Genomic DNA, 71879 nt, shown 5'->3' with positions numbered 1-71879 from the left:
GACTTTACATCAAAACCACTATCAATTTTGAGTCACTTAAAGGCATTACCAAGCTAGTGTGTCAATGTAATGAATGGATCCTACTATTACATAAAGGCATGTGCTTAACTAAAAGAATACTGATTATTTTTTATTAATTCAGCACAGAGTAACTATATTGCAAATAAATTGTTATAAATAGATATCAAATTAACAGCTATCTACATGTAGCAGATAATTTTTTATGTACATGGCATTTTAACCTAGTACAACCCTTTGATTTGATTCATTGCAACCAAATCAAACATCACAGAACCAACGCTCACAACCTTACAGGGACCTTCCTATTCAAATCCGAGGGAGATGGGAGTCTCACCTTGGGACTGTAGGGTGTTTCTGGCACGAGAGTAGGCATGAAAACGGATTGGATCGGTGCGGATAATGCCTTTTCCATATCCTAATCCGCTTTTCTTTGTCGGATTCGGTGCGGAGCGGATAATACACGGATGCGGATGTGGATACGGTTTTTTTCGGTAGTCGGAATTGGTACGGATATGGAGCGGAAACGGATCGGAGACGGATTTTATAGTCGAGTAACATGTGCATACGTAGAGAATTATATGCTTGTCAAGAATTTATTTAGTACAGAACAAGAATAGACAATAGATAATAATCTTGCATTGCATTCCATGTTGCTGCTCTCACACTAATAATTAACATTTAACATGATATCTTCACTAAAAAGTAATAAGTTATTAGCCAATAAATAATAGCATCTAGCAAATTTCTTAATTTAAAAATTAGAACATTAAACAACCACATCATAAAATAAAATTCCCCAGCTAACAAACTTTTTAAAATCCTAAATTCTTTAGTCTTGGAAGAAAACCTTCGGATATCCTATTTTAAACATCGGATAATCCGCATAAAATTCGCGGATAATCCATATCCGCCTAGATTTTACCTATTCCATATCATACTCCGTATCCGCAGACAATCGGATTCGGATTATCCGTATCCGTACGGATTTTAAAAGTTCTTCTCCATATCCTCAAAATTCGGATTCGGATCGGATCGGATCGGTTCGGAGAATTATCCACACCATTTTCACCCCTACACGAGAGTCTTCGACGTTGTTTGGCGTGGACACGTGAGTTGACACCACAGCCTTGGATGTAAACCGAAGTGGTGGCCCGAATTCCATCCTTTCACTAAATTTGAGAAACATGAAAGATCAAATGCTAACTCAAAACTCAAAGTTGAAGGGACAAAAACCTGTGTAGCATAACAATTAGGCAAGTATTTATCAATGAGGCCTTTTTAGTTTCAAGACAAAAAGTTTTTAGGTGTCACATCAAATATGTCGGCACATATTTGAAGTACTAAACATAGACTAATAAAAAAAATTACATAGCTTGCCTGGAAACTATGAGACAAATTTATTAAGCCTAATTAATCCGGCATTAGCACATGTGGGTTACTGTAGCAGTTATGGCTATTCATGGGCTAATTAGGCTTAAAAAATTCGTCTCGCGAATTACAACCAAACTGTGGAATCAGTTTTGTTTTCGTCTACATTTAATGCTCTATGCATATGTCCAAAGATTCTATGTGATAGATAAAAAGTTTTTGGGTGGAGAACTAAACAAGGCTTGACTAAGTGAAGCAAATCATCACCAATCAAGAGAAATAAACCCTCTTTGATCATGGTTTAGAGTCATTCACATGATTTTTGAGTGAAGTAGCAGCTCATTTATTGTGATTGTCACAAGGACACATCATAGGCCTTGTTTAGTTCCAAAAATTTTCAAGATTCTCCGTCATATCGAATCTTGCGGGACATGCATAAAGCATTAAATATAGACAAAAACTAAAACTAATTACACAGTTTACCTGTAAATCACGAGATGAACTTTTTTAATTCTAGTTAGTCTATAATTAAATAATAATTGTTAAATAAAGCCCAAAGTGCTACACAAAATTTTTCGCGAACTAAACCAGACCATGTAGTACTCGTAGTTGGATAGTAACAGATGATGAACGGAATAGAATCACGATAAAAGAGGAAAGATTTAGAAAAAATAAATAAATCAGAGATAAACAGATCTGGCAGTAGCCTCCACAAAGGGCCTAGACTATTTTGATAGCAATTTAAGGAGAATGTGACTATACCTATGGGATTAAATTGAAATAGAATGACTGAACTCCCAGCTTTGTTTTTAGCAAATTTAGTGGGTGCTCTGTTGTTTTGTTTTTAGCAGATTTAGCGGAAGCAGTACTACAATTCAAAGAAAAGAAAAAACATATACTTCGTTGCTAAAGGGCATGGCTCAATTGGTTCGTTCCTAAGTGTGTGCAAACCAAAAAGAAAAGGCAAAACAGGATCATTCAAGTGCATAATTACAAAATAGACATAGATCACCCATATCAGTTTACCTGAAACTCGAGTCCAGATTCAGATTCAGATTCAGTTCATGAAGTTTAACTCTCTCAGTTTCAGAGGTACTGACAGAGTTACTTTGGTCAAGTCGGATCTAACGAAAGAAAAAAACTTAGATTTCATTGCCTTATCAGAAACTGGTAGAGCCAATTTCCCGCAATCCACTTTGAATAATATTTGCGCAGGCAGAGATTTTCTTTGGCATTGCATGGCTCCGCGAGGTAGGTCTGGTGGCATGATTCTAGGTATACATTTATTATCTTTTGATATTGGGGAAATCGAGGAAGGGGATTTTTTTATACGGTTCAAGGTTAGACATAGGGAAGCTGATTTTAAATTTAACCTGATTTCGGTCTATGGACCAGCACAGTTGGATCAAAAGTCACATTTCTTATCTGAAATTGTACGTGTATGTTCAAACGAAACTTTACCTATTGTCATAGGTGGTGACTTTAACATTATTCGAAGACCAGATGAGAAAAACAACGACATTTATAATGATAGGTGGCCTTTTTTGTTTAATGCGGTGATTGATTCTTTAAATCTTAGAGAAATAGAAATGTCAGGTAGAAAATTCACGTGGGCTAACCATTTACAGAATCAAACTTTTGAAAAATTAGACAGGGTCTTAGTTTGCACAGATTTTGAAACTAAGTACCCGCTTACCACTGTAATTGCTTTGACTAGGGAGATCTCTGACCACACACCTCTCCTTTTCTCCACAAATAATCCGTCCTCATCTTATCAATATCAATTCAAGTTTGAATTGGGTTGGTTGCTGAGGGATGGATTTTGTGAAATGGTTAGTGATGTGTGGCAAAGTACACTAGTTGATGGCTCACCTATAGAGAGGTGGCAAGCTAAGATAAGAAGGCTTCGTCAATACCTCAGAGGATGGGCAAAAAATGTAAGTGGTGCTTACAAGAAAGAAAAGACAACCATTCTAAATAAACTAGATGAACTGGATAAGAAAGCAGAATCTGCCACCCTTAATGGATTAGAACTAGATCTAAAACATGTGCTAAATGAAAGACTGGCAGAGCTTCTTCGAGAGGAAGAACTTAAATGGTACCAGAGGGCTAAAGTCAAACATCTTTTGGAAGGCGATGCAAATACAAAATACTATCACCTGCTAGCTAATGGTAGACATCGAAAAACTCATATTTTCCAGTTGGAAGATGGGAATAACATAATAAGTGGTGATGCTCAACTCAAAGGGCATATCACCAAATATTATAAAAACTTGTTTGGTCCATCAGAGAACTCTAATGTTACATTGGATGAGTCACAAACAGTTGATATTCCCCAGGTCTCTACTCTAGAAAATGAGTATTTAACAGATACCTTCTCACAAGAGGAGGTGAGGGTTGCGATTTTCCAAATGGAGCATAATAAGGCACCTGGTCCAGATGGTTTCCCTCCAGAATTTTATCAGGTCTTCTGGAATTTAATCAAAGATGATCTGATGGCTCTGTTCATGGATTTCCATCAGGGAACACTTCCACTAAATCGTCTCAATTTTGGAACCATAATTCTTTTACCTAAAAAGAAGGATGCGAAAGTAATTCAACAATATAGGCCTATTTGTTTGTTGAATGTTTCTTTCAAAATCTTTACCAAAGTTGCAACCAATAGACTATCTACCATAGCACAGAAAATAATTAGACCGACTCAAACAGCTTTCCTACCAGGAAGAAATATCATGGAGGGTGCAGTTATACTTCATGAAACGATACACGAACTTCACTCCAAAAAAAAAGATGGTGTCATCTTCAAAATAGACTTTGAAAAGGCATATGACAAGGTTAAATGGAGTTTTCTACAACAAACACTAAGGATGAAAGGCTTCTCACAAAAATGGTGTGAATGGGTGGAAAGTTTCACTCAAGGGGGTAATGTCAATATTAAGGTTAATGATCAATTAGGTTCCTACTTCCCAGACAGAAAAGGCTTACGAACAGGTGATCCCATGTCCCCTATATTATTTAATATATGTGGTTGACAATGTTGGCCATACTGATCACTAGAGCAAAGGAGGCGGGGCAGGTCGAAGGGGTTATTCCTAATCTAATCCATGATGGTTTGTCTATCCTTCAGTATGCGGATGACACAGTAATTTTCATGAGCCACGATGCTGAAAAAGCTGTGAATATGAAACTTTTGCTTAGCACCTTTGAACAACTATCGGGGCTTAAAATAAATTTTCATAAAAGTGAAATCTTTTGCTTTGGCAAAGCAAAAGAACATGAGATGTTTTATTCGCAAACTTTCGGATGCGTGATTGGTAATTACCCCTTTAGATACCTTGGTTTACCTATGAATACTAGGAAACTAAACAATAAAGATTGGAAAACAATTGAGGATAGGATCGAAAAGAGACTTAGTGGATGGAAAGGCAAAATGCTTTCTGTGGGGGGACGACTTGTTTTGTTAAACTCGGTGCTCTCAAGTTTACCGATGTTTATGATGTCTTTTTTTGAAATGCCGAAAGGCGTTTTAGAAAAGATAGACTACTTTAGGTCACGCTTTTATTGGCAAAGTGACCAACATAAACGGAAATATAGACTAGCCAAATGGGAAGTTTTATGTCAACCCAAAGAACAGGGGGGTTTAGGCATAAAAAACTTGGAAATACAAAACAAATGCTTGCTCAGTAAATGGCTATTTAAGTTGTTGAATGAAGAAGGTATGTGGCAGGAACTTTTAAGGAATAAATATATCAAAGATAAGACTTTAGGGAGCTGTGTTAAAAAACCAACAGACTCTCATTTTTGGAAAAGTTTAATGAATGTTAAAGACTCTTTTATGGACTTTGGCTCGTTTAAAGTGAGAGATGGGTCTCAAACTAGGTTCTGGATAGACACTTGGTTAGGAAATAAACCCCTTAAGGATAAATTTCCTGCGTTGTTTAATATAGTAAGGAGAAAACAAGATTCTGTGGCACAAGTGATTAGCTCTTCACCACTAAATATTTCTTTTCGGCGAAATTTAGTGGGGGCAAACCTAACAAACTGGTACAGAATTGTTGCCTCTTTACAGAATATTAACTTACTAGAGGAAAAAGATGTCTTTGTGTGGAGCTTGAATATATCCGGAAGCTTTACGGTCAAGTCTATGTATGCTGTGTTAATTAACAATGGGGTTAGAGTGTCACAAGACTTATGGGAAATTAAAATACCTCTGAAAATAAAAATTTTCATGTGGTATCTAAAGAAAGGTGTGATCTTAACTAAGGATAACTTAGTTAGGCGAAACTGGAATGGGGATAGAAAATGTTGCTTCTGTCACTCTCCAGAATCCATACAACATCTTTTTTTAGACTGTGTTTATTCCAAATTCTTATGGCGTGCTGTACATATACTTTTTGGAATTTCACCCCCTAGGGACATAAATGACCTTTTTATTAGGTGGTCAAAAGTAGCAACCAAAAAGTATAATACATTGTTATTAACTGCAGCATCTGCACTCTGTTGGGCAATTTGGATAACCAGGAACGAGGTGGTTTTTGACAAATGCAGACCAAAATCTTTTTTGCAGGTTCTTTTCAGGGGAACGCATTGGCTTCGGCAATGGGCAAGATTGCAGCGGCATGATGATCTGCGGGATCAACTGATGACCGCAGGACAACACTTAGAGACATCAGCTCTGCAATTTTTTAGTTCCAATGGATGGTTATCAACAAGACATATTGGTCATGCTTAGTCTGAACCTTATTTTGTTTCGGTTACCTGTTTGGTTGGCTGTAAACCTTGCTTGCAGCATGTGAGTTTGCCTTCGGGTAAAACTTTGTAATAATTGGTCTGATTCTATCTGCGGATAGATGAAGCCGGATACGAACTATCCATTATCTAAAAAAAAAGTATTTAGTGTCCAGTTACTGTACCATTGCAACAAATAATATGTTTTTCGTCGGCGCATACACTACACTTGCGAACAACCCCAAATTTATGTATTGCCTTATAGGTGAAATCCATTTAAATTGAGCTTCAAAGTTTGACAAAAACACTGCCCTTCAGGCATTCAGTTTCAAATTCCAACGACAGCGGCTAACTGATTAATTTCTTTTGTACTGTCAGAAACAAATGTGTTTATCTAAACTCCAAACTTGGTACTTTTGAAGCATACTAAACAATTAATCAAAAGCGAGTCATAGAGTTATTACTCAGTGTTATCCTCTGTCGATTGTTCATGTGCATAACTCTCCATCTCATGATCCTCTGAGCCTTCAGTAGCACCAAACATTTCACTGGACCTCAAGGCAATGTTTACAACGTCCTCCCATGCCTCTGTAGCTATTCATGAATTGTTTAGTCCATAGTTTAGCCGATAGAATTTCTTAGATTACAAGTGCAATGCGTGAGTCAAAATTTGACTGAGGCCTGTAACCTGTGATGCTCGACATAATATTAGCAACATCAATCCGATTGAGTCAAAATTTGACAGAGGCCTGTAGCCTGTGATGCTCGACAATAGCAGCATCGATCCGATTGAGCATGTAGCGGCTGGCGAAGCTGACTCGCCATCGATATGTTTTTTTCTCATGACTCGCCATCGATATGGTTTTTTTCATTAGGTTGAACACACTACATAAATGGAAGTGACAATCTCGAGTTCAAATCTAGAAGAGAACTCAACTTGCAGGCACCAACACAACACAGAGTAGGACCGTTGACGATCGATAACGTCAATATTTATTAGAACTTTAGACACAAGGAAACACATGAAAATACATTAGTCTAGGGTTTAATTTGACAATTTTTACGAATTTTGCATATTCTGTACTTTCCAGGATTTATTTGACAGAGAGCTAAAAAGAGGGATTCTAGTGCATATTTACCACGAAACTCATCCACGACAGAAAACATCACGAGAAGACTCAGAAAGGGTAGAAGACACCCAAAGGAACGAGAGCCGCGGAGGAGAAAAAGTGGGGTCGGCCGGCCCCACCCTGGGGCCGGTCGGCGCCCTGTTTCGGTCGATGCCCGTCGCCTTCTGGAGTCTTCCTCCCACGCATCCTTGGAAGCCAAGCAAAGTATCCCTCCGTTGATTTTAAGTCGGTTTGATCCGACGGTGCACACAAGATGAAGACGTGGATCGCTGACGTGGCGGTTCCTTGCCCCCTACTCCACCTCAGCCTATATAGTGACGCCCAAGGCTCCCCCAAGAGGCATTCTACACTCCGGTACTTTATATTCTCTATATAATTAGGGTTAGGGTCCCTCTAGTTGTTCTAGTTCTAGTTCATCTAGATCTAGTTCATCTAGATGTAGCAATTAGGAGAGACTAGTTCTTCTAGATCTAGTCTTGTTTAGAGATTAGAGAGATTGAGTAGAGGAGTAGAGATTCTGAAGGAGTTCCGGCATGTCGGCGCTTCTTTGTGGTTGTATTTGTCTGGATTCAGTTCCCTCATCCGGAGCTGCGTTCTGAGGTACTTTTGTACTTACCCTTAAGTAAGCAACTTGTTCTTATCGTTCTTTGGTTCACAACTCATATTGAGTGCTTTGATCTTGGTCGTAACTTGGTTGAAATAGTATTTCGTAGTGTAGGCGTGGTGCCTAGGATAGGTTTACTTGTGAATGTCCCCTGATCAGCCGAGCAGTGGTAGTTCGCGTAGGTGACTTTATAGCTGCGTTGATTCGTCCGTAGTCCACTTCGTGTTGATAGGTCTGATAGGCTTATAGGTGCCCTGGTAGGAGATTACTTTGATTCTTCTCCTATTCGGGGTTACTTGTCCGATAAGACGATATTATGCAAAGTTTACCGGAGCCGGAACCAGAGTGCATTAGCTATTTCCTTTTTCTTGATATGATCTAGCCTAATTGTAGGGTTAAGTCTATATACTATGTTATCATCACAACTGTTCCATGTGGATACGATATTTAAAACCTCCGGATAAAATGTGACACTGGTATGATATCTGTGCGCTTACGGATAATCATATTTAATATTTAAATGGAGTGTAGTTAATTTATACCAACAAGGACCAACCGAGCCGACCTGCGCCCCGCATCTGGTGGCACCTTCGCCGCTCGAGCGCGCGCGCTCACGGGTGAAGCACAGGCGGCCGCTAGGTTGGTCGGTTGGCCGATGGTTTCAGCCGCGGCGCTGGCGGGCGTGGTTGTGGCGTGCGTCGTGCTCTTCATCCCCATGGGGCAGGCTGGCTGGCACCTCAGCCGCAACAAGGTGCTCTTCTTCTCCGATGCGCTCTTCATTTCGCTCACGGTCGGGGTCCACCTATCCCCATACATGGATTCTGCAAGATGGAGACCAAGAAGCCAAGATGGGAGAGCCAGGGGGATATAGACAGGCGGGGATATAAATCGACATACCAGATGCATTCCCAAGACTGAGTAGGCGGCGGCCTGCCATGGTCCTGCAGAAGCACGGAGCGCCGGAGCTGTGACACTGCGCGATGGCCGGGACAGGGGCGTAGGGTGGGGCGGCGCGACGACGATGTTGTCGTCTCCTGGTTGCCCTAGGGTTCCGGCGGAGGTGGTTCGAACCTGCAGTGTGATGGGGCAAGAGGAGCAGGCAGACGTCATGGAGGAACCGACGATGGCGGCACCCTTGGCCGCGGTTGAGCGCGTCGTCGTTGTGTCAGGGCGTTCGGCGGCAAGGGTCCGGCGAAGGTCATGGGGACTCGCGACTCGTGTGGTCAAAGCGGGTCGGGGCAGGTGTGTGGGGTCGAGGAGGCAGGGGAGTCGGAGGCACGATTTGGGCGAGGGAGTGCATGGCGACGGTGCGAGAGCGAGGGGAAGGGAGTGGTGTGGACAATTGCGTTTGTTGTGTGCCCGTGTTTTAGTTGTAGAGATTTTTAGTTTGTTAGAATATCATCAAGTGAGGTTACAATTTGGAGTTCGTTCATCTATACTTCTATAAATACTTCAGAAAAAGTAACCGACTCTGTTCCACTTACCCTTTTGGGCTGAAGTTTTATCTTGGGCTTTAGCAATTGGCACCCCATGGATATCCTAAATAACTATCTGCATCTAATTAATATCCGACATAACAAATCAGATCGATTTGCTAAAAAAGACTAATCAGATCGAATATTTACTGTCTATTTAGAACAGTAAATCTACATCTCACTCGGGTGAAACTTGGATGCTGCTCACTCGATTTCGGACGGATCCATCATGAAGCCGCTGACCGCACGCAGGAGTCGCTGCCGCGTGGCCTCACCCTTGTCCGCATGCTTTCCACCTCACCACACGCACTCTCTGCAGCACGCACGTGAAATTCGAACACTCCTCCTTTCTCTCTCTCTCTCCCCATCCCCTTCCTTGCTCTGCTTCGGTGCCGAGCGCCATGGCCGGTCGGCGCCGAACTCCCAACCGCTACCACCAGCTTTCACCTCCCCTAGCTGCTCCCCCAACGGCCTTGTTGTTCCGATGCCACCATGGCCCAAGCACCAAGCTGCCATAGACGCCGCGACACGAGCCCCTGCGGCCATGTCGTCCTGTCGTCGCCATCTCCAAGCCGAGCGTCCATGTTGACGAGCGACCGCCACTGCAGTCTTGTGCAATTGATTCAATTTAGTTACAGATTACATCTCACTGTATCATAATTTACTACTGCTTTTTTAGTGTAAATTATATGTTCAATTGGTGTAAATTGATTGGTTGTTATTTTTTCCTTTTATTATGAAATTTGTATGTTTTATTTGAATTTTTTAGTTTGCATTTGCATTTCTTTCTGTTATATTTGAGTTTCTTTCAATTTGCCTCCCATAGAACAGATCTGTTAATTTTTCTTTTATTTTTATTTGCATTTTTGTATGTTTTATTGTTTTTCATTTGAATTTATTCAATTTGTATTTTATAAACATAATCTGTTAATTTGTTTTTTATGTGGTTCATTGAATTTGGATCTTGTGGTTTTAAAAACTCGGGTGATTAGTCATTCGATTTTGTCTTCCTTGCATAATCGAGTGAATTTTATCCTTACCTCACTCGAGTGATAGGAGGCCATAAATCACCTGAGTCTGCGGTAGACAGACCCATTTAGAACGTATGAGTTTTTTTTTCTGTGTTTGTTCATGTGAAATTGAATTGTTTTTTGTGAAATTCCTTTGTGATTCCTGCGAATTTAGGGGTGTTTAGTTCCCCTTTTTTCCTATTTTTTTTGCAAAATAGAACTAAACACCATGCAATTTTTTTGACAAAAAGGTTGTTATTCTCCATTTTGGATTTTGGCCTCAAGAGGCCAAAAAAACCTAAAATGAGCCTCAAGAGGCTCTCATGAGGGCAATAAATTTTGTATTTTGGATGAAACTAAACATATCCTTGAAAATTTTGACATTTTGCATTCCACCATTCCAAAATAGTTGGCATTTTGTATTTTTTTGAAACTAAACACCCCTTTTATGTGCTTCAAATAGACTCTTAATGTGCAACGGATATTGGTCGTCTTATAACTGATATCCAAGGAAATATCGTAGTGTCAAAGCCTTAGAGGCTGCTAGAAGTATTTCCCATATATCTTTTTTTTCCAAGAAGCGATTTCTCAGGTTTTAGAACTTAGAACCAATGTTACACGGATACTCCAAGGGAGGTGACGTATCCGTATCCGATACTCGTCGGATACGCGGATACGGATACTCGGATACACCATTTTAGTGGATTTTCTTTTGAGGAAGTGTGTATCCGCGTATCCAATACGTATTGTATCCGATACTCGTACCCGTACTCGTGTAACGTAGCTTAGAACCCTTTAAGGCTAAAGCCCACACCCTCCTCTTTGGTGGCAAGGTAGCTGCAGCTCTCGATCAGCTAGATGCAACTGCTGATATGTTTGCTGAAGAGGCAAGATGAGCAAGCATCTAATTCACGACTTTTCTCTTGCCAAGCACTTCCTCGTTATCCAACTCGTAATATCAAGCATATACTAGAAAACATAGATTGGGGTGACATTATCCCCATCTCTCTATTACATGTTTTGTGATGCCATGAATGTTTATTTTTTAAAAAAAATCAAACAAAGATCCTATATATGGTTACAATATTTTAAGTCCAAGCTTTTGCATCAAGACACAGAGTTGTTACACGAACAGAACATTTGGCTTCATTAACACATGTTTAACTTTTTGTAGTCAATATTTATCTAGGTGACCTGCTTAGTAGGCTGGCCAGCAGAAATTGTTCCATTGTACACTGGAACAATATTGTGATCTTCTTTTTCTTTTTTAGCGTAAAAATGGTAGTGAGGGCACCACCAACCGGGGTACGGGGGCAGCACCTGCTGTTGGCCCTAGGGTAAAAGGACCGAAACACATAGGAAGCTGTGCTCTGTAGCCGACAGACTCCCAGCAAATTTGGTCTTGTGTAAATCCGAAAAGTTTTTAAATTTTGACATTGCAGCATTTTCGTTTTTATTTGACAAACATTGTCCAATCGATCAAGGAATAACTAAGCTTAAAAGATTCGTCTTGCGATTTATAGACAAACTGTGCAATTAGTTTTTGTTTTTATCTATATTCAATGCTCCATGCATGTGGCGCAAGATTCGATGTGACGGAAAATCTTGAAAAGTTTTTAGTTTTTGGCGTAAGATTAGTTTTTGTAAACTTTTTCAGATTTCCCATCACATCGAATCTTGCAGCACATGCATAGAGCATTAAATATAGATAAAAAAAATAACTAATTGCACGGTTTACTTGTAATTTGCGAGACGAATCTTTTGAGCCTAGTTAGTCTATGATTGAATAATATTTGTCAAATACAAACGAAAGTGCTACAGTGTCCATTTTGCAAAAAAAAATTGGAACTAAACAAGGCCTATTTTTGCATGACAAAGCAGAAAGCGAAAGCAATTGCTAAGTGAGAGAGAGAGGAGAGGAGAAAGTGGTTCAGAAGGAGAATACATATTTTTTAGGTTAAAAAGTAATTTTTATTATGATGCAAGCATATAGAGATCTTTAATAATAAGTAACTAGGGCTGTCTCCTTGCTAGAAAAAATAAAAGACTTTTTTTTTTACAAAATGAGACTCAAGAATAGTCAAGATTCAAATGGGAAAATTAGTCGTGTATATCATCCACCGAAAACTTGTGAGCGTGGCAGTTTGGGCACATGGATAGCATGAACAACAATATAGCTCTCTCGTTGGAACACCTTATATCGATAATTTGAGATAGCATACAATCTAGCAAGTTCATTTATTTTTTCGGTAAGCCTAGGGCCTGGATGTCCCGTCTTAGGTCAGCGTCCGGACACGGCTCCTGTTTGTAAACCCGTCGCGACTTGTTTTATAAAATCGAATCAAAATAGAATGGAGTCTGTGCGCCCACATATAGGAGAGCACACCCACTGCACCCACACCTATAGGAGAGCACGCCCACTGCGCCCCCGCATACAAGAGAGCACGCCCACTACGCCTCATGTCACCACACTCCTATGCCCCCTGCTCCCAACCTCGACTACGCAGCGCCCTCGGCCCAGCGTCCATCCTGCTCTGGAGGTAGCGTCCGTCCTTAGGGAGCTCCCCCGCTTGTGCCCGACACACACAATTCTCTTGTCCTGCGCCCATTGCCCATCGCTCGTTCGTATGGATGCCCTACTGGCTCTAGGAGATATGATGGAGCAGAAGGTGGGAGGATACATGCAACACTCAATCTATTTTTGAAACATTCAAATACAACTATTGCAACATATGTCTGAAGGCAGTTGAAATACTAGAAACATGCTTTTAAAACACTTGAAAAAACGCCCCTAAAACACACTTGAAAACCAACATCGAGATAAACGCAACTACAACATGCGTCCCGAAACACAGATGAAACATACATCTGAAACATTTGAAACAAATTAAAACATACTATTTCAACATGTGCGAACATCTCCGATTTACTTTTACAACATCCATATGTTTCAACTGCAACATACCTCTACAGCATCTAAAATAATTGAAAGATACAATTGCAATATAGGAGGAGGGAGAAAAGAGACTAGTGTGGGGACGCCATGGCCGCTAGATCTGAGGGCACTAGGAGGGGGTGTGAGGGAAGGAGTCACGTGGTGGGGAGGAAGATGTTGTGGTGGGAAAGGCTCGTGATGGGCGCTAGGAGCTGCCGGTGTGAGGGAAGGAGCCGCGTGGTGGGGAGAAAGATGTTGTGCTGGGAAAGGCTCGTGATCACCATGCAGTCGGAGTCGGGGGATAGGACGCCATGGAGGCTGCCGGACTTAAGGGAAGGCACATGTGGAGGAAGGGGTGGCTAGATCCATAGAGGGGAGAGGAGGTTTGCTCGAACCGCCATGGAGTGGGGGAGTGGCTGCCATGAAGTGGGAAGAGAGGAGTGCTACTGCAGCGGTAGAGACGGTGCGGTGGAGGCGCATGCAGCAGCGATGCCCGCATCATGAATGGGGAGGGGACGCAAGTGCGAGAGTGAGTGGTGAAGGAGGGATAAGGTGGAGTATGGGAGATGGCATGTGGCACAGGTGAGATGGGTCGGGGTCGAGCGGGTCAAATTAAGTCTGTCCATCCGTCTAGACGCTTGATATGTATCATTATTGTTAATTTTTAGGGAGTATCTACTGGACACTCGAGTGTTTTAGAAAAAGATGTCACCCGAGTGTCACGTCTCTTAAATTCACTCGATTCCAACAAACAATCATAATCAAGCGTTCACATCTCTGCCGTCACTTGATTCCTATAACATACATCTAACGATACAAATTAAATAAATATAAAAATTGATTGATAAAATAACAAAAGAATAGCAGATAACTACTATGAAGTACATATTGATACAAATGCAAAGAAAAGCAAATAAAACATATACAAACAACAAATAAAAAATGTAGAAAAATAAGATAGCATCATTTCTATAGAAGCTAAATTGGAAAATTTCAAAGATGAACCAAATAAAACATACATAAATTCAAAAAAGCCAAAAACCAGATTATTTCTATGAAAGCCAAATTGAAAAATTTAAAGGAGAACCAAATAAAACATACAGAAGATCAGAAAAAACAAAAAAGATCAGATAATAGTTCGAGTAATTCTGACTATTTCTATTTGCAAATAATCAATTTACACTATTCGAACATAGACCTTACACCAAAATAGAAATAGTAAAATATGTTACAATACCATGTAATCTGCTCTTGCTAAAGGAAATATCACATACTGTTATGGGGCTCAGGTGATTTGATGGGACAGCATGTCTCTTCACCTGCAAAAGAGAAGGCACTGTAGCTGCATGCACTCCACCAGCGGCGCATAGTCGGCTCCAGCAACATGCACGTGCCGCGACATCTGGCTCATGACCACACCACAATTGAGCATCCAATCAGTTGGCAGCGTCATCTGACGCCACCAGGAATCGAGTGACCGGAGTCCAAAAATTACTCGAGCAACGTGTAGATTTACCGATTTTTTACTCTAAATCCGGCTATATTTTAGAATTAGAAATCAAATATAGATGAAAAACAAAGACACTCCACTTTGCGCAACGAAATCAGAAATACCCTCACACAAGTACGCCCAAAATCAAATTAATGTCCCACCCGAGCTTCCGTTGTGCTGTTTTGACCCGCATGAAACAATTCATCGAGTAGTGTGTTTAGTTCATCCATTCTCTGTCACATCGAATGTTGTGACATATGCATATAGAGTATTAAATATAGATGAAAATGAAAACTAATTGTACAGTTTGTCTGTAAATCGCGATACAAATCTTTTAAATCTAAATACTTTATGATTGGACAATGTTTGTCAAATAAAAATAAAAATACTATAGTGTTAAAATCTAAAAAAAATTTGGACACACTGTCGCACAATCAGTCCATCACACTAGCATTGCATGCATGGGACCCAGACCCAGGCTAGCTAGCTACCCATCCAAGTCGATCACATCACATATATGAACGACCATGGTCCAAGGCCAGTAACGCGAGAGCCACCAACTTGAGATGCTCCATCGCCAAGCAGCACTAGACTCTCAATTCTCATGGCGGATCACCACCTGCTTCACTTCCCTCCCTCTAACGATCTGAAGCTCAGAGGCAGAGCTCAGCACCAGCCACCAAACAAGGCCCTCCTCAAGATCCTCAGGATCAGGCGCATCGTCCATGCCTTCGTCTCCAAACACGCCGGCCGCGTCGCCATGGCGCTGGGTGGCGCCAGGGCGATGCTCCTCGACCTTCTAAGCAAGAAACAGGCTGCGGGCGTCGAGACGAGGAGGAAGATCAAGAAGAAGCAGAGGGGGGAGACGAACAACAAGGATCCGCCCTGCTGCATTTGCGGCTGTGCCGAAATGCACCTCAACCTGCTCCCGCCGTCATGGTCATCATCATCGTCATCGAAGACGACGGCCGTCCTGGAGCCACTTGAACCCGGGTTCTTACACTATTCCTACTATGATCCGTCCTGGGACACGGAGATCCCTCCTGAGCTGCAGCTGCCACCAATCGCCGGGTATCTCGAGAGGCCTGATGAAGAGAGTGGAGTGATAATGGAAGACGATGACGGCGGCGAGGAAGATGGTGGTGTTGGTTACCATGAGATTGATAGCCTTGCAGAGAGGTTCATCGCGAGGTGTCATGAGAGGTTCATGCTGGAGAAGCAGGAGTCATACCGGAGGTACCAGGAGATGCTGGCCAGAACGATGCAGTTGACTGAAATGACATAAATGCATATGTGGTATTTTTTTATCAGTTGACCGCGGTATCTTAGAACATTTTTCTTCTAAAGTGGTTGAATATAACATGTAAGATGCAATTCGGTAATTCTTCATCGATTGTTTATCTCCAGTAACGAAGGTTGCTGATTTATAGCATTATAAGAGTCTATTTGTTTGGTTTTTAGGAGTTTTTCAACCTCAGCTTTGGAACCTTCCAAAATCCAGAAAGCTCATGAAAGCCGAAAACTGGAAACTCCTCAAATTAAGCTTTTGAGCTTTAGCTCGTCGGAGCTTTTTGGCTTTTGGAAGGTCCCAAAGCTAAGGTCCTAATGTTGGCTAGAAAGCTAAAACAAATAGGGCCTAAGGCTGGTTTGGATTCCATCACGCGTCTCAAGATATCTCCGAAGATATAAATCTTTATATGATTCTTTAAAAAATAGGTCATTCTCATAAAAGATGACTTATCAAAAAGAAATTGAAATAGTGAGCACCACGATTCTGGTCCACCAGAGAATTGCACCAAAGTTATCACACAATACACATGGACTAAAACCTAAGTTGGAGTGAGTGCTCACACCAAAGAAAGCATCAAAGATAAACACATAGGGGCAAACACCGCTCCATCAGTGTTGTGCATTGATGATAGCTCTATAGGCTTTAGCGATGGCAATAGCTTCTAGCGACGTGGCAAGGCACTTTGGTAGTAGTGTCCTGTGGTGATGGCTATGGCAACCTCCCTGCGGGTTGTGATGGCCTTTCCCTAGCGCCCTCCCTATGGTTGCAGTGACAATGCCCTCCCTACGGTGGCCTCACCTTGCTTGGCACCCCTTCCTTGGTTGGCACGTACACATGGGTAATGAGGTTATCGCACGCCAACTTGAAGCTACCCTATCACAACTGCGTGGCCACATAGATCTAGTAGGAAATGCAAGCCTCATGTCTCTGTGGCCGCACGGGCTATCTAAATCATTGACCCTCCCTCCCTCTAGCTACAACACGAATCTTAAAGCAATACTCTTCCCTCCCTCTTCTACTTGCACAAATATCAAAGCACCGGACAACCAGGATAGTCGTTGCGGCCACAAGGCATAAAAATCCACTCTCTATATCCAGTTTACATCTAGGAGCTCAATGTCTTAGACTTTCTCTCCGCGGTGTAAGATGCTCATTGACACTTAGGATGATGACCTAGATGACAACATGGCACAACGATGCCTCAGTTTGCCCTAGCCTTTGGATCCATGGACCATGGCAGATCAATCACGATGTCAATATACTCATGTGTTCACCAACGAGAATCAACGAATTGGAGCCATGTGGATTATTTTAGTGGATTGAAGCAATGAATTGTTGGTTATTTTGAAGCAGCGTAGATGAGTTTTTTAATGGACTGAAGCAATTATATTTTATGAGCCGATACTTGTTGATGATTTTTACTATATATTTTTGCGCAAATCAGAATAGCCACTAGATGAATACCAACATATCCAAAATATACTCGCTAAGTTTGTAACATTAGTACTTGGCTCAAATAAGTAGTAGTACAAGAATTAAAACACAATAGTACTACTGGACTTCAAATAATTACCACTTCAAATCAAAATAAATACTGTTACGAGTAAAACAAGTTGTACGACGTCATATGATGAACTCTTGAAAGGGCCTTGTTTACTTCCTAGAAAATTTTGCAAAATTTTCCAGATTCCTCGTCACATCAAATCTTTAAACGCATGTATGAAGTATTAAATATAGACGAAAATAGAAACTAATTGCACAGTTTGGTCGAAATTGACGAGACGAATCTTTTAAGTCTAGTTAGTATATGTTTGGATAATATTTGTCAAATACAAACGAAAATGGTACTATTTCTATTTTGTAAAATTTTTTGGAACTAAACAAGGCCCAAACCCCTCTAACATTAAACGACGAAACAACAGTTCCTTTGGCCCGTTTGGGGTGATTTTTTTATCACCTATCACATTGAATATTTGAACACATATATGAAGTACTAAATATAGACCATTTATAAAACTAAAAACATAGCTAGAGGTTAATTTGCGAGATAAATCTTTTAAATCGAATTAGCCTATTATTAAACACTAATATCAAATAAAACAAAAATACTACAATACCTGTTAAATTTTATCATCCCCAACCAAACACCCCTAGCTTATGTACTACTCTCTTGGACTTTTTTTTTCTCTTTTGACACATGAACTCCACCAAATCCTTAATTGCAAACGTCTTTTTATTTTTAGAGTGGATGCATGTGATGAAAATAAAGTTTTAGGCCTTGTTTAGTTCCCAAAAATTTTCAAAATTTTCCATCACATCGAATCTTGCGGCACATGCACGATGCATTAAATATATATGAAAATAAAAACTAATTACACAGTTCATCTGTAAATCGCGAGTCGAATCTTTTAAGCCTAGTTACTCTATAATTGGACAATGTTTATTAAATAAAAACGAAATTGCTACAGTATCGAATTTCAAAATTTTTTGCGCACCGAAGAAGGCCTTAGTGATTTTTTTAGTAATAATTTGTTTTGAGAGAGAACCGTCACACACGTTTTCGATCTTTGACTGGGGCCTTGTTTAGTTCCTAAAAATTTTGCAAAATTTTTCAGATTCCCTGTCACATCGAATCTTTAGACGTATGCATGAAGTATTAAATATACATGAAAATAAAACTAATTGCACAGTTTGGTCGAAATTGGCGAGACGAATCTTTTGAGCCTAGTTAGTCCATAATTGAATAATATTTGTCAAATACAAATAAAAGTACTACTATTCCTATTTTGCAAATTTTTTTGGAAATAAACGAGACCTGGGTTAAGCTCATAGTCTTTCTTGGAATGGCTTTATGTCTTGGGAAGGCCCTTTGTGTATCACAGTAAGTAGTACTACTTCCTATATTCCCGAAAGATGTAATTTTTATAGTTGTTCTAATTAAACTTTTAAAATTTTAACCGAATTTTTAGAAAAAACACTAAAATTTATAGTATCAAATTAATACTATTAAATTTGTTATAAAATATATTTTTACAATATACTTGTTTTATGTTATAGATATTAATACATATTATAGGAGTTTGAAGCTTTCAACTAATGATTAATCCAACCCGGAGCAGTTTGTTTCAACGGGAAATGAGGAAAGTTGTATTCCGCCGTGGCCCGTGGATCTAGTCAGTCTAAGTTGGCGTGCAAACCAGAAAAGCACCAGAAGATCAAGATACACAGGGGAATCCTTCCTTATCCCGCCGCCGCCGCCGCCGCCAGCTGCGCCTCGTCGTCAGAGGGTTCTCATTTCTGCTCCCTCTGCCTCCGGCCCTCGCTGCGCCTCCGGCTGGCGACGGGTACGACAAACCCGAGGCCCCTCTTTCCACCACCCAAGTTCCCTTTCCTCTCTCTCTGCGGAAGGTGTCGGTGCTGCCCTCTGGTGTCTGGAGTGCTGTGCAGATCCACCCAGTCGGACCTGGATCGATATCTCCGTTTGTTGGTGAGCCATCCTGACCTCTTCGGATGAACTGCTCTGCGATCTCGTTTTTGTTCCTCGTGGGATCTTCCATTTTCTTTTAATGTGATAGCAAGCAATGAAAATCCAAACTTTGGAGGGTGCTGCTGGTCAAGCCTACTCTAATCCATCCATCCATGATTCCATCGCGCAGGGTCAACAAATTCTGGGGTTCAGCTAAACCCCAAATCCGTGCCTAACTGCCACTCTGGTCCTGCAAGGTTTCTCTAGGATTTTTGTGCAACAACAGCCATGTGGAGGCTCAAGCAGTTCATCCCCAAGGAGCAGCCCAGTGGCCTGGAGGGTCGGACCGTCGATGTTGGCAATGTCAAGGTGCACGTCCGGGAGGCCATTGCGGAGGGTGGGTTCTCATCCGTCTATGCTGCCAGAGACCTGGTAAACCCGGCGAAGCAGTACGCCCTCAAGCACGTGATCGTCCAGGACGAGGAGTCGCTGGGCCTGGTCCGGAAGGAGATCACGGTGATGCGGTCGCTCAAGGGACACCCTAATGTGGTCACGCTGGTTGCACACGCCGTACTGGACATGGGACGGACGAGGGAGGCACTGCTGCTCATGGAGTTCTGCGAGAAGTCGCTGGTTTCTGTGTTGGAGGGCAGAGGAGCAGGCTACTTTGATGAAGAGAAGGTGGCTCTCATCTTCCGGGATGTTTGCAATGCTGTCTTTGCGATGCATTGCCAGACGCCGCCTCTTGCTCACAGGTGAGTCCATCACTTTCCAGCATGTGGATTGATTGGAACCACTCTGCACAATGTTTCCACCAAGCAGTACTCGGTGTTCTTATGTAGTTGATGCTTTTGTGGTTGCCTTTCCATGAAATTGTTGAGCGGCATTAATCTGCCTATGTCTCATGTGAAAACAAATTAGATGCAAGTTCGTCTTTTGTACCTTGAACATAACATTACATCTATGTCACAGACTCAGCAATGTTATACTGGATCAAGTAACAAAGTGCCAAGCTTGCAAGTTGAATCAACTAACAACTAACTATAGAAAAGCATGCTGAGTCAACTTACTTCTGCTCTATAGCTGGCATCTTGACTTGCAAACTAGATGTTAATGCATGTTACTTTTCACATTCATGGATGTGCAGGGGGTATCGTTTTCCTTAGTCTAAGGCATTCAGGACTGTCGTTGTTTAGTTGTAGCTAGGAAACAGATAATTCTGTGTGTTTTCTTGGTTCTTTCTCCTTATTGAGTCAAGCTGTACCCTCAGGAAACTGCTATGCCAAGTTTCATTTCAGATCTCTTGTAATGGAAAATATAATTCATTTGCATTTGCAGGGACCTAAAGGCTGAAAATGTTCTTCTTGCTGCTGATGGGGCTTGGAAACTATGCGATTTTGGTAGTGTGTCGACAAATCATAAGTGCTTTGATAAACCTGAGGAGATGGGCATTGAAGAAGATAACATCAGGAAGCACACCACTCCTGCATATAGAGCTCCTGAGGTTTATATTGAAAATTTCAAGTTTGAGCCCTTTTTCAGTCTGTTCCATATATTTATTTACTACTATATGCTTGTTCACTTATTGCAGATGTGGGACTTGTACAGGAGGGAGATTATCAGTGAGAAAGTAGATATCTGGGTAAACCACCTCTGCAGCTATCATTTTGAATTCTGGTTTTATGCAAATGTGCCTATCATATTATTGAATTGCAATTTTTTGTTGTACCTGATCAATTACTAATTAATAGTGCCACGAGTTGAACGTTAGTGTTTGTGTTTTTTTACAGGCTCTTGGATGTCTCTTGTATAGAATCTGCTACTTCAAATCAGCATTTGATGGAGAATCAAAGCTTCAAATACTTAACGGGAACTATCGTATCCCAGAATTGCCGAAGTACAGTTCTTCTATTACAACACTTATCAAAGACATGCTTAATTCTTCTCCAGATGCCAGACCAGACATCACACAGGCAAGGGCTTTGCTTGATTGGCCATTCACTTCCATGAATTTAGGTTGGTCTTAATTAGTGCATACACCATGAAGCCAACACATAAAAGGTCTTCTGTTTCAGCGTGTTGATAAATTTTCTGTTTTAGGTGTGGTTCCGCATTAATGAGTTACTTCCATTGGAGCTGCAAAAGGATTTACCTGATGGATCTCCATCTGGATCAGCATTTGAATCTCATACTGCCATTGATGAAGGTTTGCTTATTAGCATCTTGCTTTTTGGGGAAATCATGCCCTGCTGTGTACTTGATTGCAGTTAATTTTTTTGGTAGATTTTTCTAGATAAATATTAGGAAATGTAGGAATGCTGTTGCGTGAAATCTCATATATATACTTTTGTGTGAATAGAAAACCATCTGTTTTGTTAATCGCTCATCTTGGTTTTGTTAATTGCTCATATTTTTTATCTGCACCTTAAATTTTCATTTGCCTGAAAATAGTTCTTCTTGTCTGTTCAATAACCTAAATTATTTGTTGCAGCATCAACAAGACCACAGCAAATGAGTGCCTCTTCATCATCAAGAGACAATATGAGGAGTACCTCTCTTAGTGATTCTTCCAACGTGATGGCACAAGGTCCTGTGAAAGCTGTGGACAACAGGGGTTCTATGGGTGCATTTTGGTCAACTCAACATGCTCAGGAGCTATCTTTTGCTTATGACAAGGGGCCAGCTTTTGATGAAGAGCCCATTAATCAAGTCACATCAAAGCAATCACAGGCTAAGAACCAGAACACACCAGCTCCCAATTCATCTCGGAAGTCTCTGTCTGCATCGGTTGATAGTTCCCCTGGGGATTTTGAAATTAGGTTTTCTGCAAATGGCTCGGAGTCTGGGCTGGAGAAAACCAAAACGGCAATAACAGAGAATAAAACAAAGATACAAACTACTGCCTTCAACTCCTTCGTGGCAGACTTTGATAATATCAAAATGAACTCACAAAACAGTACTGACAATGTAAACATGACTAGCAAATTGAAAGAACATCAATTGGAAGCAGAAGTAACTTTGCTGAAGGAACAATTAAAGATAGCAAACCTGGAGAAGGAAGAAATTTCATTGAAGTTTGATAAGTTGTCTGCCATTTGCTCCTCTCAGAGGCGAGAGATACAAGAGCTTAAGCAAGCCTTAGCTGCAGCTTCTGCTACACCACCAGCTAAACAGTTCAGAGAAAATTCAAAAGTTGAACTCACCCCACCCAGCAAAAGCCTCGATACTCCGGTATGAATACTGCTATGCCTTTAAATTTCCCTCTAGTCAGATGTACCTAATTTCAAGTTTCCACTTGGTCCAGATAACTGGCCAATGGGTGAAATCATTGAGGATAGAATTAGAAGTGGCTAGCATGGCCAATTCTCAAAGTGTTTAGACTCAGTGATGGTGTGTGAAAGTTGGTGGGCCAATTCTGAACCTCTATTCTTTCCTGTCACTGGTTAGGATTAGCCCATTTACCCCATCCTACCTTGCATATCCTAAATCTAATGCCCTGTGAGGTTTAACTTAACACAGCCTAGCCACTTTTCCTATTTGTCATTACTGCTGACTTATTTCTGTCTGGATAGCCTAAATACCCTGAATGTAATATTTCATCTTGATATATATCAGGAGGCTGATATATTAATTTACTGGTTTTCACAGCCGAGGGAGAAGATTGAAGGAACCCCTCCAGAGCTCCGGCATGGCCTATTTACTTCAAGCCCGGGAACACCAAGCCCTGATCCGAAAACATGGTCAGCTTTCCCTGAAGAGCCAAAAGCTCAAGCAGCTGTGAAGAGTGTCCACCCCAGGTCAGTCCGAACTCTGCGCGCATCAAACAGCAACAAAGCCAGCTCGCTTGGACAGTCAAATATAAGTTCTAGCACCGATCCATTTGCCTTTGGTCAAGATAGCTTTAAGGCTGCTCCTTCTGGAACTGTACTTCCCCAGCTATCAAGCATGGGGAATACTTCTCAGGTAAATAATCTGAATGTAGAAGAAAAGAAAGATGGATCCTACCAACCAGCTGGATGGACTGGGTTTTGATTGTGCTATAGCAATTTACGGTGATACTATATATGTGCCAAAAGATTCAAGAGTACATATGGTCTTGGTGGTGTGGCATACTGAAGATGCAGAGAGGAATGCCTGATCTGATGTAGGTATGTGTGGCAACGCTTTTGTACAATTGTTCTGGTGCTGAGCTAGCATCATAATGCATCCAGTTGTAACTTTAGTGCAAATGTAAGTTGCAAATAATTGCTAGATTAGAAATAGGAAGATGTTTTTTTCCTTCTGTAGACATGCTTGTGGTGTCATGTCAATAAACAATGACTTTTGGACGCATGCTATATAGATATAACCATCTATTGCCATGTCATGAATAAAAAGGTTACCATTTAGTGATAAATAGCTAATATATGTTGGAGATAGACACAAGTTTTGGGGCAAATTTTTGTATTTCATTAAGCCACATAAACCATGGCAGGATTGGGAGTACATATAGAGACAACAAACTTGGCCCTTAAAAAAGGATTACAGCATATTCTAAAATAGATGCTAAAAAGCAAGATAAGGTGCTGACATGTGCACCAACTACTTCTAAGATAAGCATCCTAAGATAGATAGGCACAAGACTCATGCTTCAATATACTCACTTTAATGCTAGTTATTCATGTCGAGTCACATGAACACAAATCTTTATGAATTCATTGTGATACATTTAGATTTTTGAATTGACTTGTTTCTATGTTTTAACATGCGAGGATCTGTTCTATTTTGGTGTCAACACATACATCTTGCAAGCATGAGAATCCACTGTTTCCTCCAGTTCTCCTTGCACGGCTGATATAATATCATCCTTCAAAACAAACAAAATCACAAACACAGGAATAAGTTAGAAAAACCAACTGTGATATGAAATATAGAGAAAATATACTCCTTACTGTCCACAGAGAAAATATAGAGAAAAAACAGATGGGAGGGTATGGTTTTAGGACTTGTCTATGATAGATAAAATGCATCCTTACTATCCACAGATCATGAGCATCAGCAACAGTAGATGCATTAAGTCCAATGCTGGACCAGCTGGCAGTAATGGATGCTTGAGCAGACCCTCTGTTCCATAGAACAACTGCAAATCTCCCTCCAGTCAAGGGACCAGCCCATACCTAACCACAAGGTTATGTTATATAAACAAGTGTTAAATATGATAGCTTTTGCTTTCTCGTATAGTTTATCTTACTTCTTGGTCTCCATCTTGTTGCACTTTGTGCCCTTGTACTCCAAGCCCATCTGCTCATGAATCATTTTAGTTTATTATAGTATCATTTCTAACTTGGAGAAACTAAGGAATGATCAGTGTATTTTCTTCACCTTGGTTAACTGCAATAACATTTCGATTGCTGAGGATTTCCTTGGTTTCGTTGCTCATTGAGCGGATGTCACAACCAATCAAGAGAGGTGCCTGCATCAAGCTAAGTCAGCAGCATGGTCTTATAAAGGAGCAAAAATATGCCCAGTCTGTTGAATTATACTTTAGTGATATGTTTGCATCTCTAATGCTAAGAACCAAATTAAGCATCTTATTACCTTCATTAAGGCCCATATGCTGAAATGGGAGCGGTACTCTTCTGTTGTCATCCCCCCATTTCCAACTTCCAGCATGTCTGGGTCTGAAAGCAGAGACAGCAGTTCATTCAAGACTCGAGAGAAAGTGCTGGAAATGTTTAGAGACATGTAAGACTAACCATTCCATCCACCAGGCCCTGCATATGATGCCCACTTGTTGTTCTTATCGGCGATGGCCGTCATTCTGAAACATTACATTTACAGGGTAACAAGTTGTATCAGGCATATTTTGCCGGGACATTTGAATCCTGTCAGGATGTGACTGAACTTTACTTTGCCCAAGTGTCCTTGATGTCACCAGTTGTTCTCCAACTATTTCCTATACCACCTGCCCATGTTGCTGGATCATTCACACCCCTAGTGAACAATATTATTTTTAGTATAGAAGGATTGAATCTAAATCATCCATTTGAGTTGCTCAAAAGAATGAACAAGTACCATTCGCAGAGAGAGAAGAAAATATTTCTCCCAGAATTCAGGAGCGCTTTGCTCATTGCATCATATCTGCATATGGTCATGAGCAAATCAGTCTCCCAAAGGTAGCATGAATGAGGGAAATGTTAAGAGCTCTTGTGATTGCTGATCACCTTGGCTGAGGGCTTATTCCCTGGTTGTTGCAGTTGTCATACTTCAAGTAATCGACTCCCTTTGAATTGAATCATCAAAAGCATGATTTCAGTATGCAAGAAGCAAAGGAAGGCATGATCTTGACATGCCTAAAGTTTGGTTCTAATTGAGATATGATGGTACCCAAGATGCAAAAGTTTTCGCGTCTTGGTCTTCGTATCCAAGCGATCCAGGCATCAACTTGCCACAAGTTCGTGTCCTGAGGGGAAATGGTTGGTGTGATTTTATAGAAGAAAACAATCCAGAGCATGAAATCCAGTGAACCAAAGTGTATGAGTGTTTCTAGTTCTTCCATAAGCATCTTGATGAACATTTTTTCTGTGACTTGTATCTGTTCTTTTGTTACTATAAGTAGGATTACCCTGCATCACTGTAGATCCCTAGTTTGAGCCCTTTCCCATGCACATAATCTGCCAAGGCCCTTACTCCTGATGGGAATGTTGACACATTTGCAGCCAGGTTGCCCTGCAGAAATGCAGAAAAGCTAGATTACTACTAGTTCTTGTGGTACTCTGCACATATGATTGTACCACCATTTACTCACCTGGGAGTCCCTGTCATAGGCTGCCCAGAAATCATCTGCAGTTTCACAAATGTTTAGTTCTCAGGAAGTTTCAACTGGGCAAAAGAACAGCAGGGTAATTAAGAAATATCAAGGGGAGGTACCTATGTTGATATATTCATATCCAAGCTTTGCTAGGCCAGTATCCACCATAGCATCAGCTGCACAGGCGAACCATCAACTTGTTTTCAGCATGCTGTGACTGTGATGCAAAATGCACCTGTTTTGTTTTGTGCCAAAACAAAAGTAGCCTTACCGATTTGTCGAATGATATCTTCGTTTATCTTCCGGTGGAAGTGATTCCAGCTGTTCCACCTAAATATTGTTCATGCACTTGTTGGTTCAAAAGATGTCAATGCAAATTGGATGAAACCATGAAAACGAAGACAGGAACTTAATGCAGATTGGAAAAGGGTGATAAAAAAAACCAGTAAGTCAAGATGGAAAATCAAATTTCATCACCGAGGGATAATAAGAACTGAAAAGAACACAGGATGAATTACCCCATCTGGGGAGTCCGGCCAAGGCCATTCTCCAGCGCAGCTCTCCTCGCCATGGGTGATGACCTTGCCGGCCTGATCGCCACCACCGACGTCGATAGCAAGACGAAGAGGAAAGCACAGAAGGTCACCTTCGCCGCCATGGCTGGGCAAAGATGTGTGTGTCACAGTGCGGCAAGTGATGTGATTCTTTAACATCTACTATTGGTTTCTGAGGGGCCACTATATATAGGAACTGGCCAGTATTAGGACAAGAATCTGTTCACGAGTTTCGGATCCCAGGGAGCAGGACAGCAAGGCCGGCGCAGGGCAGTTTTACTTTGGGGCCTCCACGCGCTGATGCAACCTCTATTGTCACCGACTGAGGTGCCTGCATTTCTTGTCTTGCTATGAAAATCTTTGTGCAGATACAAAGGGCCACAGAGCTGTTATATTAAGCGCTGCTTGGCAACACCAGATTTTCAAAATAAATGTAGGAATAAGGATCCCACTTAGGTTCCTACATATCCTGAATACCTATCTATCTATAAAGAGAGAGAGAGAAAATTTCAGTCTGTCTCCAAATTTTTTCTGCCAAACTATCCGTCTCCTGGTCGCTCCCATCGTGTCTGCATCCTCCCTGCGCGGGCCTAGGCCTGTGGCCCCGCATGAACCGGCACCTTGGGTTGGCAGCTCGCGCACCTCCTCGCCGTCGGGGACCGCGGAGAGGCAGAAGGCGCAGTCTGGGTCCGTCTCCTCCGCTTGTTCCTCCTGGCCCTGCCCTTGCCCGCGGCGGTACACGGCGATGGTGAGGCGGTCGCAGGACTCGGCCGGCAGCGGCGGCGGCTCGTCGTCGTCGGGGAACACGGACGCGTTGTCGATGCTGGGGTGCGCGACGCGGTAGCCTAGCATCGTGGTGCGCGTGGGGCCACCAGGCCTTCATCTCCCCGCGGAGCGCCAGCGATGCGACGCAGAGGCCCGCCTCGCCGACCACCAGCAGGAGGAGCGCGCACGACAGGGACATGGCCGCGTACAGCACGAACGATTGCGCGCTGCCGGTCTCCATCTCCATGCCGATCGCCGATCGGCTCCTGTAGTGCTATTGGCTGCTAGGAAAGCAAGCAGTCAACTCCGATCCCCAACTCTGAATACAATGTTCGTCTGAACTGTCCCCTAATTTTCTTGCTTTCTGCCCCGAATCCTTGCTAAATCCCATCCCTACCTCTATCCACTCCAGTTATCTGTGCGTTCTTGATCGGAACGTGACAATTGGTATCTAGAGCTGTGATATGGGCAGAAATTTTTTCTTCTCAATCAGTTCCTCGTCCTGGCGCCCGGCCGCAAGCCTACGAAGGTGCAGGCGCAGATGGCTGCATCGTTGGAGGACCTCGCCATCAAGTTCGACGCCATGTCGAAGCAACTCGACGCCTTCAACGACATTGTGACTCAATTCACGGGGCTTCGTGAGATGATGAAGCTGACGCTCGACTCCGTCAACGGCATTGGGACTCGCCAGACTTCCGCCGAGACGGTGCCCGAAGAATTTGTTGCTCACATCAACTCTCTCTAATCCGAAAACATAATTTTAACATAGTCTTATGGTTTAGTATCTTAAGTTCAATCGATTATAAATAAAAAATATAAATATTCATGATATCAAATAAATATTATTAGATTCATTATAAACTATATTTTAATAATAAATTATTTTATTGCCGTAAATATGAATAGTATTTACTATGAAATTTTGGGCAAACGTGAATTACCTTTGGTAGCAGGCAAGTATTCTTTTTTGGATAGAGAGGATATTCATTAATTACAATCGGATTATAGACATCTACTACCTTCGTCCTAAAAAAGTGTCGTTTTTTACTTTCTAACATCTTGTTTGACCATCTGTCTTATTTAAATTTTTATCTCAATATTATTTATTTTGTTTTGACTTATTTTATCATTAAGTATATTTTAATAATTTTTTATTTATTTTATAATTTATAGAAAATTTTTGAATAAGACGAATGATAAGTACGATGTCCGTAAAAAATGTCATTCTTTTTGGGACGGAGGTAGCATGTAAGAAGCTAGGGAAAGTAGGCTAAATACACTCTTAATCACACACAATCATATTATTAAAAACCTTTTCTTATATTTTAGATGTCCTTACAAAATAAATAATATATCTCAATGTTTTTTAAAAAAAATGAAAAAATAATATAAAATATGTTTTTTCCCGTTGCAACGCACGGACATATTTATTAGTATAAAATAAAACAGGAGTTACAGATGAAGCATTTGAATACAATGTCAGAGAAAAAAAAGAAATCTGAAATTTGAACCTGTTTTGGCATTTGAACAGTTTTAATTAACATATTTACACATGAACATTTCTGACACTTGTTGTCACAAATCCGCATCAATATGTTGCGTTGAGCAATAAACACCAGCTATTAGTGATTCTACGCATCTGAATGGCTGTTTGTAATCTTGGCAATTACATCTTGGAACTGGTTCATACATCTGGACCTTGGTCAGCATACATTACACTATTACATCCTTAGACAACGCTAGGATATGAGTTTATTCTGTCGCCTATAAAATACAATTGGACCTGAAAAACTATTTCTGAAACGAATATTGAATTTAATTATATAAGAAACTGATTCATTAATTAGATCATTTGTGACCTGCAGGTGCTGGACAGTGAGTACAAGGAAGAAAAGAGGCCTGCAGCAGGAGTGTGACCTGTGCGCGCAGTGGCGGAGCCAGGATTTCATGCCTGGGTATTCCACGTATAAAAGTTTTTCAATGCATATGTGCAATAGTAATAGGGGATAAAATCAATACAAAATTGATCCTGATGCACAGCTCAAGTAGTACATATAATTTTCTTAAAATATATGCTAGGTAAAATATTTATTTATCCTGGTAACAAGGCATCAGGCAAAGTGAGTCTAGTGTTGCCCCTGGTAATAAAAAAAATATATAAATTCTTTATCTATGTTACAAGAACATAATGCAACATTTTTAAAAAAAAAATCAGAACGCAACCAAAAAAAAGGAAGAAAACGAAACCTTTGATTCTTTGAAGGATAAAAAATAGACGTGAGATCTTTGTGTTCACCTTGTTGTTGCTTCAAGCCGTATATGAGAAAGACCTATATACGAGAAAGGCGTTGAGGGAGAGCCGTATATGAGAAAGTCTACAAAGACCACTAATCGCCGCCGCCGCTAGAGGAATGTTGTCGATGGGGTTTCTTTATATGAGTTCATGGGCTGCCGCTACTAGTTGTTCTACTAGGTTTAGAGCAACTTCAAGAGTTTAACTATTCTTGTTGTTTATGCTATTTCAGAATTTGTATAGCAAAAAGTAGACTCCAACTAATATGCTATCTAATTTTATAAAATAGGAAGTTAGCTTTCCTTTAATTTTCGGTGGCTATATATAGCTTATTACAGACGCTAACTGTAATACTTTGTAAAATAACAAGATTGTTGTAGACCTCTTCTGTTTTTAGAAATTTTCTATTCGACAAAATAGCTAAACAATAGAATTTAATAATTATTTTTAGCCAAACTATTGGAGTTGCTCTTATGGGCTACATATTTGTAAAATTCAACAAACTAACATGTATGCTGATTATAGGTATGTGTATATATACATATATTCATGTTTATCATAAAAATCATGGGTATTCCAAATACAGGGCATACCCTGGCGCCGCCCATGTGTGCGCGCTTTGCCATCAAGAGACGGAAACAATGGATTATGGATCACCTGCTTTGTCTCGAATGTGTCCATACGCGAGAAGTTTGGTCAAGGCTGGAAACTCTGAAAGACTTGAAGGAGGGGCTTATGATTCTCCGTTCCTGCTCGTCTTCTGGCTTGTTTGGAAGGAGCTCAACAGGCGTGTCTTGGATAAGTTCGCAACCATGCCAGCTTTGGTTGCTGCCATCCATTAAGCTGGAGGCCGATCGTTTTGGGTGGCAGCAGAATTCAGGGGCCTATCACCGCTGTTAGTGCGCTGGTCGCTCAATGTTAATTTATAATTTCAGCTTGATCTAGTTGACCGTTTCTTCGTTCTTTTCTTTTCTTCATTCAGTGCGGCAGTCCGTGACTTATCTTGTGTTTGTGTTGCTACCCTCTTAATGAAATACGCGCTAGTAGGCGTAGCCATGAAAAAAGTTAGATCATTTGTACGATGCCCTAATCTTTATACATATCTGGATAATAATTTTTCACATTGTAGCAAAATTAAGGTAAGAGGTTTACTGGCCGCACCGAGGAATGCATGGTTTGATGGTTAGCCAGGTAACCACTAACCAGCGGCCAACCATTGTCGGCCATCCCGCACCCGCTCAGGGGCTGCCGTTGGCGTAGGCCGGCCATTGCCTCCTAGACCAGGTTGTAGGTGACCAGTACCTTGTCGCAGTTGTCCAGGGCCGTCAATAGGCGGAGAGGTGACAATCGTCCTCTTCTCCGTCTGAAATTTTTGTACTGAATGATTTTTTTCTGTCTGTGCAGTGCATATGTGTAAGCTTCTTGTGTATTCAGAAAGAAAAAAAAGCTCCCTGTTGTTGTGCAGTGCACATGATGGTTTATTTACGAGTTGGTCTTTGATTTGAGACTATTGCTTTAGGCCTAATTTGGAAACTCCAATTCCCCTAGGATCTCAGACTTATCCTGAGTGGGTAATCCATAGGGATATTATTTTAATGATTATTATTCTAGTTCTTAGTGGGATTTTTTATCTCTGGGTTTTGCTCCCCTTTACTTCCAAAGGAGCCCTTAGTGTATTTAGGAAGGAAAGAAAAACGCCCAACTATTGTGAATTAATTTCATGGCAAATTTACCTGTCATGACTCTCTCATGGGCATATCTTTTTCAAAGAAACCTCACGTTCCTCGAGCTACGCCAAACAAGACCACCTGCTCCAAGAACTACATAGTGAAGCTAATCCATAGTGGAGATAGTGGAGCAGAGTTGCAGAGCACGCCCAAACTAACCCTCGGACTCAAAGGCAGCATAGTTAATTTAGCCTATGAATCATACGAAGCGCGCTTCTTTGCTTGCTCCAACACCTTTTAAGGCAAAATATGGTTGGCTCTGAATCGTACTACTCCATGTTATAGTGTCATCTTGTCTGACTCTTATGTACCATCTAAACTTGAAGCCAGCAGTCATACTCAAGCACCTACCATGGGTCTCACCCTCTTATAGGCTTATGCAAGGCCTTCTTGAGCTAGCCACTGCACAATGGTGAGATTCTGTTGGCAGGGGCACTCGGCGGTGTGAGTGACTATGTGATGAAGATGAGCAGCTGACAGAACGTCAGGGAATGCTCATTTTTGCAACAGCAGAGATCAGGAAGCTTGGTATAGTCGCTCTTCACAATCACACATGCACATTGAATGACCACACCACAATATGCTCGCTTCGTTTAGGTCCTATCCTATTTGTTCAGGCTAAGGCGTACAAGTAACAGCTTTTATGAACTTCTTGTCATTCTCCCTCTCCGGGACACCTGAATTTGATGATTTCGTGTACACGCACCGGTGAGATTTGGTTCTAGCTACTTTGGAGTCAACACATACATCTTACAAGCATGAGTATCTACTGTCTCCTTCAGCTCTCCTTGCACCGATGATGTAACCTCACCCTGCAACCAAAACAAAAAATCACACACACACAAAACAAGTTTGAGAATTCCTTGCAACAAAAAAGATATATGCTGTGGTAGAACTTGTCTATGATCAGAGAAAACGCAAGCTTACGGTCCACAGATCATGAGCATCGACGACGGTGGATTCATTGAGACCAATGCTGCTCCAGCTGGCAGTAATGGATGCTTGATCAGACCCTCTGTTCCATAGAACAACTGCAACTCTCCCTCCACTTAATGGACCAGCCCAAACCTGATCACAAGATCATAAATGTATTATAAACCAGCTCGTTTGCTGCTACTCATGGCATTCGGCCAACCTTGTTTACTTACTTCTTGGTCTCCATCTTGTAGCACTTTGCGCCCTTGCACCCCAAGCACATCTGAATAGTTCACCAATCGTTGAAGTTCAGTATCTATCATCTTAAATTTCATAATTGGAGAAATGATCAAATGAATGAACAAAGTTATTTCCTTTACCTTGATTAACTGTGATGACGTTTTGGTTGCTGAGAATTTCCTTGGTATCGCTGCTCATCGAGCGGATGTCACAGCCAATCAGAAGAGGCGCCTGCATCACGGAGGTCCAGCGCCATGGTCATGAAAATGAGCAGTTCTATTGTACTAATTGATGATTACAAATGTCATTACCTTCACTAGAGCCCATATGCTGAAATGGGAGCGGTACTCCTCTGTTGTCATCCCCCCGTTTCCGACTTCCAGCATGTCCGGGTCTGAAAGCATAAATCAATTGCATCTCACTCTGCATTCAAGAAAAGGCAAGCCCAAAGTCTCTAAGACTCCAGGACTAGACTAACCATTCCATCCACCAGGCTGTGCATATGATGCCCATTTGTCATTAGCATCAGCAATGGCCGTCATGCTGAAACATTACATGGAAAAAGATGCATCATCAGATATTGATATGGCTACCAGCATGAGTAGTGAGTAGGGCATGCTCATGCTGCCAAATGGTAAATGACTACAAGTTCCTTCCTTGTGAACTTCACCAAAATCTTGCACATATCGTTAGCACAGTTTTAGCTTGTGAAGGTATAATGTACTCATGTTCACTGATCTAAAACAAAGAGTGTATGTAATGTTCACCTTCCCCAGTTGTCCTGGATGTCACCGGTTGTTCTCCAACTGTTTCCTACACCACTTGCCCATGTTGCTGGGTCATCCACACCCCTACAAAACAGCATTTTCAAAACCAAACAGCTGAAATCAAAGTTCAAACACAAAATTCGATCATCTGTTAAAAAGAAAAAGAGCAACAGTTACCATTCACAAAGGGAGAAGAAAATATTCCTCCCAGAACTCAGAAGGGCTTTGCTCATGTTGATATATCTGAATTTTGTCGCAAGCCATTTTCTCAGTCTCTCAAAGTAGCACGATAAGCAGGAACTGTTAAAAAGTGATAGTCGATGCTCACCTTGGCTGAGGGATCAACCCCTGGTCGTTGCAGTTGTCGTACTTCAAGTAATCAACTCCCTTAGATCATTTTAATAAAAAAAAGGAAACAGTTGAAGCAAGAAACAAAGGCTTTGAAGATTTCAATTTTCACACGTTTAGAAAATTCCAATCTATAGATGGCACAAAATGTACCCAAGACGCGAAGGTTTTTGCATCTTGCTCTTCATGTCCGAGCGAACCAGGCATCTGATTGCTGCAAGTTCGTGACCTGAAAGGAGAAGGCATGTGTGATTTGAGAGGGAAAACCAAAACACAAAGCATGGAAATCCATTGAGCTAAAGTGTATGGATTTTTTTTCATTGAGTTCCTATCTCTGCCAGCTAATGTTATCTGTCCTTCAGCTTGTGGTTCTTAATATATTTATGCGTACCCTGCATCACTGTAAACTCCGAGCTTGAGCCCTTTCCCGTGCACATAGTCTGCCAGGGCCTTTATTCCTGATGGGAATGTTGATGGATTTGCGGCAAGATTACCCTGGAAAGTAAGAAAGCTGTTCACTTTACCAATGGAGAAGAGTCGATCTATCCATTTCAGCAATGTCATGTTGATCCATCTAGTTTTACATAGTTGAACTCTTATTTACTATATTTATTGAACATAGTTTTACTATAATTCTACGATACTGCAGTGCGCACCTGGGAGTCCCTATCATAGGCTGCCCAACAATCATCTGCAGTGTCACAACACGAATATAGAATTCTCAAATTTCCTTTTTCAACTGAGAAACAGATAAATGAAAAGAGAAGACAAAAAATCTCAAGAGACTACCTATGTTTATATAGTCATAACCAAGCTTTGCAAGGCCAGTATCCACCATCGCATCAGCTACACATACATATCATGATTTATGCAGGGTGATACAATCGCAACTGATTCAATGCTTGGAGGAGTGTAGCCTTACCGATTTGTCGAATTATGTCTTCGTTTATATTGCAGGCAAAGTGATTCCAACTGTTCCACCTGAATTTGCCATATATTTAGTTAAGATATGTTTTTTTTATAATGGAAGACATTATTAAAAACTTCAAGGACAATACATCGAGTTAATACATAGTCTTGGAGGGCATTTCCGGCCTCTGCCTAATAAGAAGCATACAGCCAAACAAACAAAATAGACCACACACGCTCTGGTGACTATCAATCTATAAACTAGACCACGTTAGATTTCTGGGCTATGGGCCAAACAATTTCAAATAAATCCCAAAGGCCCACTCACACATGCATGCATATATGGAAAGGTCGGGACTTTAGTCTCACCTTGCTACTTCAAGAAGAGTGAGGTCAATTTAAATAGTTGAGCTATCTCCATCTTGTTGAAGCCATTGGGGAGAGAAAAAGGAAGAACCACACGCGCTCACTCGCCTCACCGGGCCGGGCTAGGCGGGGCCAATGGGCGCGCATGCAAGATATGCGCGTGAATGGTCCGGTGATTTCTCGCTTCGACCCTTGCAGGTGCACGACTTCCTTTTGCTACTTCAAATTTTTGCATGCATGGAGAAAATTACGCCAGCTTATTTGATAAGCAATTATTCTCGTATTATGGTAAGTGCAAAAACAACAGGTAATTACCATAATGCTGTAATTGACTGAACGGCTAATTGCTTTCCTTAGCTGTGTGCGACACATGTATAAATATGGGACGAGACGTCGTCCTCAGTATCGAGAGATTCATCTCTTCCTCGCCACACTACTATGCTGCCATCGTCTTCCCCATCCCATTGCCGACGTGCCATCGGTGTCGGAAGAGCAGACTCCGAAGATTGCTATGTGTTTTTTTCTAAAAACTAAAGATGAGGCGTTTGAATGTTTTAAGACTTATAAAGCTAAGGTAGAGAACCAATTAGAAAAGAAAATCAAGCGTGTTAGGTCTGATCGCGGTGGAGAGTATTTTTCCAATGAGTTTGATCTTTTCTGCGCGGAGAATAGAATAATTCATGAATAGACACCATCATATTCACCCCAATCTAATGGGGTTGCCGAAAGAAAGAACCGGACGTTAATGGACTTGGTGAATGCCACGTCAGAAACATCCGATATGGCTAAAGCATGGTGGGGAGGCTGTTTTAATAGCATGTCATGTTCTAAATAGAGTTTCAACTAAAAATAGTGAAGTTACTCCATATGAAGGATGGAAAGGAAGAAAATAATCACTCCATTACTTGCGTACGTGAGGCTGTTTGGCCATGGTTAGCATACCAATTAATAAGAAACGCAAGCTTGGATCAAAGACCGTTGATTGTATCTTTTTGAGTTATGCGCACCACAGACACGGCTTATAAGTTCTTAGTGATAATATCTAAAGCGCATGATGTTTTAGTTGATTCACTTTTGGAGTCACAGGATGTTACTTTCTTTGAGAATATTTTTCTGATGAATGTTGCTTATTCTTTACTGAGTTCGTCTAATGAATTAATTCCTAAGCCCACACCTTTGATAGAGCCAATTATAGACCCACCTAGTTTTGAAGAGGATAACAATGTTGTAGCTCCTAGAAGAAGTAAGAGACAAAGGGTTGAAAAATCCGTTGGTGATGACTTCATTGTGTATCTTATAGATGATACTCCTACGACCATTGCAGAGGCATATGCATCACCAGATGCAGATTATTGGAAGGATGCAGTCCGTAGTGAGATGGATGATACTATTGAAAAGTACAAGGCAAGACTTGTTGCTAAAGGTTTTACACAGAAAGAAGATGAGGATTTCTTTGATACCTACCCACTTGTTGTCAGATTAACTACAATCCGAGTGCTATTATCCTTGGCTGCTTCCTATAAGCTTCTTGTCCATTAGATGGACGTGAAGATGGCTTTCCTTAATGGAGAGTTAGAGGAAAAAATTTATATGAATCAACTCGATAGATTTATAGCACAAGGACAAGAGGGCAAGGTGTGCAGGTTACTCAAATCCTTGTATGGCTTAAAGCTGGCACCAAAGCAGTGGGATGAGAAGTTTGAAAAGACGTTGACCTCTTCTAGGTTTGCATGTGTGTTACCGTTATGGTGGGGGCAAAGGAGTAATCCTGTGCTTGTATGTTGACGACACACTAATTTTTGGAACAAGCATCAATGAGACTAATGATGTTAAATCATTCTTATCCCAAAACTTTGACATGAAAGATTTGGGAGAAGCCGATGTGATCCTCAATATTAAACTTAATAAGGGTGAGAGTGGGATTACTCTTTTGTAGTCTCATTATGTAGAAAAGGTTTTGAACCGCTTCAGTTATATGGATTGCAAACCTTCTCCAACACCCTATGATCCTAGCCTAATACTTCGAAAGAATAAAAGGCTAGGAAAGGATCATTAAGACATTCTTAAATTGTTGGCTCATTGATGTACCTAGCTAGGGCAACCCACCCTGTTATCTCATTTGTTGTAAGCAAGTTGAGTAGATTCTCCTCTAATCCAGGAATTGATCATTGGCGTGGTATTGGTTGAGTAATGCGTTATCTAAAAGGCACAATAATTTATACAATTCACTATTTAGGGTACCCAAGAGTACTTGAAGGATACAGTGATTCAAACTGAATTTCAGAAGTTGATGAGTTTAAGACCACTAGTGGATACATATTCACTTTGGGTGGTGGTGCTGTCTCTTGGAGGTCTTGTAAGCAGACAATACTTACAAAGTCCATAATAGAGGTAGAGCTTACAGCTCTAGATACAACCTCTTCTGAGGCTGAGTGGTTAAGAGATATGTTGATGGACTTGCCTTTGATTGAGAAACCAATTCCTGCTATTCTCATAAACTGTGAAAAATCAAACAGTGATCCAGCAAACATATAAAGCGTAGACTGAAGTCTGTCAAGAAATTAAGGAGCTTCGAAGTAATAGCTGTGGACTACATCTAGACAGCTAAGAACCTAGCAGATCCCTTTACAAAGGGACTATCACGTACCGTGAATGACAATGCATCGAAGAAGATAGAATTGAGACCCATGTAAGTTAACCTCAGCAGTAACCCAATCTATGTGATCGGAGATCCCGTGAATTAGGACCTAGGAAGAACAAGTTGTTGGTTAATGGGAGAGTACAATCGTTTTCCTTGAACCCACTGTTGATATTTGGTAACGCCATCAGGAAATGATCCGCAAGCGCACGGATATCGGTGAGCACTTCACCCGGGAGGTTATCTAGAGTATCATATTTATATTTTTACCACTGGGAGAAAGCGTGCCTCTGACTAACTAAATCTATTGCTACTACCCTTTAGGCTACAAACAATGTGATTCGATGTGAGTGATGTATAGAGAAGACTACAACCACACTCTCGTTCTAACCTTGGTAAGGATGATCTACTGTTCTATTGGTGAGGCTTACGGAATCTAGACACCACAAAGGATGTTCGACCCACACCTATAAACCCTATCGATCCTGCTAACGGGATGTGGGCTACAAAGGTAGCTCAGAAATGTCACGTTCCTCGCTACTACCACGGTCCGGCTAGACAGGGGATATCTATGAGTACCCTAGCCCAAACACCACGTTTACGCTAGTAGTGATTACTCTAAACTCAACCGGAAGAGATTAAAGTAAACTCATAAACCAAAGAACAATAAGAACAAAGAACTTACTAGAATTTAGAAGTCGAAATACTGAAGAATCCTAGGAGCAAGCCTCGGGTTAGGAGACTTGATCCCGCAGGTACAACCTCGGAGTAGACACCGACAGGCCAGGCTTCCTCCGATCTACACCTGCACTCTATCTCTCTCAATCTAGTAGAACTAATTCTACTCTCACATTGGATGCTAAGCCCTATGAGGTTAGATCCCTAGAGGGACCTCTCTCTCTGAATCCTTTCTGGAAAATATGCTAATGAATAATGCGATTGCCCTCCTCCAGGGGCCAGGGGGCCTGCTTATATAGTCCCCTCAAGTGAACGTGGGCTGTCGGATCAAACCGACATTAATCGCATGATTTTCCTTAATCCTTTAGGTCGGTGGAGCATAATCCGCGAGACGGGACCTGATTGGTCTCTGTAGCAGGGCGGGCGCCCAAGGGGGGAGGGCGGGCGGGCGCCCTGCCCCCGGGCCCGCTCGGCCTCCCGTTCGTTTCCGTGGCTTCTGGACTCTTCTAGATGATAGAAAATTACGCAGCACGTTAATATCTCTAGGTAAACCCGACATATGGGGCTTTCCTCCATATTTCCTGATAACCCCCTACAGAAATAGACAAACACCAAAACTCGTGGAATTCTGTAAGATGAAACCCTAAGTCTGGGTGTTGGTTGCATTTGGATCCTTTTCTTTATTTATTTGATGATTATATTTGGTGCGTAAGGACCGTCAACACCCACTCCGTTGGAGATGCAGTACTCTCATTTCTATAAGGCAGGTTGACTTTGTCTTAATGTGTTCTGAGGCTTTATAGCAAGATACTATCCTACATAGTATTCCTGTAAGAACACACATATGTGAGCCCAACTGTTAGTCACAGTTTATAAGAATTGGGTGTTCTTTAATAAGCTTATGAAGTGAGTTAGGAGTATGACTTATATGCTTCACTCGTGGGGTTGGCTATGACAACCTAGTATCAGTCAAGACTTTGAGTGAAGCCTATTTGCACCAAACTGCTAATTCAAGGCCTAGTCCATTGTGCAGTTGCGGATGGGCCTATCTTGTTATTCTAGGTGGATGTTCAACCTTAACCAGTCTCCACGGAATAGGTGGTATATTAATAGTACTATGGTACAGGGAGTATGACTCACATGCCCTTGGGATGTGGTGGGGGATTGTTAGATGTTTTGGGCCATGGGCCAAACAATTCCAAATAAATTGCAAAGGTCCACTCACACATGCATGCATATATGGAAAGGTGGAAAACTTTAGTCCCACCTTGCTACTTTAAGAGTAGTGAGGCCAACTTAAATAGTTGAGCTATCTCCACCTTGTTGAAGCCATTAGGAAGAGGAAAAGGAAGAACCACACACGCGCGCGCTTGCTCACCTCGCCTCGCCGGGGCGGTCCGAGCCAGGCTGGTGCGGGGCCAATGGGCGCGCATACACGACATGCACATGAATGGTCTGGCGATTTCCTGCTTCGCTCGCTCACCTCGCCTCGCCTCGCTGGGGCGGTCCGAGCCAGGCTGGTGCGGGGCCAATGGGCGTGCATACACGACATGCACATGAATGGTCTGGCGATTTTTTGCTTCGACCCTTGCGGGTGCGCTGCTTCCTTTTGCTACTTTGAATTTTTGCATGCATGGAGAAAATTGCACCGGTCTATTTGGTAAGCAATTATTCTCGTATTATGGTAAGTGCATAAACGGTAGGTAATTATCATAATGTTGTGATTGATTGAGCGGCTAATTGCTTTTCTTAGCTGCGTGCGATGCGTGTATAAATATGGGACGAGACGATGTCGTTAGTACCGAGAGCATCTCTTTCTCGCCACACTACTGCGCTGCTGCCGTCTTCCTTGTCCCGTCGTCGACGTGCCATCGGTGTCGAGAGAGCAGACTCCAAAGCCTACGTCTCCTCGTGTCCCTGCACGGGGTAGGGGGCGTATCAGGTTTTTGGGAAGCGCCGCGCGACTGCTCGCTGGACGTCTTGTTTCCTCTACACCTGGTGTTCGCCGAACTCCATCGACGGTCTCCTTCTTCTTCGTTCATGCCGACAATCCCACTGTAAGGATGTCTATCTTCTCTTTGTTGTTTGTTCTCGTATCCTTTCTATTACTAGCACTAGATGCCATGATTTTGTCTCAGATCATAGTGCTAGTTTTAATTTATATATCTGTGATACATGTTGTTGGTCTTTTACTTACTGTCGGAATTAATATATACATCGCTAAATAGTTTTTATTTCCAACATCATGTGCCTGCTTGTTCAAGAATAGCATATAAAAAAATTCCAGCAAGTCTATGTTCACAGTGGTGTTTTGAAGTCTAACTGGTGTCTACTGTGGTGTCATGAACTCGGAGCTGAAGGCCTGAAACTGAGTACTGTATTTCCAGTGCGGAACGCTGATAGGACTCTGTTTGAGAATGCATATTCCAATTTCTAACCAATGCACACATGCTTTCTAACACGAATCAAGGAAACAAAGGCAAAATAGAGATTCACACAAAAAAGGATGTGTGTGCATCTTACATGTTTTTCAACACCACAACACTGCAAATTAAAAGAAACAGACCTTTGATCTTTGAAAGTATCATATCAGAGGAGCGAAAAGGAACAAAGAGAGAACCAGGAAATGTAATCCAGATATTTCATAGAAAAAAAGAACTTGTCACCAAAAGGACACATGCATATCCATGTACTTGAAAAAGAAAACCCTGAAAAAATACACCACACAACTTATAAGGCTAAAGGATCAGTTACCCCATCTGTGGAGTCCGTCCAAGACCATTCTCCAGGGTAGCTCTCCTCGCCACCGCCACCGGCGATCTCTCTGGCCGGATCGCCACCACCGACGTCGACAGCAAGATGAAGACGAGAGCACAGAGGAGTGCTTTCTCTTCCATGACAAAGAGGTGGGCAGGGCAGGTAGCTGCTGCAAGAGTTTAATGTCTCCTTGCTAGTTTCCATGTCGTATTATGTTGTATATATATAGCAATGGGCCAGCATCAGGACAACTCTTCGTCACGAGCTTAGGTTCTCATGCCTTGTTTGCGGTATAAACTAAGTTCTTGTTATTAACATCTTTTCTGTAGCTAAGGATCTGTTTGGTTTGGCTTTTGGTTGTAGCTTTTGCTCCACAAAAGCCAAAAGCCAACCAAAAGACACCTACTAAATCAAAAACAGCTTTCACGTAATTCATTTTTCATAACAGAGGAAGGGCTGTTTTCACCGGTTATAGGGGTATGATTTCACCAGAATTACCACACTGCCATCAGTTATGAAGATAATGTTTCATTATTTTTCCTTTTATTCTCAGCTGCGTTCGTCCGCGCGAGTGGAGGTGCCCGTTGTGCTAGGCCACCAGGGTTTCCCGGCGGCGCAGTAAGGCCTTGTTTAAATCTAATTTTTTTTTGATTTTGACACTGTAGCACTTTCGTTTTTATTTGACAAATATTATCTAATCATGGAGCAACTAGGCTTAAAAGATTCGTCTCGTGATTTACAGTTAAACTGTATAATTAGTTATCTTTTTATCTATATTTAATGTTCCATATATGTGTCGCAAGATTCGATGTGATGGAAAATCTTGTAAAGTTTTGAGTTTTTGGGTGTATCTTTCGTAAGTGTAAGTGTGTAATCTTTTTGGGATTGACAGCTGTCACAATTGATGCAACATTGACGTGTAAAAAGCCCGCCTGCATTTTGGGATAACCTTCTAGGTGCTACTAAGGTCTTGTTTAGTTCATCTCAAAAACAAAAAAAATTTCAAAATTTTCCGTCCCATCGAATTTTATGGCACATACATGGAGCATTAAATATAGGTAAAAACAAAAATTAATTGCACAGTTTGTCTGTAAATTACGAGACGAATCTTTTCAGCCTAGTTACTCCATGAGGCCAGTCTCAATGCATGTTTCATGAGAGTGTCATGCACATTAAATAGGGTGCCACGTAAGCAAAATTGTTGACTTGGCAGGGTCATTAAATGAAGGAGTTTCATCAGATGAGAGAGGAGTTTCATCAGATGAGAGAGGAGTTTCATCCCCATGAAACTTTTGTGGCTCGGTTAACTAGTTTATAGTCTTGGTAACTGTGTCATGAAACTAAGCATTAAGACTGGCCTGACTGGACAAGGTTTATCAAATAAAAACAAAAATGCTACAGTATTAAAATCTAAAAACTTTTTTATCTAAACAAGGCCTAAAGATAAAAAAAAACTGCGGCAGCGAGCACACGGACATTAATCACTAGTAACTAACCCAGTATGAAATGTCATTTGGCCAACTACTAACGGGTCCTAATCACGATTGCGTAATTACATATGCTAATTGCAACTTAGAGTATATTGGGTACAGCTCAGCTTCATAAAATAGTTTTTTTTAGTTTTATAAAGCAGCTTCACTGGTGAATGTAAAGCTATTTTCAAAAAATATTTCGTAAAGTAACTTTTAAGGAAGGTAGCTAAGAGAACCTAATATTTTAAGCTTCACCTCGACTCTTGTACTAGAAGAGAAGTTGGAAAACAACTTTTTAGGAAGAAGGTGTTTTATCTGCATCTGTTTGATAAGAGAAGCTAAAAAATACCTTTGTGAAGCTAGGGTAAAAACCCTACCAAACAAGGCTTTATTTCCGGTTGTGCCTGGACATTAGTAGTGACTTTTTTGGTAAATGCCTGTGATGAAGAGGTAAAACAAAAAAGGATGAGTGGTAAAATCTCTGAATTACAACATCTATCCCTCAAATAAATCAATTTCTAAAATCTGTACTAGTCAAACTTTCTTAGGGCACTCACAATGCAGACTCTATCATAGAGTCTAAAGTTATTTATTATCTCGAACAATATGGACTTAGAGTCTAAATAAGACTTAGAGTCTTATTTTTTCTACCTCTTTCTTCAATAAATATGCTGTCACATCAGCAAAATACCATAAATAATATGTAATTAATTGTCTTGGACTCTGTAATAGAGTCTTGCATTGTGAGTGCCCTTACAACATCTATGAAATAAATGAGCATATTATGAAAATATATTCCATAGTAGGTATAATGATGCTAATTTAGTAATACAAATCTTGATGTTTTTTTCTAAAAATTTGGTCAAAGTTTAAAAAACTTGACTTAAGACAACTCTATAAACCTATTTATTTAGGAACAAAATGAGTATGTCACTTAAACTTCAAAAGGTACTCGTATACATCTTAAAAAAACATTTTCTAGATAAATATAAAATGTTTTTCTCTACCCGAAATCTTCTACACCAGAATATATGTTTGGATCAGTATGATCTTAGTCACCCTTTGTTTAGTGTTTAGACGGTTTAGACAACGGCTAGATAGTTTATACAGTGGATGCAGTAAATAGACATTTAAAATGATATTCTCAATACAAAATTTTAAGTGCAGTTTAAGTCCATTGACAATGAACAATTACACGTATAGTCATACACATAGTCGTATAGACATTGTTTAAGGGCACTCCCAATGCTAGAAACTACACATAGTTTCTATACCCATTAATTTCTATAGACACTATATATAGAAACTATGGTTCCAATGGATAGTATATCCAATCACATTCATTCTCTCTCCATTCTTAGCCAATCATATCACTTTATGTCTTGGATTTTGTGTAGACATGGTTTCTAACTTAGACCCAGTTTCTATGATTTTTACTCTCTTTCTTCAATAACTACATTGCCACATCAGCAAAATGTTTAGGTGGCACTGCAATTAATGTCTATAGAAACCACAATGATTTCTGCATTGGGAGTGCTCTAAATAGCACAAATTAAATATTCTCCTCCATACGTGCAAGCCCAATTTCACCTATCCACAAAGTTCATTTATTAACACTCAGACTTTATTAGTTTATCGTCTAAAAATGACTGTTTAAATGCTTTGTTTTGTGTTTACACTGTTTATCTACCGTTTAATGCCTTTTTCCTACTAGTTTGACTGTTTAGATGCATCTAGCATTTAATTTCCTACTCATTTTTCCTACTAATATGTCTCAATGCATGTTTCATGAGAGTGTCAAGCACATTAAATAGGGTGCCACATAAGCAAAATTGCTGACTTAGCAGAGTCATTAAATGAAGGAGTTTCATCAGATGAGAGAGAAGTTTCATCCCCAAGAAACTCATGTGGCACGGTTACCTAATTTATAATCTTAGTAACTGTACCATGGACCTATGTATTGAGACTGACCTACACGTTTAGATGAACACTGATATGCATTAATGACATGTATCGATATGCCAGACCCACCATTTAACGCAATTTCTGCATATCGTTACTACCAAGGCTATGGAAGGGAATGATGGGTACTTTCTAAAGGGTCGAGATGACGGACTAGAGGGGGGTGAATAGTCCTTTCTAAAAAATTATTACGTCGGCTAACCGAAACAAATGCGGAAATAAAACTATCGGTCTAGCCAAGACTATACCCCTCTATCTAAGTTCTCTAGCACCTTGTAAAAGATCCTAAACAAGCAAACAAGGTGCTACCTTAACAAGAGCTCACCTAACCAATTCTAGGAGCAAGGTCACACAAGCCTATGCCACTAGTACTTTGCAAAACGGGGAAGCTCCTACACAAACTAGTGAGGCAAAGCACACAAAGCCTAAGCTCACTAGCAAGCTCAATAACAAGGCAACTAATGCCAAATTAGAGAGCGTAACTTACTTAGCTACACAAACTAAGTAATGTGACTAACAAGGTTACACAAACCAAATTAGTCACGCAAGGGAACTACTTCTAGCTACACAAGCAAGAAGGTAACTAGCAAGCTACACAAGCTAACTAATTACAAGAGCAACTACACAAGCACAAATATATGAATGTAAGAACAAGCTTGTGTTAGAGACTTGCAAACCAACGAGAATAACAATGTTGACACAATGATTTTCTCCCGAGGTTCACTTGGTTGCCACCAAGCTACGTCCCCGTTGTGTCGACCAACACTTGGTGGTTCGGCGGCTAAGAGGTGTTACACGAACCTCGTCCCCACTAGGACACCGCAAGAACCTACCCACAAGTGAGGTAGCTCAACGACACGCACGATCCAATAGAGTTGCTCTTCGCGATCCCTGCGGGGTGAGCACCGTACCCCTCACAATCTCTTCTCCGGAGCACCGCACAATCTCCTTGCGTGCTTCGACGGAGTCACAAGTCACCAAGCCATCTAGGAGGTGGCAACCTCCAAGAGTAACAAGCACCACCGGCTTGCAACATGAACACCTAGTGCCACTCGATGCAATCTCTCAATGCAACGCACTAGAATCGCTCACTCACACAATCGGATGATCACTATCAAGCATATGTGAGTTAGAGGCTTCACTAGCACTCCCCAAGCATGGACACTAAGTCCCAAGGGTGCTCAGCACCAGCCAAGGCCGGTCACAACTTCTATTTATAGCCCCAAGGGCTAAACTAGCCGTTGCCCTTTCACTGGGCAAAACACGTGGGCACCGGACGCTCAAGGGAGTCACCGGACGCTCAACTCCCAGCGTCCGGTGCTCAGGCGTCAGCCACGTGTCACTAGCCGTTTGAACTCGACCGTTGCCGCCAACGGCTACTGCGCACGCGCGCCTGACACGGCACCACCGGACGCTCAACTAGTCCACACCGGAAGCGTCCGGTGCACACCGGACTCGTGCGCAGAGAGCTCCGCAAACTCGCACGGTCACCGGACGCTGGGCACCGAACGGTCCGGTGCTCACCGGACTCGTGCGCAGAGAGGATCGCCAAACCACCTGCACACCGGACACTGAGCACCGGACTCTCTCCGGTGCGTCCGGTGCACTCTGCTGCACCCGACAGCACACCGGACGCTGAAGGCCAGCGTCCGGTGCCTCCGCGCAGAGCGTCCGGTGAGTGTTTCCAACTGAGAAACACTCCCGCGACTTCTCCAAATTTCCCACCGGCGCAATAGAAAATATACGCTTAATTTTCTCAAAAGCGCCGAACACCCACACCTCTCTCAACCCTAGGAACTCTACCTCCTTTGCAAATGTGCCAACACCACCAAGTGTACACCACCATGTGCAAGTGTGTTAGCTTTTTCACAAACATTTTCCCAAAGGAGTTAGCCTCTTAACTTGCCACGCCACTCGATCCTAACACGTATGCAAAGTTAGATCGCTCAAGTGGCACTAGATGACCGATATGCAAACAAGTTTGCCCCTCTTGATAGTACGGCCATCTATCCTAAATCCGGTCATAAACTTCTCTACCCACCTATGACCGGTGAAATGGAAATGCCCTAGGTTATACCTTTGCCTTGCACATTCCATTCCATCTCCTCCAATGTTGATGCAACACATGCACCAACCAATCACCAAATGATATGATCCACTTCATATCATCACGTGACCGTATTGGTTCATCGATCTTGACCTCACTTGCTCTTCACCGTTGCCTCGGTCCATCGGCGCCAAGTCTTGCTCAAGCTTCACCGTCACATGCGGTCCCTCGCTTCAAAGCCTCTGACTTGCCCTTCACTCTTGCAACCGGTCCATCAAGCCAAGCCTCATCTTGATCTTCTCCACCTTGGTCACATGACTCCATGTCATGTCTCATATGCAATGAGCTCCTCCATCATCATATAATCACCTGTGGACTAATCTCTTGTGTATCTCACATAAACACTATTAGTCCACCTAAGTTGTCACTCAATTACCAAAACCAAACAAGGACCTTTCACTTTCTTCATACCAAACTGTGAGAGACGTTTTGATTTTTTAGATACATTACTTTTATGATATATCTAGACATAGTGTATATCACTAGTACAGGGAAGGGCTTTAGCCCCGGGCCGTAAGGGCCTTTAGTCGTGGCTATGGAACCGGGGCTAAGGTTTCGGGACTAAGTCCCACCTTTAGTCCCGGTTTCGAGGACCGGGACTAAAGGTCCACCTTTAGTCCCGGTTGGTAACAGCATTCGGGACTAAAAGGTGCGCCAGGGTGTGCCACCTGGCCTCCACTTTTAGTCCCGGTTGTTGCTACCAACAGGGACTAAAGACTTTTTCTTTTTTCTTTTTCTTTTCATTTGGTTTTCTATTTAGGGTTTACATTATGTTATTGTTATTTTCGAATGCGTATTGTTTGCTGGTAGTTTATAGAACGCACACCTATAATTTATATAATTTAAAGCATTACATATAAATATACTATAAAACACTATATATATATAATATGTATCTATAGGTTCATAATATAATATTTACACATATGCATCACGGACAAAGTATTTACAACACAATTTATCTCCGCCACTCAAGCATCGTACAAATGATCATCGTTATTTGGTTTCATTGGCTCCTGAGGGTTGAAGTAGCACTCGCCGCCGGGATTCGGGACTTGGTCGTTAAGAAATCTTGTGATTGTCTCATGAATTCCTTTTAGGCGCACCGCATCCAACACCTGCTCCTTCAGCCACATCTCCTTTAATAGACATTAAAGAAAAAAGTTAGAGGTATGAATAGGATTTATTAAATAGCAACAAATAAATGAAATAAACTTATTATATATACATGTTACATACTTTTAGGTGCTCAAGATTAGTTCTTTTGGCATAGACCCTCATAAACTCGCACACATAGTAGCCACACAAATTGTTGCCCGGTGTCTGCCGTAGAACCCATTGAAGTAAGATGGGCTTTGAAAGTGCTGCATTCAACTCTGGACGGTGTTTCTGCACGAACCCAGCCCAAACCCTAGCAATAAAACGATCATTATTAATTATCTATTACCAAGTTAAAAGAGCAGAATTTAATATATAGAGATCAGAGTTACCCTTGGATAATATCTATCATTTCTTGGTAATCGTCCTGTGGTTTTCTCAACGAGTCATAGATTACCAATTGACATTGCCAGAGATCAATGAGAATTAGTATCTAATGAAAGCTGCATTTGTGTGCATATTGTACGCAAAATTAGTATATATCTTCATATTGATCTGATTAATTAGTTAAATAGAATGTACACACGATAATGACACTTACTTAAAGTTGTAGGGAAAGAGTATATATCTTTTATCTTTTTGGTTGATCGAGAACCTCCGTAGATTTCTCTCTATTTGAGTTCTCCATAAGACATATGGGGTCTTGTGGTCTTTGAATACAACATTTGGATCCACAAATCCAATCTCCTTGTCATTTCTAACTCTGAGGTCCCTCATCATGTTTCTGCATATGTATAGCGGGTTTCTATAATTAGTTATATATATATACATGATAAGTTACAGTGACATTATTGAAAGAAAGAATCACTTACAGACAGAAGCAACTCATTAGAGATTTGTCAAGAGCGTCCATGTGGCATAGTTGGTGTAGCTCATTAAATTGAACATAAATAATATCATCACCACGGAAGTAATGATAATTTCTAATTCGGACACAAAGATAGTCATCTGCTTTTCTGACACACGCTGCCATGTACCATTTGTTTAGCATGTATATTTGCGTTCCAAGCTTGCTGAGGGCCGCAGGGTTGTATAAACTCTTGCCATATGTATATTCCTTCTGACAATGATCAATTTGTGGAGCACTTTCAATTGGTGCCCCAGCTATCATTTGGGCTAAGCTAAGACCAGTTTCCATAAAAAAAATTTCAAGCTCATCAAATTTTAAATCTGCCGGTATCTGCTGGTCTAGCACGTCAATGTTTGAACCATATTCATTTCCAATGACTAGCGGGGGCACTGATTGCTTTGATTGTTCCCCAAGCTGTGCTACACCCTTGCGTGCTCTTTTCTCTTTCTTCTTCTCTTCTTCTATGGATTTCCTTAAAGTGCGATCATAGTCCGATAAAGATGATGATTCTTTCTGAGCTTCACGCCTCTTTTTTTGTTGAGCCTCAACCCTTTGTCGTAGATCTTTTGGCCGTAGTAAGAGGTATGACTTCTCAGGGTTTCGCATGGCTTCTCTTTCAGTCTTAAGTTTCTTGAAGAAACTATCCACGTCCGATTTTACTGAAACATTTATTTCTGCATCAGCCATCTCATAGGTCAGCTTCTTAGGAATGATAGCTTGTTTCTTTTCGGAGGCTTTCTTTTTTTGGTGGCGGGGCGGCTGACACATTTGATTGTGTGGCCGGCCTCTTCTTTCGTGCTGGAGCCACGTGTGGAGGCGATGGGCCGGCCGATGGCGGTGTTGGATCCTGAGGAGGTGGCGTTGGAGCCCTAGGTGGGGTTGGAGCCCTAGGTGGCGGTGTTGGAGCCCAAGGTGGCGGTGTTGGAGCCCAAGGTGGTGGCGTTGGAGCCTGAGGTGGTGGCGTTGGAGACCGAGACGATGCAGCCGTGTCTTGCACTCCCTCGTCATCACCCGCAGCACTATGACATGTTGGTGACCACCTGTGAAACCAAAAGGTATATGAGTAAATCGCTAACTAAGAGAATGCAAAATAAAGTAAGTATACAAATGTATAGTCAATTTTCATCCACACCTAGGATTAGATTCATGACAAGGAGGTGGTGGTAGACTACTAGGTGATGCCCTAGGAATAATGATGTAGCGCTTGCACCAACAAATAAAAGTCTTCTCTGCTTCTCCTAGAGTCTTGTCTCCATTACCTCCTTCTATCTCAAGTTGCACATTACCGAAGTCTTCGACAACTCTATTGAAAGCCCTAGTTTGGTTTTGGATAATTGATGAAACCCTAGTACTAACCTCTATGCTAAGTGTGTGTAGACTTAATGAGGTTGGCACATGCCAAGTGATGGAGCAAGTGATGATCATGGTGATGATGGTGATGACCACAAGGTGATCAAGTGCTCAACTTGGAAAAGAAGAAAGAGAAAAACAAAACCCTATGGAGATCAAGGCAAAGGTATTGCTTAGGGTTTTGGTTTTGGTGATCAAGACACCATAGAGGGTGTGATCACATTTAGGATAAATAGCCATACTATAAAGAGGGAAATTCTTTGGCTAAGCGGTTATCAAGTGCCACTAGGTGTCATTGTTCATGTGCATTCTTTAGAACCTAGTGAGCTAACTTAACTCCTTCGAAGAAAATGTTTGTGAAAATGCTAACACACGTGCACTTGTTGGTACACACTTTGTGGTGTTGGCACACTTTGAGAAGGGAGTTGAAGTTTGAAGGGTAGAGAAAGGATGGGTTCCTCTCTCCCTCCCACCGAGCTTGCAAGGCGGGATTCGGCACTTTTCGAGAAAATGAAGTGCATTTTTTCTATTGCGCCGGTGGGAAATTTGGAGAAGTCACGGGAGTATTTCTCGCTGAGAAAACACTCACTGGACGCTGGCTTCTGGAGCACCGGACGCTGCGTCTAAGCGTCCGGTGCAGACAGTGCCTGGCCCAGCTAGGGTAAGGCACCGGACGACAGGCACCGGACGCAGGCCTGTGCGTCCGGTGGTTAGCGTCCGGTGTGCGGGCGTTTTGCGACCCTCTCTGCGCATGGGTCCGGTGAGCACCGGACGCTACCGGTGCTCAGCGTCCGGTGACCCGCAAGTTTGCGGAACTCTCTGCGCATGAGTTCGGTGTGCACCGGACGCGTCCGGTGCTAACTTGATCAGCGTCCGGTGCACTACAGGTTACCGTTAGATTCTGACACGCGGCTGACGTTGGAGCACCGGACGCTGGTGTTGAGCGTCCGGTGCCCCTTTAAGAGCATCCGGTGACCCCGAGTTAGACCCAGTGAGAGAGTCAACGGCTCTATTTGTTTGAGGGTCTATAAATAGTTGTTGGCCGGCTTAGGGCTCACTCTCTTGGCATTCTTGACTACTTGACATCCTTGTGAGCCTAAGCAAACACCTCCCACTCATCTCCTTCTTCGATTAAACATCTTTGTGAGATTGGGAGTGATTCTAAGTGTATTTGCTTGAGTGATTGCATCTAGTGGCACTTGGGGATCGATTTGGCTGCGGTTTTCTTGTTACTCTTGGTGGTTGCCGCCACCTAGATGGCTTGGAGCAGCGGAGGAGCATTGGCACGAGTTGGTGATTGTTCGTGGCCATCTCCCAGTGATTGTGAGGGGTCTAGTACCTTCCCCGGCGGAGAGCCGAAAGGTAACTCTAGTGGATTGCTCGTGTCATTGAGTTACCTCACTTGTGGGTAGGTTCTTGTGGTGTCCTAGTGAGGACGAGGTTCGTGCTACACCTCTTAGCCACCGAACCTCCAAGTGTTGGTCGACACAACGGGGACGTAGCGTGCCGGCAAGCACGTGAACCTCGGGAGAAAAATTGTGTGTCTCCATTGTGATTGTTCATTGGATTTCTTCCGGTGATTGGACTTCATATTATTGATTGGTTCATCCCCTCTACGCGGCGGTATAAAGTTCAAACCATCTCTTTTACATTCCCGCAAACTAGAGTAGCTTACTTACTTGTATAGAAACTTTAGGTAGCTTTCTAGTGTAAGTAGTGACATAGCTCTTGTTTGCCTAGTGATTATATCAACTAGAATTGTTGGATAGGTGGCTTGCAAACACCCTATTAGAGCTAGAGCAAAAAGCTTTGCTTTGTTATTTACTAACCTCTTGCTCTAGTGAGTTTGTAGATTTTTTAAATAGGCTATTCACCCCCCTCTAGCCATATTAGGACCTTTCAAGTGGTATCAGAGCCGTGGTCACTGTTTGTGAAGGCTTAACAACCTCGGTGCTCAAATTATGGCTCAAATAGTGTTCAACCATGTTGGGGGCAAACCACCGTTCTTTGATGGCTCAAGCTCTTTTGACTATTGGAAGAGAAAAATGAAGATGTACCTTGGATCAATCAATGATAGAGTGTGGGAAGTCACAGAGAATGATTTTGTGATCCTTGACCCCGCTAACCCCACCGACAATGAGAGAGCAAACAAGCAATGCAATACAATGGCTCTCAACACAATCTATAATGGCATTGATTCAAAGGTATTTGAACAAGTCAAAGATCTTGAGAGAGCAAGTGAAGTGTGGACAAGGCTAGAAGAAACATATGAAGGCACTACAACGGTAAAAAGTGCCAAATTGTATATGCTCAAGGACAAGTTATCCAACTTCAAGATGAAGGATGATGAGTCTATATCGGAGATGTTCTATAAGCTCCAAGTCATCATCAATGATCTCAAGGGCCTTGGTGAGAAAGTGAAAGATGAGGACTTCATTCACAAGTTCTTGATGTGCTTACCCAAGAGGTTCAAGACATTGAGAACAATCATCTTTAGAGGTGGATTGACGGGTGTATCTCCCAATGAGGTACTTGGAGATGTCATGACCGAAGATCAATACAATGACAATGATGATGATGAGGTCATGAAGAAGGATGATGATGATAAGAAGAATAAAAGTGTAGCATTCAAAGCTAGCTCTTCATCCAAGAGCAAGAACAAGGGCAAGGCCAAGAAGGAAGAATCAAGTGATGAGGAGTGCTCTAATGATGATAGTGATGATGAAGCACTAGCACTCTTCGTCCGCAAGTTTGGCAAGATGATGATGAAGAAGGGCTACCACACAAGAAAGAGAAGGGACAACTCCAAAAATAAGGAATATGTGAGGCTATGCTACAAGTGCAAGAGCCCCGATCATATTGTGGCGGATTGTCCATACAATAGTGATCATGATGAGCATGTGAAGAAGAACAAGAAGGAGAAGAAAGAAAAGAAAGAGAAGAAGATGGTCTTCAAGAAGAAGAAAAAGGGTGGATCCTATGTTGTGACATGGGATAGTGATGCTTCTTCGGATGATGGTTCTAGTGATGATGACAAGGCATCCAAGAAGAAGGCGCTTGCAAGCATTGCTATTAACAAGCCATCACTCTTCGACACTCCTTCATGCTTCATGGCCAAGGGCCACAAGGTACAATATGATGAGAGTGAAAGTGAAAGTGAACATGAACATGATAGTGATAGTGATGATGAAAATAAATTCACTAATGAACAACTCATGGACATGCTAGAACAAGCCGATTCACTTATTCAATCTAAAAACAAGAAGTGCAAAGAATTGGCCAAGAAGTTAAAAGCTCTTGAGCAATCCTTTGATGAGCTCAATGCTAATCATGAGAGGCTAGTGGAAGCCCATGAGAAGCTTGGCAAGGCTCACACCAAGCTCGAGAAAGCTCACTCCTTGTTGTTAGAAGAGAACAAGGAAAAGGTTGTTATATCATGTGATGTGGGCACAACATGTGACTTAATTAAGGAATCACCCAACCCACCTATTGTTGTTGCCACTAACTCTTCTTGTAGGTCTTCATCCACCACCACCAACTCTACCTCTACTTCTAGTGTTAGTGTCACTTGTGATACCTCACTAAAGGTTGAGAATGAGACTCTCAAGAGAGAGGTGGATGAGCTCACTCACGCCCTAGGCAAAGCCTATGGTGGTGAGGCCCGCTTGCTAAAGTGCTTGGGTAGCCAAAGGTTTTCTCTCAATAAAGAGAGATTAGGCTATACCCCCAAGAAGGGCAAGAAAGCCTTTGTAACTCACAAGCCTAGCTTTGTGAAGAGCAATGGTCGTTATTGCAACAAATGCAAGCAAGTTGGGCACCTAGAGCTTAATTGCAACAAAATGAACAAGAACAAGAAAAATGCTAATGTACCTTACATTCCTCTTGATTCTTGTTATGTGCTTACCAAGGGTGAGAAGGGTGTGCATGCTAAGTTTGTTGGTACACCAATTGTGGGTCCAAAGAAGAAGGCCATTTGGGTACCAAAAAGCTTAGTCACTAACCTCCAAGGACCCAAACAAGTACGGGTACCTAAGAAACATTGATTTGTTTTGTAGATAAACTATAAAGCCGGAGGAAGGCATTGGGTGCTTGATAGTGGGTGCACACAACACATGACCAGTGATTCAAGAATGTTCAATTCAATCAATCCAAATGATGACAATGGTGTTGATAGTATCACATTTGGTGATAATGGCAAAGGGAAGGTCAAAGGGCTTGGTAAAATTGCTATATCCAATGATTTGAGCATTTCCAATGTGCTACTAGTAGAGAGCTTGAACTTCAATTTGCTATCTGTAGCTCAACTTTGTGATCTTGGTTTCAAATGCATATTTGGAGTTGATGATGTAGAGATCATAAGTGTAGATGGCTCTAACTTGATATTTAAAGGCTTTAGATATGAGAATCTATACTTGGTTGATTTCAATGCTAGTGAAGCTCAATTATCAACATGCTTTCTCACTAAATCTAGCATGAGTTGGTTATGGCATAGAAGGCTTGGTCATGTTGGTATGAAACAATTGAACAAGTTAGTCAAGCATGATCTTGTTAGAGGCTTGAAATATGTCACATTTGAGAAAGACAAGCTTTGTAGTGCATGTCAAGCCGGAAAGCAAGTTGGCAACAATCATCCAAAGAAGAGCATCATGAGTACATGCAAGGCATTTGAGTTGTTGCACATGGATCTATTTGGACCAACCACACACAAGCATTGGTGGAAATAAATATGGATTTGTGATAGTGGATGATTTCACAAGATACACATGGGTATTCTTTCTTAGTGACAAGAGTGATGCTTTTGCAACTTTCAAATCATTTGTCAAGAGAATACACAATGAGTTTGAAACAACCATTAAGAAAGTGAGAAGTGACAATGGAAGTGAATTCAAGAATACAAGAGTTGATGAACTTTGTGATGAATTTGGCATTAGGCATCAATTCTCGGCCAAGTACACTCCACAATCAAATGGACTTGTTGAGAGGAAGAATAGAACCTTGATTGACATGGCAAGATCAATGTTGAGTGAATACAATGTGAGTCATTCATTTTGGGCCGAAGCAATCAACACGGCTTGCTACTATAGCAACCGACTCTATTGTCACCCAATGATGGAGAAGACACCATATGAGCTCTTGAATGGAAGAAAGCCCAACATTGCATACTTTCGGGTTTTTGGTTGCAAATGCTATATATTGAAGAAAGGCACTAGATTGAGTAAATTTGAGAAGAAATGTGATGAAGGATTCTTGCTTGGTTACTCAACCACTAGCAAAGCTTATAGAGTTTGGAATTTGGCTAGTGGTACTCTTGAAGAGGTGCATGATGTTGAATTTGATGAAACCAATGGCTCTCAAGAGGAAGAAGAGAATCTAGATGATGTGAGAGGCACTCAAGTGGCCGATGCAATGAAGAATATGGACATTGGTGATTTAAGGCCTAGAGAGGTGATTAATGTTGAAGATGACAAAGATCAAGTGCTTCCTACCTCTAATGTGCAAACTAGTGGTTCTCATGATCAAAATCAAGCTAGTACAAGTGGTACTCAAGTGCAAGATCAACTAGCTAGTGTTGACACTTGCTAACACCACTTGAATACTAGGTTGTCATCTCCAGCATGGCACTAGAGTGTACTATAGTATTTATACGCACACAGATAATCCGCAAGCGCACGGATACCGTTGAAGCTTTTACCCGGTTATTGGTTTTATCGTATCCACAGGAAAACGGGAGAACTAATCTACGCTCTAACTTAACCAAGATAAGTAAATAGGTGTGAATAGGAAAGATGGTAGAATCGAATAAGAACAATACTAAAGGTAAGATAACAGTGAGTGATAATATGGGAATAGAGAATAGAGCAATTCTAGTATATGGGCGATGGTAGCAGAATAGAGAGGATAACTATGGTTTCTCTACTTCAAAGGGGTATGTCTATGTCTGGGACGAACCACATGATAAGAGTACACCACAAAGGATGCTTATCCATAGGCCGATAAACCCTACCCGTCCTGCTAACGAGAGGTGGACTACAGGGGACCAACGTAACTGTCACCTACGCGGCCTACCATACGATCCAGCTAGTCAGGGGATATCCACAAGTAATCCAGGTCTAAGCACCACGCTTACACCTATACTTGAAGTACAACCGGAGGAAGAACCGACAGTCCGGCCTCTCCTCTAATCCTCCTTCGCTCTCCATCTCGCTACTATCTAGATCTACTCTAGTTTAGAGAAGAGAGGAGAGCTCTCATCTCTAAACCCTAGCTTTTGCTCTGTCTATGAATAATGAATAATGATCAAGGGGTTCCTCCTCCAGGGGCCAAGGGGTCTGGTTTTATAGTCCCCTCAAGTGAACCTGGGCCGTCGGATCAAACCGACATTGATTGAACGGTTATTCTTGATCCTTTAGGTCGGTGGAGCATAATCCGCGAGATTGAGCGTGATTGGCCGAAGAAGGTGGGCGGGCGCCCTAAGGACTTGGGCGGGCGCCCTGTCCCTGACTCCGTTCGGTCTCCGCTTCCTTCCCGTGGCTTCTGGAGTCTTCTAGATGTAAGATAATTGCGCGGCACGTTGATATCTCTATGTAATCCCGACGTGTGGGCCTTTCTTCCTTATTTCCTGATAACCCCCTGCAGAAATAGACAAACACCAAAACTCGTGGAATTCTGTCAGATAAAACCCTAAGTCTCGATGTTGATTTCATTTGGATCCTTTTCTTTGTTTATTTGATAGTTAAATTTGATACTTAAGGACCGTCAACAAACTCCCCCAAGCTTACCTCTTGCTCGTCCCTGAGCAAGGATAGACTTACTTACAATGGTGGGAGATAAAATATACATACTTACAAGACATTTATTGTATAGTCAAACCATGGATCCAAAGAAACAAATCAATAAGCCAAATCAAGATGTGCATGTGTGGCGAATGAATAGTGTATGGTGATGATGGTGATAACAATGGTGAAAGTCTAATTCTACTTTTGCTCTTTTGAGGGGATACATACCTTCCTTGCTTTTTGAAACTTTATGAGGAGAATGAGATGCTCTTCTTTTTCTTTTCTCTCGGATGGGTATCCTGTACGCCTAATTCTACTGTCGGACACTTGTCCATTTTTACCTCTCGTCTCACTCTTTTTCTTTTCTTTCGAGGTTCCGGGCACTTGCCCCTTTTTATTTCCTCGTTTATTTTTTTTCTTTTCTCTTTTTATTTTCTTCTTTTTTTTCAGAGCACTCATCTCTTAAGATAATATAGCAAGTGGTAGTAGCAAGATAACTTGAGCATTTATTTCACAAGGGAAAAACACAGATGTTTTTGGCTATTCTCTCCCGAATTAGGAGTAGAATATTTTTAGGTGATTCTGGAGATGGAAATGGATGGATATATGTGGATGGTACTTCCGGAGTAGAAGTAGCATATATATGAGTGAACGTGCAAGTGAATCTTGATTTAACCGCATGACAAGCTCCTAAGGGTCTACACAGCTTGACCACACTCAATGCTCATAAGCAGTAAATAATAAATGTGTGGCTCAAAATCTAGCAAGCATGTATATATGGCTGTGGTAGGAATTTAAACTTTCATCATACAGGAACTCATCATGCAATATTTTAAAGATTTTTCAAAGATAAAATTCTCCAGAATTCTAGCATCTCTAGGAATAGATAAACAGCAGCTCAACCTTCCCATATCATATCCGTTAACAACTTAGATTTCAGATCAAGTTTTCATCCCACAAGTTTAGATCTAGAGCAAGCTTTAAATTATAACAGTTATGTCTAAACTTGAGAGAGAACTTCAAATTTGCAAATTAGGCAGAGCAACTATTCATCATATCCATGCTAGAGTTTTATTATTAAGATTCAGATTAGCATAGCCACTTTATTTATTTATTAAACACACTAAGTAAAAGATATATATATAAGCACAAAATCTTTATTTGGTTTTTCATAGTTTATGTATTTTAATATTCTAATATAATATAAGTATAAAGATAGGTAGAAATACTTAGCGAGATAAATGGGGGTGCTCTCCCCCAAGCTGAATTTTGACGTAATTTCTCTTGATGTAGCTAGCAGGTGGCAGAGGTGTATTTGAAAGTCAGCAGCATTCTAACAGCGATTAGAATGTCCTCCGTCTACTAGTCTTTTTGATTCTTAAATTCTGTGGAGCTCAAATAGACAACAAAGCTTGTGGAACTAATTACGTGTTAGCATAAATATCTAGCCTTCATCACGTTGAGCTTCCTCAATAAATATTACTCCCTGTTTTTATATTTTTATTTTATAAAGTAGAAAATAAATATTTATTTTATTTTTATGCCACCATAGTGAAGGTACTTATGGGTTTTATGCCACTCGTATACTCACATGGGGCTTAGTATTTTTTAACATTTTTATTTTTCTTTTCAAGATAGCATGATTAACTAATAATCTATTTAAGGAAAGTAAGTAATTAAAGGGAAAAGGGAATGTAGAAAGGATAAATATGGGTAACTACCGATTTTATCTTTCGGCGAGGATTCAATGTTTTAAGTCTTCTGAATAAGACTTCTCACCGTGTTCATTCTTCAGGTGCGTCATTTGATTCAGGTGCGGACCTTGACGTCTGCACCTTTTAATACGGTGTCACCCATGTTCTTCGTTTGCCCAGCAGTTCGAAGTGCGGTGTTAGCAGTATCTTGCTCAGTGTGTTTGTGCTCGTAGTGTACCTGCTCATAGAGATAAGGCAGAGATCAAGTGCATGGGCCCTGTTGGTGGAAAACACCAACAGAACCAAAAGTGTATTTGTTCTTCTCTAACCTTAAGCATAGTGAGCAAGACAAGTTGATGGATGATAAGTTCATGAGTGACATTTGTCAGATCAGATCGCTCAACCTTATGGAAAGATAATCTATCTATGTATATGTCTTTTTCTTTATATCTCTCAATGATTGAATGTGTAACATTTTAGCTCATATGATTAGGAGTGTGGGATCATGGAGGTAGTACTAAGAACAAGGATTAAATGACTAAACATGTTGAATCAGTTGGGTTGGTTAATCTAGAGTTGTAAATCATACACGTTTGTCTCTTTTATTTATATAAACGCTAGAACCAAGGAGAAGCTTATAAAAGTGATAGTCAAGTACCTTAAGATGTAACCTTGCTCGAAGAGTGATGGTACAATATCATCTTGTGGAAGCTTTCCTTTCTTAGCGGTTGTGCGTCGTGTTTGTGGCACCCTCCATGGATCATCTCTCTATGATGAATGAGCTATGTCCTTCTTGTGCAAATTGTTAAACTTCATGTGTCACTCTCTTCGTCTCTGATGTGAGTTTATCTCAGGACTTCCCAAATCGATATTGAAAGTTTTTCTGTAGGGGTTAGTCCGACAAAATATACCAATATCTACTCAAGCAGTTTTTTTAGTTCAATAACCAAACTAGACTCCATGTCTAATCAGATTAAGGAAGGCTATTTAACCTAAGCACCATGCTTAATTTAAATGCCAATGGAAGTATGGCGAGTACTTCCAAACCAACACTTGCTAGTAAATAGACAAAGGTAGCATGACAGCGTTTATAGAGATCTACTCAAGTGGAGATGAAGTAGTGTGATTAGTATTTAACAAATTGAGCATGTCTCAAAGGTAGGGACAACCAGCATAGCAACATGGCAAAGGATGTTTTTATGTAAAGTACTCCCCCAAGCTTGAATTTTGCAAAATTCAAGTTTGGATGAATTTAATTCAATGTTGTATGATGATTTGTTGGACATACCTTGTGCTTGTCATTCATCCGATCTTCTTGCTCCAATCTTAGAAAGGTTAGTGACAAGAATACCCGAAGGAATATATTTTTTTTACAATTATCCTTATATGCTCAATACACAAGGTAATGTTGCAAATAATTAAAGGCTCATGTTATGATCTGATCAATGCTTATTTTAAGACACTAAGCTTGTCCTTGGGAAACCATCAGTTTATGTTGGCGAAGTGGTTTCCCCTCCGACGCCAACCTATATCTAGATCAACTCAACGAGATCTGCAATATTTATTATAGACATATGCATCGACAACTGCCCTTTTAAAGTTTTTATAAATAGAAAGGAAGAGGGGGTTGGAGATCTCAAGTGTGGTGATGTCGGAGAGACCAATAGATTGGGAAGATGTTGCATATGAGCATGGAGTAAACGAAGTGGCTATGAAATAAATTCCATGCTCATTAATGTTATCTTCGTCTCTAATCTGAATGTTCGGAGTTTCTCCTGGATTGGTCTCACCTATGTCCTCTTCTGTAGTTGGATGAATCTCATCTTCAAAGGGAGTCAAGAACTCACCATTTGAAATTGAGCCAAAGTCAGAACCCATTAAGGCTTCTTCCTTATCCATCCATTCTACACATTCTAGCCATTTAGAACTTGTGATCAAAATAGGGGAGGTGTTAGAATTTTCTATATGGCTTAGCTCTCCTTCTATGGCATTACTTGACATGCCATCCTTATGGTCTTCATGACTCCTATGGTTTGGTCGTCTTGGTGAATTTCTAGGATCATCATGAGACTGAAAAGAAGAGGGATAAGAGGGATCTCTAAGGTCAAGGATGGATTTAGAACTTGTGAACATGGAAGGGGAGTAGATAGAATTGTCTATATGGCTTAGCTCTCCTTCACTTGATATGTCATCCTCGACTTCTTCATGATAGGAACCAGGACATTCTCTAAGAGAAACATTATTGCAATGATTTGAATTATCCCTGCTTGAAGGTCTCTTATAGAACCAGAAGAGTAAACCATCAGCATCTAAAAGATTTAAGGTCGGAATTCCTTCCTCCCTTGGAGAATTTTGGGGTATTGATGGTTTAGGATCGATAGCTAAAGTTTGGGATTGAAGTGGTTGTGATCTGGCTATCGAAACTTCTTCTTCTTGTCTAGGAACTGGTTCTTTCTCTTTCTCAGGGATATAAAAGCTAGGAGACTTTCCGCTCATTAAATCAATCAAATTCCAAGCTTCACTAGCGGATAGGTGGTGGAAAGATCCTCCAGAGGCCGCATGAAGGGTTTGCTTATTTTTCCTACTAAGGCCCTCAAAAAAGTGAAGTAGAAGAACTTCTTCTGGAATAGAAAGTTTTGGGCCAGTGAGAGTAAGGTTAATAAAGCGGTCCCATGATTTGCCAAGAGATTCTTCTTCCAGTTGTCTAAAAGAAAGAATCTCACGCCGAAGTTCCACCACTTTGGAGATTGGAAAATATTTAGAAAGAAAACTACTATATAACTCCTTCCAATCTCCATGAACACTCCCTACTTTGAGTTTATACCAATGTCTAGCTTTTCCCGTTAAAGAGAACGGAAAGAGCTTCCATTTAAGGGTCTCATCGGACATGCCTTCTATGCGAAGGAGGTCACAGACTCGATAAAACTCTCTTAGGTGTGTGTATGGGTTTTCCTCACCTTTTCCTGAGAAAGGTTGTTTTTGAATAAATTCTATGTATTCGGGGTCTATCTCAAAACTAGATGCTATGATAGGCTTTGAAGATTTTGGTGGTTCGAGATGTGTGCCCATAGGTCTATGAAATTCATAGATAGACATGTTTGAATTCATAATAGACCAGAGATCAAGGATTATATAAGAAGAAAGAATAGCAGAGATGAGGCAAAGGATAAAAGGAAAATATTTTTTTTTATTTATTTTTTATAAAATGATTAAACTAGTTCGTAGTCAACTCAGCAACCGTTCGATCCCCGGCAACGGCGCCAAAAATGCTTGTTGACACTTGCTAACACCACTTGAATACTAGGTTGTCATCCCCAGCATGGCACTAGAGTGTACTATAGTATTTATACGCACACAGATAATCCGCAAGCGCACGGATACCGTTGAAGCTTTTACCCGGTTAAAGGTTTTATCGTATCCACAGGAAAACGGGAGAACTAATCTACGCTCTAACTTAACCAAGATAAGTAAATAGGTGTGAATAGGAAAGATGGTAGAATCGAATAAGAACAATACTAAAGGTAAGATAACAGTGAGTGATAATATGGGAATAGAGAATAGAGCAATTCTAGTATATGGGCGATGGTAGCAGAATAGAGAGGATAACTATGGTTTCTCTACTTCAAAGGGGTATGTCTATGTCTGGGACGAACCACATGATAAGAGTACACCACAAAGGATGCTTATCCATAAGCCGATAAACCCTACCCGTCCTGCTAACGAGAGGTGGACTACAGGGGACCAACGTAACTGTCACCTACGCGGCCTACCATACGATCCAGCTAGTCAGGGGATATCCACAAGTAATCTAGGTCTAAGCACCACGCTTACACCTATACTACAACTCTAACCTATAGGGTCCTATAAATTAGAAGTACTCAAAAGAGTTGTGAACCAGAACATACATGATTAGTAATTGCATAATGAATTAGAAGCAGATTACCAGAGTCATCCCATGAGCAAGCTTGATTAGAGCTTGATCATGGCGAAGTACAACTGGAGGAAGAACCGACAGGCCGGCCTCTCCTCTAATCCTCCTTCGCTCTCCATCTCGCTACTATCTTGATCTACTCTAGTTTAGAGAAGAGAGGAGAGCTCTCATCTCTAAACCCTAGCTTTTGCTCTGTCTATGAATAATGAATAATGATCAAGGGGTTCCTCCTCCAGGGGCCAAGGGGTCTGGTTTTATAGTCCCCTCAAGTGAACCTGGGCCGTCGGATCAAACCGACATTGATTGAACGGTTATTCTTGATCCTTTAGGTCGGTGGAGCATAATCCGCGAGATTGAGCGTGATTGGCCGAAAAAGGTGGGCGGGCGCCCTAAGGACTTGGGCGGGCACCCTGTCCCTGACTCCGTTCGGTCTCCGCTTCCTTCCCGTGGCTTCTGGAGTCTTCTAGATGTAAGATAATTGCGCGGCACGTTGATATCTCTATGTAATCCCGACGTGTGGGCCTTTCTTCCTTATTTCCTGATAACCCCCTGCAGAAATAGACAAACACCAAAACTCGTGGAATTCTGTCAGATAAAACCCTAAGTCTCGATGTTGATTTCATTTGGATCATTTTCTTTGTTTATTTGATAGTTAAATTTGATACTTAAGGACCGTCAACAGCTAGTACATCATCTCATGATCAACCAAGTGCAAGCAATCAAGTGCAAATACTCCAACCAACAAACATTGGAAGAGATCATCCATTGGATCATATCATTGGTGATATTCAAAGAGGAGTGCGAACTAGATCGAGACTAGCATCATTTTGTGAGCATTTCATCTTTGTGTCTCATATTGAGCCAAAGAAGATTGATGACGCATTGAGAGATGTTGATTGGGTTAATGCTATGCATGAAGAGCTTAACAATTTCAAGAGAAATCAAGTATGGGAATTAGTTGAGAGGCCTAGTGATCACAATGTTATTGGTACTAGATGGGTCTTTTGCAACAAGCAAGATCAAGATGGGATAGTTGTAAGGAACAAAGCAAGATTGGTAGCACAAGGCTATACTCAAGTTGAAGGTCTTGACTTTGGTGAAACATATGCCCCGGTTCAAGATTGGAAGCAATTAGGATCTTGTTGGCCTATGCTTGTGCTCATAACATCAAGCTCTACCAAATGGATGTGAAGAGTGCATTTCTCAATGGCTATATCAATGAAGAAGTTTATGTTGAGCAACCACCCAGTTTTGAAGATGACAAGAAACCCAACCATGTTTACAAGCTAAGAAAGGCTTTGTATGGTTTGAAGCAAGCACCAAGGGCATGATATGAGAGATTGAGAGATTTCTTACTATCTAAAGGTTTCAAGATGGGCAAGGTTGACACCACTCTCTTCACCAAGAAGATTGGCAAAGACTTGTTTGTGATGCAAATATATGTTGATGATATCATATTTAGATCAACCAACCAAGAATTTTGTGAGGAGTTTGGAAACATGATGGCTAATGAGTTTGAGATGTCAATGATTGGAGAGCTTAGTTACTTCCTTGGTCTTAAAATCAAGCAATTGAAGAATGGCATATTTGTGAGTCAAGGCAAGTACATAAAAGACATACTCAAGAAGTTTGGAATGGATGATGCAAAGTCAATTAGCACTCCAATGGGAACAAATGGAAGCCTAGATAGTGATACAAGTGGAAATATGGTGGATCAAAAGTTGTATCGGTCTATGATTGGAAGCCTACTCTATGTGACCGCATCAAGACCGGATGTCATGTTTAGTGCATGTATGTATGCAAGATTCCAAGCCTCGCCAAGAGAAAGTCATTTGAAAGCAACAAAGAGAATATTGAGGTACTTGAAGCATACACAAAATGTTGGTTTGTGGTATCCCAAAGGTGCAAAGTTTGAACTTGTTGGATATTCTGATTCGGACTATGCGGGATGCAAAGTTGAGAGAAGAAGCACATCGGGCACATGTCAACTATTGGGTGATCACTTGTCTCATGGTCATCCAAGAAGCAAAATAGTGTTGCACTATCAACCGCCGAAGCGGAGTACATTGCGGCCGGAAGTTGTTGTGCACAAATCCTATGGATGAAGGCAACCTTGAAAGATTTTGGAATCAACTTCAAGCAAGTGCCATTGCTATGTGACAATGAAAGTGCCGTGAAGCTCACCAACAATCCGGTTCAACACTCAAGAACAAAGCACATAGATGTCCGCCATCATTTCATAAGAGATCACCAACAAAAAGGGGACATTTGCATTGAGAGTATAGGCACCGATGATCAACTTGCCGACATATTCACCAAGCCACTTGATGAGAAAAGGTTTTGCAAGCTAAGGAATGAATTGAAAATACTTGACTTCTCAAATATGTGTTGATGCACCCCCACTATATGACATGCCTCTCCTTCGAGCAAAGCAATGTAACATTGATTGACATGTCATTCATCCTATGCTAAGGACTGGTTTAGTGCATCTAGTCATTCCTCCCATGTCTTAGGATCATTCATGAAAATCAAATGAATTTGATGCTTGTATAGTACCACTATTGCTTTTATGCTTGACTTGATCTAGTGGTAGCATATGACATGTTTGTGGGCTTGCAATCCTGGTGTTTGATCTAGAATATGAGCTATAAGTGTTTAACTCAACATGGTACAAGATAACCCTTATTTGGAGGTGTTAAGAAGCTTGTCCTTGGATCAAACCGAGTTAAATATCTTAGGCAAGTAATCTAGATTGGACCAAATTTGGGAAAATAATTTAACTTCACATAGTTTCACACTATCCTATTTAAAATTTGAGCTCACCTTTTGTGGTCATTGATGGCAAAGGGGGAGAAATTACAAAGGAAATACAAAGATAGGAAGTAACATGATAAAAGAAGGGGATCAATTAAAATTTTGAAGCACACAAGTAGGGGGAGCAAGCTCATAAACTTATATGTTGCATTTGAATGTGCATGACATATGTTTGCTTGCATTTGCATTAGCTTTAGGAGCTTTCTCTCCAATGCCTTGCTTGTGTGGTGTATGCTAGTTGTAAGTTTGTTTGATGAAATGAAGAACTAGCATGCATAGGTAGCGTAACTAGACTTTTAGTTGTTTCACAAGTGGTACTAGAACCTTGTTTATAATGTTGATCTCATTGGGTGTTCTAGTTTTGTGAATGTCTAGTTACTAATGGTGCTAAGGATGGTATACATTGGCAACTCCGATTGGTATCACGCTTCAAAGGTCCATTCTTTACACCTTAGCATCATTTGGTAGAAATTGACTCCTATGTTTCCTATTCAAGCTTATGTGCAAGCTTTCAAATCCAAACTCTTATCACATATGTAGGGGGAGCAATTGCTACCAATTTGGGTTTATGAAACTTGTCCATAACCTTTGCACGTGGTAAAATGCTTGGGCAAGCAACATGAATCCAAGAAAATTTTATTGAAAATCTTTGTAAAAAGTGTTGTCATCAATTACCAAAAATGGGGAGATTGAAAGCCCTAGTTTGGTTTTGGATAATTGATGAAACCCTAGTACTAACCTCTATGCTAAGTGTGTGTAGACTTAATGAGGTTGGTACATGCCAAGTGATGGAGCAAGTGATGATCATGGTGATGATGGTGATGACCACAAGGTGATCAAGTGCTCAACTTGGAAAAGAAGAAAGAGAAAAACAAAACCCTATGGAGATCAAGGCAAAGGTATTGCTTAGGGTTTTGGTTTTGGTGATCAAGACACCATAGAGAGTGTGATCACATTTAGGATAAATAGCCATACTATAAAGAGGGGAATTCTTTGGCTAAGCGGTTATCAAGTGCCACTAGGTGTCATTGTTCATGTGCATGCATTTAGAACGTAGTGAGCTAACTTAACTCCTTCGAAGAAAATGTTTGTGAAAATGCTAACAGACGTGCACTTGTTGGTACACACTTTGTGGTGTTGGCACACTTTGAGAAGGGAGTTGAAGTTTGAAGGGTAGAGAAAGGATGGGTTCCTCTCTCCCTCCCACCGAGCTTGCGAGACGGGATTGCTTTTCGAGAAAATGAAGTGCATTTTTTCTATTGCGCCGGTGGGAAATTTGGAGAAGTCGTGGGAGTGTTTCTCGCTGAGAAAACACTCACCGGACGCTGGCTTCTGGAGCACCGGACGCTGCGTCTAAGCATTCGGTGCAGACAGTGCCTGGCCCAGCTAGGGTAAGGCACCGGACGACAGGCACCGGACGCAGGCCTGTGCGTCCGGTGGTTAGCGTCCGGTGTGCAGGCGTTTTGCGACCCTCTCTGCGCATGGGTCCGGTGAGCACCGGACGCTACAGGTGCTCAGCGTCCGGTGACCCGCAGGTTTGCGGAACTCTCGCGCATGAGTCCGGGGTGCACCGGACGCGTCCAGTGCTAACTTGCTCAGCGTCCGGTGCACTACAGGTTACCGTTAGATTCTGACACGCGGCTGACGTTGGAGCACCGAACGTTGGTGTTGAGCGTCCGGTGACCCCGAGTTAGACCCAGTGAGAGAGCCAACGGCTCTATTTGTTTGAGGGGTCTATAAATAGTTGTTGGCCGGCTTAGGGCTCACTCTCTTGGCATTCTTGACTACTTGACATCCTTGTGAGCCTAAGCAAACACCTCCCACTCATCTCCTTCTTCGATTAAACATCTTTGTGAGATTGGGAGTGATTCCAAGTGCATTTGCTTGAGTGATTGCATCTAGTGGCACTTGGGGATCGATTTGGCTGCGGTTTTCTTGTTACTCTTGGTGGTTGCCGCCATCTAGACGGCTTGGAGCAGCGGAGGAGCATTGGCACGAGTTGGTGATTGTTCGTGGCCATCTCCCGGTGATGGTGAGGGGTCTAGTACCTTCCCCGGCGGAGAGCCGAAAGGGTCTAGTACCTTCCCCGGCGGAGAGCCGAAAGGTAACTCTAGTGGATTGCTCGTGTCATTGAGTTACCTCACTTGTGGGTAGGTTCTTGTGGTGTCCTAGTGAGGACAAGGTTCGTGCTACACCTCTTAGCCACCGAACCACCAAGTGTTGGTCGACACAACGGGGACGTAGCGTGCCGGCAAGCACGTGAACCTCGGGAGAAAAATTGTGTGTCTCCATTGTGATTGTTCATTGGATTTCTCCCGGTGATTGGACTTTATATTATTGATTGGTTCATCCCCTCTACGCGGCGGTATAAAGTTCAAACCATCTCTTTTACATTCCCGCAAACTAGAGTAGCTTACTTGTATAGAAACTTTAGGTAGCTTTCTAGTGTAAGTAGTGACATAGCTCTTGTGTGCCTAGTGATTATATCAACTAGAATTGTTGGATAGGTGGCTTGCAAACACCCTATTAGAGCTAGAGCAAAAAGCTTCGCTTTGTTATTTACTAACCTCTTGCTCTAGTGAGTTTGTAGATTTTTTAAATAGGCTATTCACCCCCTTCTAGCCATATTAGGACCTTTCATCTATCCACCGAGACACTAGCATATCCAGGTGGAACTATTGCCCCATGGATTCTTGGTGTCCTCAAAGGGTCGACAGGAGTTACAACAGCGACAGCAACCATGACAGTGGCAGTCCCCTGTGGAATGTGCAGCTCACATGTTGTCAGAGGTTCAGTGATGTCATCCACCGAAAAGTGTAGCCCCACGTCGTCTTGAATAATTGGCATCTCCGTGGAAGCGCAACTATTTTTCTACTGACTGGGGGGGCTAATGTTGACTCTAGGCTCTGATGCAGTTTGCCCTTGTATAGAACTTACTCCAATCTGCACTTGTCTTTTGATCTCCTCGTTCATTCTCTCTTCAAGCGCTTTCTCTCGCGCTATCGCTTCACGAGCCGCTTCGCGTGACTCCATCACCATTGCCTCCAACCTACGCAACCGCTCTGCTTCCTCTTCCTTCTTTTGTTGGCGGCTTCTATAAGTCGGTCTATCTTTATGGAAGCCATGCTCCCACGATACCTCCCCATAGCCTCTTGTTCGCCCACCGTGTTCAGCAGTCTCCAGGGCGTATGTTAGCTCATCCTTTTCTCTATTTGGCTGCCAGGTGCCGCTTTCAACTAATCCTCTAGCATAGGCCATTCTCTATCCTACTCTCTCGAGCTTTTCGCCGTACACTATCTTTCCGGTCTCTAGGTCTATGGTTCCCCCGTGACTGAAGAACCAATACTTGGCGCACTCAGGCCAGTGCATTGATTCTGGTTTGATCCCTCTCCCAAGAATCTCCTGTTCCAGCTTTTGCCACTTAGGAATAGCAGTCTTGTAGCCACCTGAACCCAAGTGATGGTGGTATTGCTTTTGTTTAGCATTTTCCTGATTCTTGACCATCCGTGCCTGACCCTCTTCTGAGTTCTTAAACTCTACGAACTCATCCCAAAAAGGCCTCAACTTGACGTAGGCCTTATTGGTGAAATCTGGTGTCCGGCCTTGTGCAACAAAAGTCTTGTATAATGTCTTCTTCCAAGCCTGAAATTGTTTGGCCATCTTCTGTATAGCCTAGATTTTAACCTTCTCCTTCAAAGCTTCATCCTGTGTATCGAGTGTGAAATGTTAAAGGATATCTAGCCAAATCAATTCCTTGTCACGATCTGAGACAAAACTAATATTAGGGTTATCTTTCCGTTGCCTCCATTCACGAGCAATGACGGGAGCCTGTCCCTTACAAGGTAGCCACAGTGCGCAACAAATTTTTTAGAATTAGTCCCAAGTACTTGTTCTGTACCCTCATCGAATTCCGATAGAATGTACCGACCCTCCAACGGCTTCTTCGGGCCGCGCACTTTTCTACTCTTCTCAGAAGTTGTCGCCGATTTAGAGGGCTACACAAACAAGTATAAATATATTAGTATAAATGTCATTTATTTTAATTTCATATATATACATATATACTAGATTGTAGATAGACCTCATCAAGATTGTCTCCCACAAGTTCTTCATAATCAGCAAAGTACTGACTCCCATCATCTTCGCCTTGGGGATCTGGATTGGCACCGCTGTTGATTAGGTCCATCATTGCATCATCCATGTTGTCATTCGGATTGGCCATTTGCGCAAATTTAATCAAGTGTTAAATGTTTTTGACGTGATCAACAAAAATTATTTGGATAGGCTAAACTTAGATAATATTTGGATACAACTAAAGCTTTTATTCTATAAATTATTCGATACAACAACTAAAGACTTGTTTAGTTTCGAAAATATTCGATACAACAACTAAGGGCTAACATAAACTAATTAAGCTTTTATATACATGATACATATATAACAATAAACTAATTACAACTAAGGGCTAACATAAACTAATTACAACATAGGATAAATTATATCATATAAATTATATAATACAAAAGATAAATTATAAAATGTAAATTATACATCTCATCTCAATATCTATCCCTACTAACTAATTTCTTTGGTTTTTATTAAAGGTTAATTTTTGTGGACTTTATTTGTAATAAGCAAAAAGGCTAGAATATATTGAATGTATGAAATGATAAATCCAGAATGGTACGTCACAATAATTGTACGCAAACATCTAATTCCGAACGCTATACTCGAATAGAATTGATAAGTATGGCCCGGATGAAGCTGATAGGAAGTTCGAAGTGAAAAAAGGCTACAAATAAATCTAAAATACAAAATCTGGTACGGATACACCGGAATACACTGGTAGCAAAACATCTCATTCCAAATGAAAAACCGAAATAAAATTGATAAATATAAGTGTGCTCGAGACGAAGCCGATAGGAAGTTCAAAGCGAAAGGATAGTTAAAGTTTGGAAATAGAAAATTAAATTTGGTGACTCTTGGAATATATTGTTGGGAGTTGGGTACAATAATTTTTATTTCATACTTGTGCTCCTGCTAACTCAATTTTTTTAATTGATGGTTAAAATACAAACCAACACATAATAACAGTCGATTTAGTTAGACGCTTGCTTTTACCTTGACATGAAGCACAAATAAACAGTGACTCTTTTTGGGGTTGTTATATGATCCAATAAAATTCATTCTTATATAGTGTCTGTGCACAACTTATTTCATGTTTGAGTTCGCATCACCTAACTTTACTTTTGCAAATATTTAACATGTTTAACAAGACAATGATAATTATTTTCAAAAGAATTTATTTATATCATAGAACAGAATAGATGAAGACAAAGACAAATTATGTTAAATATTGTCTTCCTACAATAGAATTTAAAAGTTACAAAGTATATATAACTATGAATATATATGGACTCGTTCACACATTTTACTTGATTGTCTACACGTGAATACTATGAACATAGATTGTATATGCAAATAGAAATCAGTGAGCAATAATGACGAGTAATTTAAAAAAAGTCTCAAACCATGTTTAATTGTCTATTCCTTACAAAGAAAATGTCCACTTGTTTATTAGACTTGGACATATTAGTATTTTTTCTCCCGTTGCAACGCACGGGCATGTTTTCCTAGTAAATTATAAAATAAAAATTATACATCTCATCTCAATATATATACAAAGCGCTCAACAACATATATAGTTTCTAAAAAAATAATCACAATGCAACAAGTGTGCCGGCCGAGAGGTCATCATCGTACTATAGCGGCCGAGGGAGAAGAAGCTCGCGCGGTGTACGGTCGCCGGAGAAGAAGGAACGCGCGCGGCGTACGGTCGCCGGAGAAGAAGCGCTCGGTGCCGGTACAGTCGCCGGAGAAAGAAGCGTCGGTGCCGGAGAAGAAGCGGTGGTGGAGGCGCTCCTCGGCTCGGTGGCGGTGGTGGTGGGGGCGCTCTTCGGCTGCGGTGGCGGCGGCGACGCTCCTAGGCTCCAGACGACGGCGCTCGGCCGGGGACGAGGGCGAGGCGACGACGGGGAGGAGCGGCGCGCGGCGGAGGAAGAATTAGGGCAACAAGATCGAGGAGGAAGAAGACTGTTCGTATAAATAGCTACGGCGACCTTTAGTCTCGGTGCGTAGCACCAACCGGGACTAAACGGTCTTTAGTTCCGGTTGGTGCTACGCACCGGGACTAAAGGTCCACCCTTTAGTCCCGGTTCCTGGATAGAACCGAGACTAAAGGCAACCTTTAGTCCCGGTTCTAGCGAGGAACCGGGACTAAATGTATTTTTCTGTTTTTTATTTATTTATGCATACAATAATTAGATTAATGTTGTTAATTGTATAGTAAATAGAATAATATGTATTAATTTGTTAAAAAGTAATAGTTCTATTTCTTTTTGTCTAATTGCTTACATAATAAATTTGGAAACATAAAATCTTTTCATCACTTATATTAGCAAATTTAAATATGAAAAATAATTAGTATTTTGTTAATGC

The 71879-nt window shown here is 41.4% G+C and overlaps 4 protein-coding genes across 4 annotated transcripts; 2 read left to right on the top strand and 2 right to left on the bottom strand.

Annotated features, from left to right (window-relative positions):
• LOC8063468 lies at positions 15572-16195 on the top strand. The gene has a single exon (XM_002462053.2). The coding sequence runs from the start codon at positions 15674-15676 to the stop codon at positions 16046-16048; it is 375 nt and encodes a 124-aa protein (XP_002462098.2). The 5' UTR covers positions 15572-15673; the 3' UTR covers positions 16049-16195.
• Positions 19211-23916, top strand: LOC110432899 (probable serine/threonine-protein kinase DDB_G0276461). The gene is made up of 8 exons (XM_021454039.1): positions 19211-19541; positions 19711-20275; positions 20859-21024; positions 21112-21162; positions 21311-21493; positions 21621-21726; positions 22012-22751; positions 23169-23916. Exons 2-8 carry the CDS (start codon positions 19809-19811, stop codon positions 23550-23552), a joined length of 2097 nt encoding a protein of 698 aa, XP_021309714.1. The 5' UTR covers positions 19211-19541; positions 19711-19808; the 3' UTR covers positions 23553-23916.
• On the bottom strand, positions 24206-27029 carry LOC8063467 (alpha-galactosidase). The gene is made up of 15 exons (XM_021454040.1): positions 26829-27029; positions 26582-26640; positions 26430-26486; positions 26308-26342; positions 26125-26228; positions 25887-25962; positions 25724-25782; positions 25575-25640; positions 25410-25493; positions 25256-25320; positions 25098-25180; positions 24882-24972; positions 24751-24800; positions 24536-24676; positions 24206-24366 (listed from the first exon to the last, which is right to left on the bottom strand). The coding sequence occupies exons 1-15, from the start codon at positions 26966-26968 to the stop codon at positions 24280-24282; spliced, it is 1197 nt and encodes a 398-aa protein (XP_021309715.1). The 5' UTR covers positions 26969-27029; the 3' UTR covers positions 24206-24279.
• Positions 32198-41431, bottom strand: LOC8063465 (alpha-galactosidase). Its single transcript, XM_021454595.1, has 15 exons — positions 41265-41431; positions 34842-34900; positions 34709-34765; positions 34576-34610; positions 34311-34414; positions 34073-34148; positions 33900-33958; positions 33749-33814; positions 33572-33655; positions 33283-33347; positions 33116-33198; positions 32945-33035; positions 32798-32847; positions 32577-32717; positions 32198-32461 (listed from the first exon to the last, which is right to left on the bottom strand). The coding sequence occupies exons 1-15, from the start codon at positions 41405-41407 to the stop codon at positions 32375-32377; spliced, it is 1200 nt and encodes a 399-aa protein (XP_021310270.1). The 5' UTR covers positions 41408-41431; the 3' UTR covers positions 32198-32374.

Source organism: Sorghum bicolor, chromosome 2, assembly GCF_000003195.3.
Source record: "Sorghum bicolor cultivar BTx623 chromosome 2, Sorghum_bicolor_NCBIv3, whole genome shotgun sequence".
Classification (NCBI taxonomy): Eukaryota; Viridiplantae; Streptophyta; class Magnoliopsida; order Poales; family Poaceae; genus Sorghum; species Sorghum bicolor.
This window is presented reverse-complemented; position numbering and strand designations above follow the sequence as displayed.

What these genes read in the sequence shown, in the direction of transcription:
- LOC8063468 (XM_002462053.2), top strand. Translation starts at nt 15,674, where the DNA reads ATGCACCTCAACCTGCTCCCGCCGTCATGGTCATCATCATCGTCATCG.
- LOC110432899 (XM_021454039.1), top strand. Translation starts at nt 19,809, where the DNA reads ATGTGGAGGCTCAAGCAGTTCATCCCCAAGGAGCAGCCCAGTGGCCTG. An exon ending in CTGCATATAGAGCTCCTGAG is followed by an intron (nt 21,025 to 21,111) that starts GTTTATATTGAA and finishes CACTTATTGCAG; the next exon opens with ATGTGGGACTTGTACAGGAG. An exon ending in CCAGACCAGACATCACACAG is followed by an intron (nt 21,494 to 21,620) that starts GCAAGGGCTTTG and finishes TTTCTGTTTTAG; the next exon opens with GTGTGGTTCCGCATTAATGA.
- LOC8063467 (XM_021454040.1), bottom strand. Translation starts at nt 26,968, where the DNA reads ATGGCGGCGAAGGTGACCTTCTGTGCTTTCCTCTTCGTCTTGCTATCG. An exon ending in CCTATGACAGGGACTCCCAG is followed by an intron (nt 26,229 to 26,307) that starts GTGAGTAAATGG and finishes GCATTTCTGCAG; the next exon opens with GGCAACCTGGCTGCAAATGT. An exon ending in TGTTATTGCAGTTAACCAAG is followed by an intron (nt 24,801 to 24,881) that starts GTGAAGAAAATA and finishes ATTCATGAGCAG; the next exon opens with ATGGGCTTGGAGTACAAGGG.
- LOC8063465 (XM_021454595.1), bottom strand. Translation starts at nt 41,407, where the DNA reads ATGGAAGAGAAAGCACTCCTCTGTGCTCTCGTCTTCATCTTGCTGTCG. An exon ending in ACAGCCTGGTGGATGGAATG is followed by an intron (nt 33,199 to 33,282) that starts GTTAGTCTAGTC and finishes TTATGCTTTCAG; the next exon opens with ACCCGGACATGCTGGAAGTC. An exon ending in GCATATGGGCTCTAGTGAAG is followed by an intron (nt 33,036 to 33,115) that starts GTAATGACATTT and finishes TCCGTGATGCAG; the next exon opens with GCGCCTCTTCTGATTGGCTG.